Source organism: Pleurodeles waltl, chromosome 10, assembly GCF_031143425.1.
Source record: "Pleurodeles waltl isolate 20211129_DDA chromosome 10, aPleWal1.hap1.20221129, whole genome shotgun sequence".
In the NCBI taxonomy this organism is placed as follows: domain Eukaryota; kingdom Metazoa; phylum Chordata; class Amphibia; order Caudata; family Salamandridae; genus Pleurodeles; species Pleurodeles waltl.
In genome coordinates, this window is record NC_090449.1 from 296,488,964 (window position 1) to 296,561,052 (window position 72,089).

The window sequence follows — 72,089 nt, forward strand, 5'->3', positions numbered from 1 at the left end:
ATGAATTTTGTAAGATTTATCTTACGAATACAGTTCCTTCAAGTCGATAGCTCCACCTGGGGCTATACCGTCGCCGTGATCAACAAAACCAACAGCTCAGGCCGGCCATGGCGTCATGGGCCAGCTATGGTGTCGGGACGGCCTGCAAACAGTACCTTGGATTTGCAGGGCATCGTGATCCTCGCGGTGAGCTCCGGAGAGCGGCGTCGCTGGTGTCGCAGTGTCGGTTCAGGAGTTGGTGCGGGAGTCGTCGGGCCCTTGAAGTCACACGCGTTGCAGATCGAACTCCGCGCTAATGAAGTCAGGAGCACTGGTCTGGATGGCATCGGGGCTGCGGTGCAAAGCGGGACGGTGTGATGTGCGGTGCCCACAGGTCACGGTGCAGTCAGCGGCTCAGTGACGGTCATCCAGCGGGTCGGTGGGACCAGGGCTGCGGTGTGAAGCGGGGTGGTGCAACATGTGATGAACACAGGTCACGTGCAGGCTGCGTCATCATCGTTGCTGAAGTGCTGTCATCAGTAGGCCTAAGCCAGTGGTGAGGGATAGGACGGTGCTTCGTGACCATCTCAAGCGGTGTCCACAGTCCACGGTGCAGGCAGGAATGCCTGGTGACGACAATGGAGTCTGGTGCTGGTATCGGTGGACCACGGCTGCGGTGCGGGATGGTGCTTCCTGCTCCTCACAAGCAGTGTCTACAGGCCACTGTGAAGGCAGCGGCGCCAGTGTCAGCAGGAGCATCGTCGTCAGGAATGCCCAGGCTGCGGTGTGAGCAGGCGATGCCAGGGTGCGGGGCCCACAGGTCGTGGTGCGAGCAGCAGCTTGGTGAAGTCATCCGATGACAGCATAGGTGAGACTAGGGTCGCAGTGCGAAGTGGGGCAATGTGACTCCATGCGGCGTTGGCAGGTCACTGTGCAGGCCAGTGGCATTGCAGTGGTTTCTCCTCTTGAACAGCACAAAACACACAATTCCCAGTGCTGCAGGTCGAGGAAACGGAAGTCTCAGGGACAACAAAGATTTCAAACAGGAGGCAAGCTCTACTCCAAGCCATTGGAGAACTTTCTCAAGCAGTCCACACAGCAAAGTTCACCTGTTGCTCTCTTTTCAGACAGAAGCAGCAACTGCAGGCCAGTCCAGCAAAGCAACACAGCAAAGGGACAGTACTCCTCCTCCAGCTCTTCAGCTCTTCGCCTTGGCAGAGGTTCCTCTTGATTCCAGAAAGATTCTAAAAGTCTGGGGTTTTGGGTCTTCTTCTTATACCCCGTTCTGCCTTTTGAGTTGGAAAAATTCAAAGCAAAGTCTCAAGTGTTTGCAAGATCTTTCCTTGTCCAGGCCAGTCCCCAGACACACACCAGGGGGTTGGAGACTGCATTGTGTGAGGGCAGGCACAGCCCTTTCAGGTGTAAGTGACCACTCCTCCCTCCACTCTAGCTCATATGGCTCATCAATATATGCAGGCTACACCCCTGCTCCATTTGTGTCACTGTGTTGAGGAGAGGTGTGAGCGACCTAATTGTCAAACTGACCCAAACGGGGAATCCACAAACAAGCAGAGTAAATGAATGGTTTAAGCAAGAAAATGCCTACTTTCTAAAAGTGGCATTTTCAAACTCTCAATGTAAAAACCAAATTCACTAAAAGATGTATTTTTAAATTGTGAGTTCAGAGACCCCAAATGTAAGGAAATGCCTCCTTGGCATGGTTACCCCCTGACTTTTTGCCTTTGCTGATGCCAAGTTATGATTTGAAAGTGTGCTGAGGTCTGCTAACCAGGCCCCAGCACCAGTGTTCTTTCCCTAACCTGTACCTTTGTTTCCACAATTGGCACACCCTGGCATCCAGGTAAGTCCCTTGTAACTGGTACCTCTGGTACCAAGGGCCGTGATGCCAGGGAAGGTCTCTAAGGGATGCAGCATGTCTTATGCCACCCTGGGGACCCCTCACTCAGCACAGACACACTGCTTGCCAGCTTGTGTGTGCTAGTGGGGATAAAACGACTAAGTCAACATGGCACTCCCCTCAGGATGCCATGCCAACCTCACACTGCCTACAGGTATAGGTAAGTCACCCCTCTAGTAGGCCTTACAGCCCTAAGGCAGGGTGCACTATACCATAGGTGAGGGCATAAGTGCATGAGCACTATGCCCCTACAGTGTCTAAGCAAAACCTTAGACATTGTAAGTGCAGGGTAGCCATAAGAGTATATGGTCTGAGAGTCTGTCATGCACGAACTCCACAGCACCATAATGGCTACACTGAAAACTGTGAAGTTTGGTATCAAACTTCTCAGCACAATAAATGCACACTGATGCCAGTGTACATTTTATTGTAACATACACCGCAGAGGGCACCTTAGAGGTGCCCCCTGAAACCTTAACCGACTATCCGTGTAGGCTGACTGGTTTTAGCAGCCTGCCACACACCAGACATGTTGCTGGCCACATGGGGAGAGTGCCTTTGTCACTCTCTGGCTAATAACAAAGCCTGTACTGGGTGGTGGTGCTTCTCACCTCCCCCTGCAGGAACTGTAACACCTGGCGGTGAGCCTCAAAGGCTCACCCCCTTTGTTACAGCACCCCAGGGCACTTCAGCTAGTGGAGTTGCCTGCCCCCTCCGGCCACAGCCCCACTTTTGGCAGCAAGGCCGGAGGAGATAATGAAAAAAACAAGGAGGAGTCACTGGCCAGTCAGGACAGCCCCTAAGGTGTCCTGAGCTGAGGTGACTCTAACTTTTAGAAATCCTCCATCTTGCAGATGGAGGATTCCCCCAATAGGATTAGGGATGTGCCCCCCTCCCCTCAGAGAGGAGGCACAAAGAGGGTGTAGCCACCCTCAGGGCTAGTAGCCATTGGCTACTAACCCCCCAGACCTAAACACACCCCTAAATTCAGTATTTAGGGGCTCCCCAGAACCAAGGAACTCAGATTCCTGCAACCTAAGAAACCTGCAGAGGAGACGGAGACACCAACTGCTTTGGCCCCAGCTCTACCGGCCTGTCTCCCCACTTCTAAAAACACTGCTCCAGCGACGCGTTCCCAGGGTCCAGCAACCTCTGAAGCTTCAGAGGACTACCCCGCATCTAGAAGGACCAAGAACTCCTGAGGACAGCGGCTCTGTTCCCCAAAGACTGCAACTTTGCAACAAAGAAGCAACTTTGAAACAACACACGTTTCCCGGCGGAAGCGTGAGACTTTACACTCTGCACCCAACGCCCCCGGCTCGACTTGTGGAGAACAAACACCACAGGGAGGACTCCCCGGCAACTACGAGACCGTGAGTAGCCAGAGTTGACCCCCCTGATCCCCTACAGGGACGCCTGCAAAGGGAATCCTGAGGCTCCCCCTGACCGCGACTACCTGCTTCAAAGACCCGATGCCTGGTAAAGACACTGCACCCGCAGCCCCCAGGACCTGAACGATCCGACCTCCAGTATAGGAGCGACCCCCAGGTGGCCCTCTCCCTTGCCCAGGTGGTGGCTACCCCGAGGAGCCCCCCCCTTGCCTGCCTGCATCGCTAAGGAGACCCCTTGGTCTCCCATTGATTTCTATTGCGAACCCGACGCCTGTTTGCACACTGCTCCCGGCCGCCCCGTGCTGCTGAGGGTGTACTTTTTGTGTGGACTTGTGTCCCCCCAGTGCCCTACAAAACCCCCCTGGTCTACCCTCCGAAGACGCGGGTACTTACCTTCAGGCAGACTGGAACCGGGGCACCCCCTTCTCCATTGAAGCCTATGCGTTTTGGGCACCACTTTGACCTCTGCACCTGACCGGCCCTGAGCTGCTGGTGTGGTAACTTTGGTTGTTCTGAACCCCCAACGGTGGGCTACCTTGGACCCAAACTTGAACCCCGTAGGTGGTTTACTTACCTACAAAAACTAACAAACACTTACCTCCCCCAGGAACTGTTGACAATTGCAGTGTCTAGTTTTAAAATAGCTATATGTCATTTGTGTGAAAACCGTATATGCTATTTTGCTAATTCAAAGTTCCTAAAGTTCCTACATGAAATACCTTTCATTTGAAGTATTACTTGTAAATCTTGAACCTGTGGTTCTTAAAATAAACTAAGAAAAGATATGTTTCTATACAAAAACCTATTGGCCTGGAATTGTCTCTGAGTGTGTGTTCCTCATTTATTGCCTGTGTATGTACAACAAATGCTTAACAATACCCTCTGATAAGCCTACTGCTCGGCCACACTACCACAAAATAGAGCATTAGAATTATCTCTTTTTGCCACTATCTTACCTCTAAGGGGAACTCTTGGACTCTGTGCATGCTATTTCTTACTTTGAAATAGTACATACATAGCCAACTTCCTACACCAAACTTCATATTTCTATCTGCCCTCAGAGGGAATCTGCACTTTAAAGTTATTTAAAGGTAGCCCCCATGTTAACCTACGAGGGAGATAGGCCTTGCAACAGTGAAACCCAAATTTGTCAGAATTTCACTGTTAGGACATGTAAAACACACCAGTACGTGACCTACCTTTTAAATACACTGCACCCTGCCTGTGGGGCTCGAAGGCCTATCTTAGGGGTGCCTTATATGTAGTAAAAGGGAAAGTTTAGGCCTGGCAAGTGGGTACACTTTCCAAGTCGAATTGGCAGTTTAAAACTGTACACACAGACACTGCTGTGGCAGGTCTGAGCCATGTTTACAGGGCTACTAATGTGGGTGGTAAAATCTGTGCTGCAGGCCCACTAGTAGCATTTGATTTACAGGCCCTGGACACCTCTAGTGCACATTACTAGGGACTTACCAGTAAATCAAATATGCCAAACGTGGATAAACCAATCAACAGTACAATTTGCAGAGAGCATATGCACATTAGCACTGTTTAGCAGTGGTAAAGTGCCCAGAGTCCTAAAGCCAACAAAAAATGGTCAGAAAAATTAGGAGGAAGGAGACAAAAAGATTGGGGATGACCTTGCAAACAGGGCTGGGTGCAAAAGCAACTATGAGGGCTGAAGTCAGGCCAGCCACCAGTAAAATTTGGACACATTCACGAAGCTAGTGGGGGATCTTGAGCACCCGGCCTCCCCTAAAAACACCATAAACGCATAGACAAACGAAGTGCGAGAACCACTGAACCATCACTGACAGAGATAATGACTGTCATCAGAGACATAAAAGGCATGCTAAAGCCCAAAATATACTTCGCAGCAATAGAAATGTAACTCTTAAGGACTGAACATGGGAGCCAAAATAGAGGATTACAATGGGCGATGGCACTCCAGGCGCAACAACAGCCAAGTTGTTAGGGTCCTGGAAAGAGCGGAGGGCCCAAGTGTGAAACTATTTATTGAACACCTAATGATGAACATGAAACTACCTAAAGGACTATCAAAAGTTTTCTCAGTGGAAAAGGCTCAGTGTGGAAGCTCCAACCTCGTGTTCCACTGGGAACCATAAACACAAGTCTTCAATCACTGGGATCGGGATGCCATCCTCAAAGCAGTACGGCAACAGGGAGATGTAAAATATGAAAATGCAGCCATCCACCTATCCCTGGATTTCATATACAAAGTACAACAACAACATAGAAGCTTTGAAGGGGGTAAAGAAGGAACTGAGGGCCTAATGCATGCATTGCGCCACTTTCTAAACCCTTGCACAAAATTATGCCTGCTCCAGACATGATGTATGCAAGGGGAGGCGTTCCCCCGTAAGGGGGAGCTGAAAAAATGGCGCAAGGAAATCTAAGAGATTTCACTGTGCCATTATTTTCGGCACTTTTATTGCCTGCTCAGAGCAGGCTTTAATAGGGGGCATGTCATGGAATAGGATGGGCCCCTATGTACTCTGCAGAAGTAGCGCCATGGTGCACCGTATTTTTAATACGGCACACACATGGTGGTAGAAGGGGGATCTAAGGGGCGCAAGGAAAGTTGCACTGCACTGAGTGCAGCACCACTTTTCTTAAATCAGCCCCTAAATGACAATTTTGCCAGATGGCATCCACTTTTTCTCTCTTAGTGGGGTAGGCTTGATTCTAATAAAAGGATGCTCTCTCCTGTGATGATATATGTCATTGCTATGATTACCGTTCACATCCCTTATTACTATTTTAGAAAATAGAGTCCCTTCTATCAAAAGTTCTGTGGAAAGGCAAATCTCCACGTACGGCTTTATCTTCTTTAAAAAAAAACTGAAATCTAAGGGAGGCCTTAAATTCCCAGATTGAAAAAAATATCATGATGCTTTCTCTTTAAAACAAGCTGCCCGATAAGGAGATTCTAGGGGGGACTCAGCATAGGTACTGATAACTACTTCACCAACAATGAGGGAACAGTAGCCTCCCCCACTATGCTATGGGAAGCGTGCAAAACAGTAATAAGGGGGCAGGCTTTGTCCCTGGTAACTGGAGGAAAAAAGAGAAAAATAGGGCACTTAAATGTGGTAGAAAAAAAAAGTAGAATTAGAAGGGGACACCACCTCCTGAATGGACTCACAACTTACACTTAGGCTACCACTGAAGCTACAAGACTATAGAGACATTGCAGAGGAGGGAGCCAAGACCTCACAACATAGTGACACCTTTACAGGGTAGGCAGTAAAGTAGGCAAACTATTGTCCTGGTCAGATCAAAGTAAAAAATTGGCCAACTGGGTCCTCGAGATCGAGGGACCAAAAGGAGGAACCACTTGTGTAATTCACAAATAGCAAAGGTGTTCACGGGATACTATGCCAATCTGTACATACCTGCACCCACTAGATTCTCATTGGAGGCATCTGCCCTCCTACTGGACCTGAAACTACCCAAGTTAGCCACAGACAACAGAAAAGATTTAGAGACAGATATAACCCTATATGACATAACTGTGGCAATCAGAGAGCTGCAAACAGGGAAAGCGATGGGACCAAACTGGTCCACACACAATCATACAAGAGACTAGCAACTAAACTCTTGCCACACTTATTGACCATGTGTGAGTAGGCAAGGAAGGTGGGATATCTCCCGGCTGGAAAGCAACATGCAACAATAGTAAACATACTGAAAGAGGTAAATCCACTGAAGAATGCATCTCCTATACTATGATCTCCCTGCTAATCAAAATACGAGTCAAGATATTGGCTACCAGGCTGAAAAAATGGTCATCACCTTAGTGAACCCTGATCAAGCAGGCTTCAAGCCCATCAGACTAGATAAAAGAGACATAGCACTAGAAGGCACAATGGGTTGATAGGCTAGAGTGTCAGTACTGGACAGAATAGGTTCCAGACCCAACTTTATAAGCTGAATCAAGCACTTATATGGCCACCCCTGGCTAGGGTATGGGTTAATTTGACATTTTCATATTGAGGAGGGGGACCAAGCAGGACTGCCCACTATCACCCATGATATCTGCATTGGCATCGAAACCCGCTCGAGGCCAAAACTTGCAGGTAAAGGGAATGCACTGGGAGGGAGGATGGGAAGACCATGTCTCAATACGTAGATGACACTACTCTAAGTGACAGTTGGAACTCATCATTGACAGAATCATCCAAATCATACACAACTTTGGCAACTATTCTGGTTACCTGAACCATTGGGTACAGTGTAGCACTATATGGGAGGAGACTCTTTAGGAGCATCCCCCCACATCCCAGATCATTGGTCTCTATATGGCAAGAAGCTGCATCATATTTTAGCTGAAAGGGTAAACTTACACCAGAAACACCTCTGTGGGACAGTACAGAGTTGGGAGCTCTAAAGGGACTGGAAATGTGAGACATAATAGACATCTCAAGGTAGGGTGACCTCTGGGCGGGAGGCAGGGTGATCCCCCTAGAACACCTCCAGGGCATTTACCACCCATCCAAATCAGAGAAGTACCATTACCTTCAGGTCATACATGCACTACAAAGTCATATTGCCATGGGGCTGAGATCCCAGATGCCACAATGTTGGATGAGGGAGTGCTGGTGAAACCCCTCCTCACCGGAGCTATCTCCTTCCTGTACTGGAAAATTGCAAATAATTCCCCTAGGAATGCCTCCATAGGCAGACAAATCTGGGCTCATTTGAAAAAATGGAGTGGAAGGAGGCACTACAAGCCTCAGAGAGCTAACAATATGAGCATAGTTCCTGCAGCTTTAGGTGTTGCAAAGGATGTACTATGGTAGAACTACTCTAAGGCCGAAATACCAGCTGCAACCTGCCCAAGTGGGTGTGGAATTGTAGTGTCCTTCTACCACATAATAGGGGGATGTCCAGCAATACAAACATATTGGCAATCCATCCTGGGTAGTATCTCTTACTCCACATAGGCGAGGAGTTCACTACGTCCCACCAAACAACGTGGATAGCACTTGGCCCAGTGGTGGCCAAAAGAGGCTTAGCTAGCTCATGAATAGGGGATTAGGTGCCAAGGCTGGAGGACGGGAGCAGAGACATGAACTGGTGTATGCTGGCCAAGGAAGCAATATAAAAAAGCAGGGCCTGCCCCACAAAATGGTGCAAAATATTGGGGGCATGGGTGGTAGCCATTGAGAACTAAGGGCTGTTAACATGCTGCACTTCATTCAACCATGGATTGTTGCCAAATGTGTAATGCTGTGCTATTTTTTATTCTTTTATGTCTCTTGAGTTTCTGAAAATGCAATAGTAAATTGGACTCCTCCCAAAATATTAACACTGTCTCCAGTGTGGTAATGTTTGGAGCTGTAATAGAAAATCCGAGCCCCACAAAATCCAATACTTTCCCCAATATGGTTATGTTTGGTGTGGTAATGGTACGTCTGACCACCTCCTCCTTAAGTCAAACATTCTCTCCAATATGGTTAAGATTTTAGTTCAAATAGTAAATCTGAACTCTTCACAGTCCACACAGTCCAATACTTTCCCAACATGGTTACATCTGTAGTTGAAATAGTAATTATGACCCCTCCAAAATCTTACACTTTCCCTAACGTGTTTAAGTTTGGAGTGGGAATAGTCCACTTGAACCCCGTCAAAGTCCTACACTCGCTGCAATGTAGCTAAATTTTGCAATGGAATAGTAAATGACTCACCACTTACAGAGTCTAATACTTTTCCCAAAGTGGTGAAGGTTGGAGATGGAATTGTAAATCTTAACCTCTCGAAGTCCAACAATTTCTCTAGCATGGTTAAGTTCGGAGAGGAAACAATGAATCTGAACTCCCCCTAAGTCCAAACTTTCCGCAATGTGGTTACGTTTGGAGTGGGAGTAGTAAATTAGACTTTCTCCAAATTATAACACTTTCTCCAATGTGGTCAAGTTTTTATTGAGACTAGTAAATGTGGTATTAAAATATTGTTAGCATTTATTTTTATTTTTTATTTTGTACATCAAAAGTTATACTCATTTATGATATATAATAATATATACTATGATTTGCATTTTCATGTGGTTTTTATATAGTATTATTTTTACATTTCATTTTTATACATTTTGGAAGTATCTTTTCTAACATATATTATGTTACTGTGTACAATGTTTCAATATTTACACCATGAGTATTCAAAACATTTTCCCAAGGGCCAAAACATTTAGTCAATGGTGTGACCGAGGGCCATGTTGATGTTAGAAGGGTGTTGGTGAGAGTGGAGGAGGAAGTTGTAAAGGAGCCAAATCATGTATATATTATGGCTGAATTGGCCAATCAAAACAGAAAGCCTAGAATCAATCCTGGCTTCTCCACTTGACCAAACTGTGCGATCCTAGTCAACTGTTTTATTTCACTTTCCTTTCTTTTTCATCATTTTCACATAGGAGGACCTTGAAATACATGACTTCAGGATGAGTACTGTACGAAACCCTTTCCTGTGTCTGATTTAATAAACTATTATATTGTTTGTATGTAATAGCAATCCAGGCCACCCAGAGAGTGCACATGCCAACTGACTTGCCTCTTAGTTCCCTATTGGCATTGTTGTCAAGATGTTTGGAAACAATATGTAATAACAACCCAGGCCACCCAGAGAGTGCACATGACAACTGACTAGCCTCTTAGTTCCCTATTGGCATTGTTGTCAAGATGTTTGGAAACATTATGTAATAACTACCCTGGCCACCCAGAGAGTGCACATGACAACTGACTTGCCTCTTAGTTCACTATTGGCATTGTTGTCAAGATGTTTGGAAGCATGAATGTTTCTAAATTCATGTTTGGAAAAAAAACACTTCAGTGCATTGATATAATCTAATGGACTAAGGTGAAACAGTTCTACATATTAATGAAATACAATTTTCGAATTTTGAAGCAACTTTATCATATTTTTACACGTTTGTGGCAAGATGTCTATGGGAATGAAGGTGTACCTAAAGTTAAGCGGTGCAGGGCCCATAGACTGTAAACAAATGATTGCCTTTAGTACTGTGTTGACGGGCAGGGGGCCGCATGTAAATGTCAGGAGGGCCATAATTTGAGTATCACTGAATTACACCATGTTTCTTGGGTTTTTTTATTTCCAAAAAGTAATTTTTTTAACTTCAGAACAATTGTAATTATATATATCACAGAACTAGATCACCCAATCCTCTGATACATCCCACTGCACTCCATCCCTAAGTCCTTGGCACAGGACCTTGACGAACATTCCACACTTGAGGAAAATTGGGGGCGCACTGTCTGAGCTGTCCTCCAGGAAGACACCAGGTCCAGATGGCTTCCCGATCGAATAGTTTAAACTCTTTTGATCCCTTGTGCTTTCCCACCTCTAGGCTTTGTACACAGAGGCAGCAGACCAGTGGTCTTTCCCCCCAGAGTTGGACACAGCCATGATAGTCCTGATCCCTAAAGCAGGGCAAACTCCAGACAAGTGTTTGTTGTATAGGCCCATATCACTTATTAATGCGGATGTCGATATCTTTGTGAAACTCTTGGCTGTTTAGCTTACTCAGGGGCTGCAGTATCTTGTCCACCCAGATCCATATGGGTTAATTACCAATAGAAGCACCCATCACTGTATCTGTAGAGTCATGTTGCCCTCCCTTAGGTACACCGCACCCCCCCACACTACAGTTCAGCTACACATAGGCTTTGAAAAGGCCTTTGATACCATAGATTGGCCCTTTTTGGATGCCACGCTGTGGAGGACAGGCCTAGGGCCTTACTTTGGAAAACGTGTGGGGCTTCTCTATGCTAATCCTACCATCCAGGTTCAGGTCAATGGGACCCTTTCACTGCCCTTCCTCCTCTGCTGGGGCCCCCTTCAGGGTCGCTTCCTCTCCCCTCTTCCGTTTGCTCTGGTGATTGAGCCATTGACACATCTAATCCGCTATGATGCTGGTGCGGGTTTGGTCAGTGGGAGGAGGATTGGAGAAACAGGTAGCACTGTACGCTGATGATTTACTGTTATTCCTAACAGATCTGCAGTCCTCAGGCTCCTGATGTCTTGAGATCCTCTGCTTATACGGTGACACCTCTGGCCTTCAGATCATCACCTGTAAGTCCTTACTGGTACCAATTGAGAATGACTCAGGTTCCCAGTCCGGGTGTGCCACAATCCCACAGCACTGCCTATCCTTCAAATACCTGGCCATTTACATCTCCCGTCCTCCAGCCTTGTCGTGGAACCTTAACCTGAACCCCCTCACAACTAGAATGAATAAGGACATCCAATGCTGGGGCCCCCTCCGCCTGAATCCTCTGGGGCACATAGCCTGGTTTAAGATGATGGTGCTTCCTTGCTTCTTGTATCTTATTTGAAACTACCCCCATCTGCTCACTCCGAAATGGTTTTGGACCTGACGTCGAAGGTCACCACATTTATCTCAGCTGGGAGGCGCCACTTGGTTCCCATTGTCAATGGGTGGCTGTTGGAAATGGCCCTATCTGCAGGGTTAACACAACATGTTTGCCTTTCTCCTATTTTTCTGTCCTTCTTTTTGTTGGCCTTGGGACTCTGAGCACTTTACCACTGCTAACCAGTGCTAAAGTGCACATGCTTCTGCCCTAAACATAGTAACATTGGTATATTCACAATTTACTTTACATGTAGGTCCTTTGTAAAGTGGTATACCATATACCCAGGGCCTGTAAATTAAATGCTACTAGTGGGTCTGCATCACTGATTATGCTACCCACTTACGTAGCTCTGTAAACATGTCTCAGGCCTGGCTCTGCACAGCCTGAGTGTGCAGTCTCATGCCACCCCAATTTGGCACTTAAACCCTGCAGCCAAGCCCAAAACTCCCCTTTCCTCACATATAAGTCACCCCCAAGATAGACCCAGGCAGCCCATGGGGCAAGGTGCCCTGTAAGCAAATGACAGGACATTACGGGAATAATAACCATACAATGGTACAGAACTCACTGTACCCGTACATTTTGCAAAGAGAGGTAAAATAAGCATTGGTAAAAGAAATTATCTTTAGGAATCCGGAATATGGAAAATTGAGAAAATAAAGAACAGAAGAGAGGGTGAGAGGAGTAGTAAGAAAGAGTACTTCAATAGTGAGGGTCAGGGAGTCGGAAAGTAACCTTGACATATGATGGGTAGATTATCCTGGCTCATGGAATATACCCCTGGATATTTACAGATTTGTGCTGGTCTCTGAGGTAATAGTCCCATTGCCAATGACTGGAGGGCTGGTGGTGGTGAGGTAGGTGCATATTTGCCTCCCATTTTGCCAGACCAGCCGGTGGTCTCTGAGGGCATAGGCTGGAAGAGGATATGAGAAGAGAATGAGAGGTAGTAGGTAAGCAGATTGGGTAGAGTAGTTTCTGTGACACCAGAGTAGTACAGCATAGTGTAGAGACAGATATACAGAATCAATGTGAGAGATAGATAGGATGATGGAGGGTAATTGGGGGGAAGAGAGGAGGGGAGGCAATGTGGTGCTGCATCCAGCGCCATATGGTGTTTGGGGGGCGGGGGGGAGAAAAGGGAAGAGAGAGAGGGGTTGGGGGAGGACAAGTACTTTTAAGTTTTTCATGCCCTGATAATGTAAAACTCCCAAAGTCTCTTCTCATTGCTGTGAGGCATGCCCCTCTCATAGGCCAGCGTTGGAAATTCCTTAAAATACTTTTAGGCTGTGATTCCTGATCTGAGAGGAGTAGCTACATCATGTTTGGTACCATTGGAACGGGAATAATAAATATGCTTTACTGGTAAAGTCGGATTTATTACTGTTTTAGAAATGTCACTTTTAGAAAGTGGTAATTTCTCTGCACTCACTGCACTGTGTGCACACAGCCTATCTCCAATACCCGTCTGACCTGGGCTAGGTGACAGCTATACTTGTGCATTCTCTCCAGACATCCACAACACAAGATATTCAACAGTATCTGTATTCATCTGCATATTGATGGGTCTTCCTGGGGAGTAGGGTGGGAAAGGCTCACTCTTACACTTCAATGGGTAGAGACCAGAGTGCACACAAAGGGGCTGATTACCTCCCACTGATAGTTTGGAGCCGGGACTGACCTGAAAGGGAGACCTGTTCACTTCACAGAAATTCTTTGTAGTCATTCCCCACATCAAAGGAACTTTCTAGTATAAGTACTGGGCCCCTGACCCACTCAAGTCAGTAAACTTCTGGACTCAAGGAAATGCTGCTGGAGTAAAGACTACTGTGTGCCGGGCTGGCCACGCTCCTAGGATTGACTGTTTCCAGAAACTGCTGCTCTGCTCTGCCCTACTATGCCCTGCCCTGCTGCGCCAACCCGCTGCCTGGTAGCAAAGGACTCTTTCACCAACCCCACAGTGACTCCGAGTGGCTTTTGCTTTACTTGACCGTTCATTTCCTTCGAGCAGCTTTGCTGGACTTCGCTGTCCACTTTCTTCAATCGCCCTGAGCAGCTCAGCTAAACTTCGCTGCCCACTTTCTTCAATTTTCCTTAGAAGCTTTGCTAAACTTCACCGCCCCCTTTCTTCAATCACCCTGAGCGGCCTTACTGAACTTCACCACCCACTTTCTTCAACTACCTCAATGGGATTTTCTGGATTTTGCCATCAGCTTGCATCAGCAATCCACGCGGCTTTGCTAAACTTGCTGCCCACTTTGATCAACAACCTCGATTGACTTTGCAGAACTTGGCTGCCCGATTTCATCAAAGGTCTAAGTGGCTTCATACGCTTTGCTGTTCACTCATTCCCTAAGGCCTGTGGCCATAGCAGTGACTTTGACTTCTTCCCTGGTGCCCCTGGCATCTGCCTCACAGTTTCCTCAGGGTCCCCACTGGCTTTCCTTGTGACCACGCCCAGGCACCTCACACTCAGCCACTCTCCAAGAAGAGCGCACCCCGGACATTACCGTAATCTGTGGAAACAACGCACATTCATGCCAAGGAGTCCCCGGCACCAACTCGTCTAGTCCATAATCATTTATCAACGTTGCTTTACTTAATCCTACAAAATGAATAATTCATTATTAACTCATTGGATCTCTGTCATTCTGTTCTTGATTTATGCAGATAAACAAGCTTAATTGTTCTACATTTGTGTGGAGTCTTTTGTGGTGTACATCCTGTGAATATTCTGTGTGTGTTGCACAAATACTTTAGACATTGCCTTCTTGTAGGAGGCTGACCTGGCTTATAGTGGGGACCTTGTAGGACTTACGCCTTGTGCCAGGTCCAGTTATCCCTTATTAGTAGAAAAAAGGTGTTTCTAGCAGCTTAGGCTGTTAGAGGTAGCTATGGCAATGCAGCTTAGGCTGAACTAGGAGACATGCATATGTATCATATAGCACAATATCATAAGAAAACACAATACTCAGAGTAACTAAAAATAAAGGTACTTTATTTTAGTGACAATATGCCAAAAGAATCTCAGAAGATACCCTCACTTAGGAGGTAAGTAATATATACAAATTATATGTACACAAACCCAAAACAGGTAAGTAACAGTAAGAAAAGTAGTGCAAACAATGTAGAATCACAATAGGATGCAATAGGTAGACATAGGCCTAGGGGCAACACAAACCATATACTCCAAAAGTGAAATGCAAATCACGAATGGACCCGAGGCCTATGGGAGGTTGTAGAGGGTCACTGAGACTGTGGTAAAACAGTAAGGGTGTCCAAAATACCCCACCCCAAGACCCTGAAAAGTAGCAGTAAAGTTACCCTACTACTCCAGAAAGACACAATAGTTGCGATAGGGGATTCTGCAAGAACCACAATCACCAGCAAAACACTGAAGACGGATTCCTGGACCTGAGGACCTGTAAAGGAAGGGGACCAAGTCCAAGAGTCACGAAAGTGTCCAGGGGGGCAGGAGCCCACAAAACCCCGGATGAAGGTGCAAAAGGGCTGCCTCTGGGTGGAAGAAGCAGAAGATTCTGCAACAACAAAAAGGGCTAGGAACTTCTCCTTTGGATGGAAGATGTTCCATGGTGTGCTGGAGGTTGCAGAAGTGTTTCCAGGCAGAAATACCACAAACAAGCCTTGCTAGCTGCAATAGTCGCGGTTGAGGATTGTGGGTGCTGCTGGGGACCAGGAAAGACTAGGATGTCGTCCCTTGAAGGAGGAGACAGAGGAGGTGCTCAGCAACTCAGACAGCCCCCACAGAAGCAGGCAGCACCCTCAGAAGTACCGGAGCAGGCACTTAGAAGATCTGAGGACAGCGGTCAACTCAGAGTCACAAAGGAGGGTCCTACGACGTCGGAGTCCAACTCAGCGAGTTGGGCACTGCAGAAAGGAGTTCTCGGGACCCAGGCTAGGCTGTGCACAAAGGAATCCTTGGAGAAGTGCACAGAAGCCGGAGCAGCTGCAAATCATGCAGTACGCAGGTTTGCTGTCTGGCGTGGGGAGGCAAGGACTTACCTCCACCAACTTTGGACAGAAGGGCCACTGGACTGTGGGAGACACTTGGACCCAGCTCCTGTGTTCCAGGGACCACGCTCGTCAGGATGAGGGGGACCCAGAGGACTGGTGATGCAGAAGTTTTGTGCCTGCGTTAGCAGGGGGAAGATTCCGTCGACCCACAGGAGATTTCTTCTTGGCTTCCAGTGCAGGGTGGAGGCAGACAGCCGTCAGAGCATGCACCACCAGGAAACAGTTGAGAAAGCCGGCAGGATGAGGCGCTACAATGTTGCTCAGAATAGTATTGGGGTGACAACTCCATGATCTTAGACATGTTACATGTCCATGTTCAGAGTTACCATTGTGACGCTACATGTAGGTAGTGACCTATGTGTAGTGCACATGTGTAATGGTGTCCCCGCACTCACAAAGTTCGGGGAATTTGCCCTGAACAATGTTGGGGCACCTTGGCTAGTGCCAGGGTGCCCACACACTAAGCAACTTGGCACCTAACCTTCACCAAGTGAGGGTTAGACATATAGGTGACTTATAAGTTACTTATGTGCAGTGAAAAATGGCTGTGAAATAACGTGGACGTTATTTCAGTCAGGCTGCAGGGGCAGTCCTGTGTAAGAATTGTCTGAGATCCCTATGGGTGGCAAAAGAAATGCTGCAGCCCATAGGGATCTCCTGAAACCCCAATATCCTGGGTACATAGGTACCATATACAAAGGAATTATATGGGTGTTCCAGTGTGCCAATGAGAATTGGTAAAATTAGTCACTAGCCTGAGGTGACAATTTTAGAAAACAGAGAGAGCATAACCACTGAGGTTCTGGTTAGCAGAGCCTCAGTGATACAGTTAGGCACCACACAGGGAACACATACAGGGCATACATTATGAGCACTGGGGTCCTGCCTAGCAGGATCCCAGTGACACATGGGCAAAAACCAACATACTTACAGTGAAAATAGGGGTAACATGCCAGGCAAGATGGTACTTTCCTACACTTCTAAGTTAAGCCTGCCTGCTCTGCACCAGCAACCAGAGGGTGAGCACAGGCTAATTTAGTTTGTGTATTTTGACTTACCCTGACTAAGATTGTGGTCCCTGCTTGGACAGGGTGCATACCGCTCCCAACTAGAGGCCCGATATCAAACAGAGGCATTCTCCTTATGATGGAGGAATGGGAATATCCTGGCAGCGCAACTTAAAACAATTAATGAGTTGTTTAAGGGCAGATGTGCTGACCCAGCCTCCTGAGAAGAACTGAAGTGGTTGGGGCTTTACTGGCTCTTGGGACTGCTCTATGGTTCCTCCATTCCCCGGACACTCCCAGAATGCATGCAGGTGATCTTGTTGTGCTGGAGCAGGAACTCCAACTTGTTGGTTGGGCTCATAAACTCACTAGGATGACCCAGCAGTGGCAAGGTAGATGTCTCCTCCATGTGGCTGGTTTACAGAGGTTTGGGAAGTGGGACAGTTTTGGCATCCCTCACCTAGGGGACAACTGGTAGGGCAAGGCCCTAATATCCTTCAATGACATGCAGGAACACTTCTAGCTTTCTCACACACATTTCCACCAATACCTGCAGATGTGCCACCTCCTCTTGGCCAACATCCTACTGGGTACGCAAATCCCTGAGTTCAGCCCCCTGGAGGTCAGACTCTTAACGGGGAAGCAGTGCATCCTTAAAGCCCCAGATCGCTTCGCTGGGTTACAGACGTGATGAGATACATGGGTGGGAGACCTCAACAGGGACGACTGGCACATAGCCAGAATAGCTCAGAGGGAAATGGTTATCTCCTCAAGCCTCCTCATGATCAAACTTAATTATCTTCATATTGCTTACTTTATTCCCCAGTGATTGCACCAAGCAGGCAGAATCACTCGAGGCCAATGTGCAGGCTGCTCAGTGGTGGAAACTGACTTCTCTCATATGACCTGGGCTTGCCTTGGACTGACAGCCTTCTGAGAGTGAGGAGCTTTCCAGGGTTTTGGGGTGCTGATTTGAACTTACCCGCCTGGTGGCCTTGCTGGGCTTGTTGGAGGAGGTGGGTGGATTGAGGATGGAGCGGGTTTGGAAAAAAATGTATTATATATTTTTTATCAGTATTTTTAATATAGATTTATAAATACTTTTTTTTTTACTGTTTTTAACATAGACGTTTTGACACTTTTAACATGTTTATATCTTTATAAACTGTAATAAATAAAAAACATTTCTAACATTGATTTCTATGTGATGGAAGAATAATTATTTTATGTTTCTCCTAATTCTTTTCCAGTTTTCTTGATTTTGCAGTATTTCTTTGTTACTTTGCGCTGTTTGTTTAGCACTCAGTAGCAGTTTCCCATTGCTTGCCTCCCATTCAGGTGAGACTTTTTCAAATAATTTTCTAAGGCAGTAGTGGTGGGATGGTTTTACACTTATTTAGGCTATGTTTTGAAATTATTAGTTGTTTTATTGTGTTTTTTTGTGTAGTGTGTATTTACAATATTGCAATAGGTTTTATTGTGAAATGTAATGATGTTTATTTATATTTTATATGTGTGTTCTATCTGTTCAACATTACTTTTGATGTGTTTTTACTTTGCTTTGGTTTGTACAAATGTTATAAGTGGTTTTGGGTGGCTTTATGTTTCTTGGGTTTTGTTTTTATACGTGGGACTTTATTTTTAACATGCGTGGATTCTATTTGTTTCTAAAAGGAAAACAATTTGGTCATTTTTTAAGCACAATAGGGCCATATTTATACTTTTTGACGCAAAACTGCACCAATGCAGTTTTGTGTCCAAAAAAATTAAGGCCGGCAAATGCCATTTCTTTGCATCGCTTGGGCGTCAAAATTATTCTTTGACGCACGGCGGCGCAAACCACTGGTGTGAGTCATTTTTTTTCTCAAACCAATGCGTCACATTGTAAAGAGAAACAACGTTAATGCGGCGAAAATGACTTTGAGCCGGTTTACGACGTCGCAAACTGGATACACACCTTTTTTTAACGTAATTGCGTCAAAAAGCTGCGTAAACACTGCAAAATGTGCAAAGGAGAGCCTAAATGGATCCCAGAAGCTTTGAGAGACCCCAGGAAGGTGACAACAGACTAGGAACCAGTCAGGATGACCCACTCAAGACCCAGGAGAGGGAAAAGAAGAAAAGGAAGTGTCAGTTCAGTGCAGAGGAGCAGGAAATGCTGGTCAGAGAGGTGACGGAACACCAGCACCAACTTTTTGTCACCTCTAAATTGCCAATTGGTAGGAGAGAGGCAATTTGGCAACAAACTGTGGACAAGATAAACAGTGTGGCTGAAGTAGGGAGAACAGTCATCGAGTGCAAGAAACGCTGGCATGACTACAAGCGCAAGACCAAGGAAGAGATGGCCAGGAACAGGAAGGCAGCACTGCAGACTGGAAGTGGGAGTCCAGCATCGCAGGAGGCCCTGGACCACATGGAGGAGATGGTGGCAGCCGTCATCCCTGAGGAGATCGACACAGGGATTCAAGGACAGGGCAGCGCAGACTACCGGGAGACAATACAGATGCGCATGGTAAATCGCATGGGGAACAAAAATGGTTATTTGTAAACTGTAAGCAGGGGGGGGGACCTACCTACTACACAATGCATGGAAATCATGATATTCTGGGAGTGTAATGGGCAAAGGGGCACGACACGGGGGCATGGGCTGTCCAGAGGAAACCTGGGGCACAGTACTACACTACACCAACAATGCCAAGGATGATGGAAAGGTAAAGCCAGTCCAGGAGGGTAGGGTACAACGTAAAACTAGCCTGCTGCCACATGACAGCTGGTATTGTCGCTACATGAAATAGGGCTCAATTAACAGTCTCAGGCCATATCCACAAGTGGAATTTAACATTGACAACAGTTGCCACTACCACCTCTACTGTGTGCGCAGGTCAAGTAGCTAATGGCAGTTACGTGCCCATGGATCAAACACACCCAAATTAGAGGGTTCAGGATGATAACGTTATCAATCCCCTGAAATCAATCAAAATGTGCCAAACCAGACAAATGTGACTGTCCATAATCGCTACAAACATCAGCCATTGTCATAAACATTATGAGGTACACAGCAGTCATGTCATACCCATGCTGCATGTGTCAGGGTCCACCCTGTGCCGCCCTGTGCCCCCCTGTGCCTGGGTCACAATAGCTGCAATTACACCATGCAACATCCCAGCAGTTCTACCGCTCAGACAACAGCATTAGGGGGGGGACATATGTAACTGGCTAGTGAAATACACCCGCACAGTCAGAAGAGGAACTGGAACACTGCTAGGACCATCAGTGCAATCCAATGTAGCACACATTCCCCAACATCAACATTACACTCTACCAATGCTGACATCTGTAGTGTGCCATGCCAATGCTATACATAGTATATGCTAGGTCTCAGAAACATATAGCTGGATGTGAAATATCTGAGACTGGTGCAGTTCCACATTGTTAAGTGTGGTGCAAGTGCCATCAGAACACCCACAGCCAGTGCAAGGCCACAACATGAGAATGGAAGTAGACGGAGGGTTGAGTAGGGCAAGAAGGTGGCAACATACAATTTGGGCAGAACCTACACCTACAGGATATGACGCTGACATTGCCCCAAACTGCCCACACTACATGTGACATGCAGGTGGGGCATAGACCTGGGAGAATGCTAATATTAATGACAGGAACAATGAACAGGAACCAATATCACAATGTGCAACTATTAGGAAGTCAGGCATGTCGCATTACAAATGCCACAACAAAGACACACTAATTGTACCACATCTCATTGCAGAGGACGATGGCTCTCCTGGGGATATGCCTGTCCTGGACTTCCCTGATGACATGGATGACGAGCTGACAAACATCAGCCAGCAGACCCTCCAAGAGGTATCGGAACCCTCCAAACCCCACCTTAATTCGCAAGGAGGAGCACAGATACAGCAGCCATCACAGAGAACCCACCTACCACCCCAATAGTACGACCTGCCAGCTCCAACCCAGCTGAGGACTCTGACAACACTGGCACCAGCTTTGAGAGAACTGTAGTTGGAGTACAGTGGGAGCTGGCCAAGGAGGTGCGGGTGGGGATGCAAAATATGGCAGCCAGCCTAGAGGGGGTGCGTTCATGCATAATGACAACTGCAGAACAGGCAACAGCCATGCAAGCGCGAACATCTATCTGGAAAGAACTGCAACAAAGTGTGAAGGAAATCAGCACAGCAGTAAGGGAGCTGACACAACACCTCCAACAACAAACCTTTCAACATGTGCACGAATGCAATATTGACCCCCTCAGGGCCGACCTGGCTGCCTACCACAGTGATGTAGCTGCTATCCTTAAGAACCAGCAGCTCCTCCTTGCTGCAGTACTGCCTTTAATAGCCCCACAGTTCGCAGCTTCCCGGATTTCTGACTCCATGTCTTCAAACACTGAAGTGTGTGTTGCCCCTTCAAACCCACCACCACCAGGGGCAGAGGAGACGACACACACATCAGAAGATGAAGACGAGGAACAGATCACCTTCACCCGTAAGAGTACCTGGTAGCACAAGTCCATGCCACATGGTCACTTATAACCAAGGTCCTGTGCTTTGTAACATGCCAGTCTTGCAACAGCTGCTCGCAAGCACTGTTCTCCAGCCCACTGTTTATCTTGTCACTCTGCCCTGTGATTGTCTCTCACTACCTCATTGGCAATTCATGTCCCTCTGCACTGTATGACACTTCACCCCTGCATGTCCAATGACATGTCCATTTGCACTTGTGTAGGATCACAATGGAAGGTGTCACACTAATGGACTCACAATCCTGGACTATGTAAAATAGCACAACAGCACTTTAAAATAAATAGTACTTACACAACCACGTTGTCTCTGTGTAATGTGACACATTACATGTAGGGGAGATTAGTGATGTTTGCCTCATGTCAATGCCCATAGAATGTCAATACAACTGGCCTGAAAGAAGGCGGGCTGATAACTATGCACTGTGGTCTGGATTGTACCATCATCTACCCTTCCTGAGGGTTTATTCAGAGGTAACTAGAAACTATACAGTATAATGCTGTGTTGGACAGAATAAGTCTTCTTCAAGGAATGTCTAAGCAGAAACATATTGTCTTCTAATTTTTCTTCCAGACAATCTTAACGTATGTGACATTTGACACAAAGTTTTCCTTACACACACACCATACAGCAGGAATGGATGTGTGTGAGTGTATGTACAAATAAGTAACCAGGCTGTGCAGTGTAACAAATGAAAGGTGTGAGTTATGTATACTATACTGCATGAGAATATACCACCACTCACCTTATCAGGGTTCACATGAACATCAGGCTGCAGACAGACGTAACACAGTGTCCTCAATACCAAATCTGGTCCAAAGTATGTCAGATTGAAAACATACATCCAAACTTAACAACACATTGGGAGCCATAGTAACCTTGAGCGGTGGGTGCAATGGATGGCAGATGCATAGAGAAGTAGCTTTGGTGTAGCTGCCAATGTGACAGCTCAATTGGGATTTGGATGCAGGATGGAACACAAATGCAAATACTAAATTGACACTGTTCACCCATGCCAAGGCCCTGATCCCCAAGCATATGACACATACTGTAAAGGAGTACCTAAATATTTGTTTAACCGTAAAAAACGGATACTAAAACTAGGGGAAACACCTTAACTAACCTGACCTATCCTAACTACACATTACCCAAACTGGCCCTAACTAACCTAAGCTAAACTTACTTATTACATTTAACTAAACACTCTAAACATCAACCCCTCTCTCCCTTATATGACGGGATACATGGAGGACAACATATAGGCCCTCATTCTGACCTTGGCGGGCGGCGGAGGCCGCCCGCCAAAGTCCCGCCGTCAGGTTACCGTTCCGCGGTCGAAAGACCGCGGCGGTAATTCTGACTTTCCCGCTGGGCTGGCGGGCGGTCGCCTTCAGGCCGCCCGCCAGCCCAGCGGGAAAGAGGCTTCCACGATGAAGCCGGCTCGGAATCGAGCCGGCGGAGTGGAAGCTGTGCGACGGGTGCAGTTGCACCCGTCGCGTATTTCACTGTCTGCGCAGCAGACAGTGAAATACATTTAGGGGCCCTCTTACGGGGGCCCCTGCAATGCCCATGCCAGTGGCATGGGCACTGCAGGGGCCCCCAGGGGCCCCGCGACCCCCCCTACCGCCATCCGGATCCCGGCGGTCGGACCGCCGGGATCTGGATGGCGGTAGGGGGGGTCAGAATCCCCTCGGCGGCGCAGCAAGCTGCGCCGCCTTGGAGGATTCAATGGGGCGGCGGTACACTGGCGGGAGCCCGCCAGTGTTGCCGGTCCGACCGCGGCTTTACCGCCGCGGTCGGAATCCCCATTGGAGCACCGCCGGCCTGTCGGCGGTGCTCCCGCGGTCCTCCGCCCTGGCGGTCTTTGACCGCCAGGGTCAGAATGACCGCCATAGTAACCTGAACACGTACTATCTTATACTAAACAAATATATTTTTTTTTGGATTTTTCTTTACATTTATTTTTTTTTAAACACAAAAACCCCAACATCATCCAGACACACTCATAAAAAAAACATGTAAAAATATCATACCCCTACCCCCAACCCACTACTACTAACTAAACTAACAGCCTATTCTAACCTAACACTAAGCCCCCTAAACCCACTAATTAAAAGAACCAGGAAAGAGGAGGGAGGGGAGGGAATCATGGGTGAGTGTATCAGATTTACAAGTTCACCCTCCACAGGGTCTTCTTAATGGCACGCACCCTTATTTATTTGTGATACCTCCTGCTGCAGCCTGTACCAGTCTGCGCAACATCCGTTGCTTGTCACATTGCATAGCTTGAAAATCACCAGGGTCAATGACTGCAGCAGGGGTGGTCTGAGTGCCAGTTGTTGAGGGTTGTCCGGTTTGTGGTGCCATGCTTGAAGGGGGAGGTGCAGGTGCTGCTGTCAGTGGTCCTGGAGCTGATAAAGTTGATGGTCCTGCAGTGGTGGCTGTCATCCTTGGTGCCACCTGGGTCGTAGTGGTGGTGCTGGTGGTGGCGGCTGTTGTGGACACCGAAGGGCCCCCTTGGGCAAATGCCCTCCACACCCCTGAGGCTCTTTCATGGCGATAAAACCGTGCCATGTGGCGGAACATAGACTCCACATCTAGAATGTGGCGGTAACGCATCGCCCGCCGCTGAAATTCACGGATCTGGCTGGCATCCATATTGGCTGCTTTTAAAAAAGATAAAGCCAAACATTAGGTACTTCATTGTGTGATATTGCTACTGATGAGAATCAGACAATACATCTAATGTAGCTGAAACAGGCCATATCACCATACAGATCACAGATTCTCCCTGAGGAAGTACATGCCAACGCAGCCTACAAATGTCCTATCTAACAGCACAGCAATGCTCTAAAAGGTGTGTACCAACTTAAATGACCTATGCATCATTGTTCAGCCATTAGTCACGTAACAAATGCTGCAAGCCCTCCACATGTGACAAGCCAACTAATGACTATCTTCTGGATGACAATCAAGGGCCACAAGATCTGTGATTTGTAAATGGAATTGCCAGGATGGTATGCGGTTCCTAATCAAGAGTGGGTATCCTAGGTTTGGACAAGTGATTTACAGATTTACATGTCTGTGTACTAAACTTGGATCATCACACGTAGGTACACATTTCATAACCCTAAGCCTGTGCCTCGGGAGGGATTGACAAGCAACACATACTTTCAAACATCAAGGACACCCAGGAAGCTTTGGACAGCTGTACACAGCTAAGGAGGTACACAGGTAAGGAGGGTGCCCAACCAGGTTAGACACAAACCTTGGACAATCCCATCCACATTTACATTTGTAATTGCAGACAATTGTCAACATCATTTGATACCACTAATACCTGTCCTACAACAAGCAGATAGATGCAAGCACACATCTGGGCATGAGCTGCATGCACACCTATGACATTGTACTCAAGTGCAACATACACGTAGCAGAACATGTGGAGCTACATGCTGCTAGGAAGTCAAACATACAGTCGAACATGTTCATTAGTGAACAGGGAGGCTCAAGTCTGTGGGTAAGACTTTGGCATCCCTATTCTGTGAGATTCAGGGTCTGACTTGCTGACTAAATCATGAATATGACTAAATTTTCTTTATAAACATTTTAACAACAAATGTCACCCTATTCACATGGCCATGCCTACAGGGCTGCACTACAATCCCAAAATATGACTATACGCTACTGATTGTCCAACTCAAATATGGAAAAAAAAGTGAAACTCCAGTCATGTTACATATCAGATCATGTGCCAGCACATCATACCTTGCTATGTGTCCAACACACAGGAGTCAATCACACAACAGCTGCAAACATGACACAGAACAGAAATATCAACACTTACTGGATATGTCTGGGTCCGCAAATCGAGCCACTTCGCCATTTGTGCAAGGGGCAGGTCCACCTATAAAGCATGGAAGGGTGAAATGTGCTCAATGTCTGTGCACTGTACAACACTTTCAAATAAAATTACTGTGTGTAACATTATATCTGAAAGTCCAGCCTTGCAGGCATGATGATACTCCAACATACATTCCACTGCAAACATGTATAGACCCTTTCACTCCAGTGAGTGATACACACACATCTGCACACATGCAGTGGCCCTAGCTATCATGTGGTGACAAACATGCTCCATCAATTGGTTGCAAACTCATTTATGGAGTGTACTCCTCTCATCATTTGTAGTAATGAGAGACATGCAAAGCCACATTCCTGGAGCACTGCAATACCAGTCACTCAGGTATTGTGGCTTGTGCATCAAGGGACAATCAGTTACTGTGTGATGCTCATGTGGGTTGATTGAAGGTCATGATTTATTATGCTTTCTATGGTCCCTTACATGTAGGGCCTGTGTTGTGTGTAGGTTGCATATGCTACATTAACAGTGTACCCTGTGCCACATATGCCCCCTATGACACCATAATGGCAGGGATATTGCACGTTACTTGGTGACAATTTGAGGCAAGACATGGATTGGCCATTTTTTATATTTTAATACAACAATGAAATATATGCTGACAGTGTATATTGTGGTCATCCATAACAGAATGCGTGGGCACAGGTGTAGTCATTGCACCTAAAATGTGTCACTCATTGCCCTGTGTACCCATAAAGGGTTTTGGAAATCACAGTTCGCCACATTCATCATCTTACATTTGCCAAGTTAGGAGGTCAGCGGGTATACAGCAAACTGACACTGTCACATTATTAAAACATGTGATAGAAGTTAGTATATTGGTGGTTGATGCTTATAATTCGCACATCTGAAACAAAAGAACAATGTCCAATAATGGATGCAGCGAGTCCTTGGAAGGGTGCCAACCTGGTAGAAATACCCAACCACCAAAGGTATTCAATTGCATAGATCAAAAAAAGAAGGAAAACTTCCTTTGAGCCGTGCTGGAAAGTCAATTTCAAAAAGGAAACACCAGGGCAGATACTAGTCCACAGTGAACAGAAATCCCAAATCTTTAATTCCTTATGTTGAAAACATAGAAAACATATGTGTGCAGAAACAGCCAACACGTGTTTCGTCCAACAGGACTTTTTCAAGGCTGAAACAATGGAAAATAGTATTTCTTTAAATACATCAATACATCACAAGGGTAGTGAATAGCACACAGAACACCAAACGAGTAGAAGCATTACAAGAAAGACTTCAAGAAAAACTTTTCAAGAAAAAATTCAAGAAAACTTAGAGTTGAGATAGTCTCATGCAGAGTAGGAGACCAAATTCTTCTAAGAAATGCCAAACAGAGAGTGCACGTACGGAGTCATAAATAGCGAAATTTTAATAAGAAGCTAGACTAGAAACCAAATATAATTACTTGGAGACACAAAAACTAGTTTTTGAAAAGGAAAATAGAGTAGGAACTCTATGTTCAGAGCCGAAAAAAGAAAAATAGATGCCCAAAAGAACTGGTGTGATGTGCGTAAAAACATGCGGAGACCCAACCGTAGTAGCAGAGAAACACCTCACCCATATGTATGAGCACGTGAACGATATACGTGTAGAAGGCCAGAAAACAGCCCTATATATGGTAGAGGGTATTACCTGTGATAAAGATTGATTTATTTGAAATAATAAGTGAAAATGATTAGCCCTAGAGAGTGAAATAAATATAGTTTTTTTTATATAAGAGGGGACGTAAGTGGACTACATCTCTGAACTGGATCGCCAACTCTCAGATAGTATTGCGTTCCAGAAACTTAACCATAACCCCATGATGGGGGTTAACAGTTGCATACAACAAAAACTACAGACATGGCTGAACCTTGATCTTATTTCAGATATGGAGTTTAAGTATCTTTACAACACCACACCTACATCGCCTTGCATCTACATCTTGCCCAAGATACACAAACCAGGCACCTTCCCCCCGGGCAGACCCATCATTTCTGGCATAGGTTCCCTTCCATACTGGGAAGTTAGTTATTGTACATATGCTGCACTAGATCAGCAGGGGTGTACCAAACGAAACTAGCAAAGTATTAGGGGACTTTATATGTATGATGGAATTGGTCAGGGGTCCCTTGCACGACATCATGCACGTAATACATTGTGACCATGCATTCCCCAACATCAGGTATCCCATGATGACCCCATAACTTATGAGAAGTGCATGGCTATAGAGTAACACAGATGAGAAATGCTTTAGCTCTGTTCCAGCTATTATGCCCAAGACCAATTTAAAACATACAGATACAATGAACAGAGGGCCAGGGATAGTTGTTATCCCTCAATTTGTATCGTTTGCTTCATGTTATATGCTACATCTATGGAAAGTAGCACCAAACATTTGGAAATTAACCTGTGTGCATTACTTTGGCATCCATTCCTAATTTAATTGCGGCACAACCAAGTCAAACTATCAGCCTAAGATATTACCTGAGGTTAGAAAGAAATTGGTACGTATGAGCCGGAATACAGTTCAGACATGTATTCAAAATAATTGGGGAACACATTAATTCTTTGAATTAGGTGGTGAAAAACATCTCTTTCCTGGTACACTCACAGACCATGGATAAAACATATGTTAGAGCCACATTGGCATCATCTATTGACCTGAAGACAGCAATAATTTACAAGCTCCAGTTGTGTTTTGTAACTTACTGCAGCTGTTGCGTCAACAAATGACAGTAATGTGTAGCAATTATTGTATAACTCAGTGCCACTGTATGTTTAACTTGCATTCCACATGTCCAAAAACATTGCCTGCAGCATATCAACAAATCTGAAACTGTCACTACAGAGCAATTAAATGTGCACATTACTCTGAATTGTACCCACCAACAGGGCCACCAATCACAATACCCAGGTGGTCCAGCAGGTCTTGCTGTCTGGCAACAAGGTCAGCCCAGCGGTGCTTTAGTTGGTGGTTGTTGCGTGGTGTGTTGTAGATGCGACGCAGATGGTACAACACTTTTGACCACCGGTGACTCCTCACCTCTGTGTGATACCCTTTATCACCCTGCTTCGATCATCAAGGGGAGGAAGTGGCACACCAGCCAAATGAATCCCCCCAGCTCCTCCTCACCCATTCTCCCCAGACGTGGCATACCCAACATGACAGAAATAATATGAAAATTAAAGGGTACAGAGGATAATAAAGGGAAAGAAGGGAGGAAAATGAAATAAAAGTAACCCAAAACAGCCCAGCTATACCCAAACTAACAGTACCCACAACAGACTCCCAACAGTACAGACAAAATTAGACACCAAAAATGACAAATAAACACTTACAATGAACAACTGAGACAATTACAAATAACATGGATGGCACATAGGAGACAAAATCACAATTGGGACAGACAAAACTCTAAGCACAGCCACACAGTCTAGAAAAATCACAGACTGCAAACTGAAAGTGAAAGTACACCCACTGTACCAATTCTGTAAACAGGATATCCTATTAAATCACTTCCTGCCTCAAATGTGGTGCGTTTTTATTATGATGCATCAAAATATTATGACGCTTACAGTCTGTGCGTCAATTTTGTTTGACGCACATGCTTAAAAATTACCCCGCATCCATAGTTCTAAATATTTTGCATTGGTAACCAATTTCATGGGGTACAGTGTAGGAATTACCGCTCGGGCCAATGGATGTATCATGGCTGTGAGCGTCATTTTTCTACGCATATGCTGCGATTTTTTGATGCATATGTGTCTTTTTGACGCGTATGTGTCAAAATGTATGTCTTTTACTGGGTTTGGGTCATTTCTCACATTTGTATAGTACATGACAGCTGTAACTATACAGAGATAGGCTGTTTGTACAGACATTGTGCATTTGAGTGTTTGGGTACATGTGGCAGATCACACTACTGCGGACAATGATCCTCTAGTTGTTGCACCGGGTTCGCACTCTTCACTGACGCAATAGATACCCAAACTTTTGGAATACAAATTGGTATTACCCAGTTTGAGCAGGTTGTGCGTCAATAGAGGATAGCAAGGCTGCGCAACTTAATACATTAACTCATTGCCTGTGTGTCAATCTCTATGAATTGGCTATTTCAATTTTAGTTGGCTCTCTGTGTGAACATCACAAGAAGTGTTTTCATAAATGTGCTTGGATGCATGTGTTGTAAATGTGGATAACCATCAGATGCTATTCAGTGTGGAAATGAGTCAGGAAATGTGTTTGTCATACACGTAGCAACAAATGCTGTGTGAACTTCCCTGACTTTTGGGACAAAAGCATCTCCCTTGACAAACTATGCACAGGATAGATAGAGGACGGGTGATAATGGCAATGTTACAAGACTAAGCCATCACATGTACTGGAAGGTTGGATACCACTTCCTGGTCACTGGTTTGTATACTACCCATGAGTCAGGCATTTGAAAATGCTATGTATGTAAAGTGTTCGTGACACAGAGTCCCAAAACCAATCCAGAAATGTAATGTCACTCCACAGTTTGAGTCATATAAATGACCTATGTTTCTCTTGTGGCAGTGGAGGACCAGCAGACCAAGCAGCATGTGTTCACATATTCCCAGTGGTTAATTGCACAAAGGTGTCCAGTTCAAGTGTGTGGCCATGTGTACCCTGTGTCATTATTGGGGTCCGTGTTGTCACAGTTACGTGCATGTGTAGTCATGAGTCTGTGGAGCCATTCCCTGCATTAACAGAGTATCCTTCAAAGCAGAATTGAACGAAAGCCAAAGAGGAATTGAAAACACACATGGGGATAGTCCAGCTATGGCACTGCAGAAGTTTTATGAGGCTGACAACAGGGCAACCTTGGTGTGCTCACAAAGTTAATGAATCAGTAATTTTAAACCGGCAGGTTTCATCACAACATTTGAACACAGGGTGGCCTCTAAAATTCCCACTGCAACTGGGAACATTAGTGGCTCTGTGCTGATTAATCTCACAGCTATTCACCACGCAAGCCCCATCAATAGGTTGGGGTCGATGTGAATCTGTGTGTGGACTGTCAGGGCACAAACATGTTTTGTCCTTTCATGCACATTAGCAAACGTTGTTTGTTGTGCTGGAGGCACCATACCCAATCCACGCATACAGCCATGGTACACTGTCACTGTTTGTCACTCATGCATGCATGAAACCCAGACAAGGGATGGGCCCTGATTAGGCTATTTGAAGACATGTCCCACACCATGATAAGATAAGTAAACTGATTACGCTATACAATCTTTTTGAGGATTCATCGTAGACCTACCAGACACAATACCCCAGGAGGAAAGCGAGGGCATGGAAAGCAACTATGAGACAAATGTAGCCACAGGGAACCTTTATGGTGACAGAAAGATGGGAACCAATCAGGCTAAGAGGATGGAGGCTCTGTCAGGAACTAACATGAACAAGGCAAATACACAGTGAGCAGACTGAGACTGGGAAAAGCTGCAACAACTCTGTGGAAAATGAAAACTGTATTTCTCCTGTGGGCTGCAACGTTACACAATCACCCAAAGCCTGTGTTACACAAGTGATTTCAGGCAGCAGCAAGGGCAGTGCAGGTTCAAATGGCTGGTCTGCATGGAAGTGCTCACAGGTGTGTGCAGCTTCAGTCTCTCACAAGTCCTGTAGGTGAGAATCAAGTTCAAAGGGCCAACAGTACCTTTCACATGGGAAGCAATGGATAGGTGATTACAGGTTCTCAGACTAGCAGGCAGTGCATTATCTGACCTGAAGTCCATGCAGACAGATGCACTATGACTATGGCATGCCATACTAAAGAGGGAAGCACAATGGAGTCAGAATGTGAGTCTGGGTGTGTGTAGATGAAGGATTATCTGGATACAAATAGTCAATTTCCAGGGCCCCCAAAAGAAGGGTGGGGAGAGACTGAAAACATGGCAGTGGCAGGACTTATGACCTGGAATGGACTGCGCAGGGCATGTCTTGTAAGCAATCCTTGTCATACCTGGGGCACTTGTGCTAACCATTTGCAGCTTACATGGACTTCTCGTCACACATACTCCTTGCAGAGATAGCTGATGTCACAATTACTGCTGTCAAGGGTCTGGTCATACATTCCTGTTACCAATGCAATAGCACATCCACTGCCTCATGTATGAAGCAGTTTTTTACCTTATGAATGATGGTGTCTTAGTTGTGTGCCATATGCTGCAATGAACCATGTTTCCAACATGTATGTGTGCTATAGCTGTGGACCTCTGATATTCACCTTCAAATGTGAAATGGACAGGATATATGTCATTTATACTGTGTGTGAAGTTGGGTGTACATTCATACCCATCAAATGTGATGTGGATTTTTCAGTATCCTTATCTGTATATCTGCAATGCTCCATGAGGCTAAACTCTGATTTTTAATCCTAGGGATAATGTGATGCATAAATAATTACCCAGACCATGATTTAGTGATTAGAATATGTGTTTAATGACATATGGTAAGACAGTTGTGATGGTGAGTAGAGTTAAAAGAAGTTTTGTACAATGTGTTGTCTCCGGCGCAATCCTGCCGCAGTGTTTGGATGGTCGCCCTCATGTTGATAGACAACATCCTTCTCTTCCTCCTCTTCAGGCATTTGTGGGTCTGGTTCATAGAGGGGAATGTTCCTCCTTACACAAATGTTGTTCAGGATGGCACAGGTCAAAATGATCTTGCAGACCATTTCAGATGAGTATAGGAGGCTGCCTCCGGTGATATCTAGGCACCTGAATCTTGACTTCAGGATGCCAAAGGTCCTCTCTACTATGGTGTGGGTCCTCCGATGTGCATCATTATAGGCACGCTCTGATGCTGTGCTTGGGTTTGCAAATGGGGTCATGATCCATGGCTGGATCCCATATGCCTGATCAGCTGAAAGAGAAAATGAGTGAAAACTTTTGATGGAGCTTGCACCATGATTATCACTTTGCATGGCAGTTGTTCTCTTGTGTTGTCTGTGACTCATCTGTGTTTGTGTTATTGTGTGGAATCCTAGGCTTCTAGGATGTACTATCGGCATTGGGATGTTTCATTATCTGAACTGGTGTTTGGCTGATTGACCGGATGTCAGCGGTATTTTTGTAGACTTGCAGTACATTGTGTACTCCCATGCATTATGTCATGTGAAAGAGGTGTCCATGCGTCTTAACTGGGGGTGACATGATACTTCCATACACAGAGTCAGTTCCACAGTGGTGGTAACATGGCTGCATCTATATGGCCTGGACATCCCATCCAATTTAACATATGCAATAGAATTTGTTAAACATACGTGAGGCCAGTTGATTCGGCTAGGTGACAATGTACAACACATCTCCATAAGTTGGCAACACAGACGTGTTGACAATTGACAATGCACAAATATCCCATGTGTGACAAGTTCTCTGCAGACCTATTTATCTGCCCTTACAGAGTTGACTCATGTTCAAACGTGTACCTACACTACTGAACCTGGTCCAGTTCAGCTGGCTAACTTGGTTGTGGGGTGGACGGTTTAAGTGTCAGAAGGTCCATATGCCTGTACATCTGTTGTGTATATGTGTAATTGTCTCAAATTGTATGTGTAGGAATGTGCACTTTGTAATATTGTCACATCAATATGTGTTCTTAGCACAGTCCACTTGCTTATTGGTAGTGGGCAATGTCAGACCAGGAGTGATGTGAGATTTTGATACAGCCTCAATGATTCCATGTCCCATTCATCAGAGGTATCATCATCATTATGCTATGTGTGTCATGGTGTTATACCTGCAGCGAAACACATTGTATACCCCTTACACTGTACATATTGTTTGTAAGGGTGTGTGATTGAGTGTTATTGATGTGATATTGTAAGATTAATCTGCCAAGTTGTACTGGCAGTTAAGGCCATGTCATTGTCACAGTGTGGTTTTAAATTGTTCCCTTGTGTCTGGGGACTGGCATCTGTTGTTATTTGCATCTGTCATTTGTCCAAAGGTGTGTATCCTATTGGGTCAGGATATCAAACATGACTAGCAGTGTCACAACCTCAGTGTCTTTCTGGCCATGTGTCAATGTAGTGGTGTATGTGTTGTGTGGGGTTGCTGTGCTGTATGTATATAAGTAGGTTTCTGTACTTACCAAGAAGTAGGCCATTGCCATATCGTCCATCCTGGAAGTGTTGATTGATGGTGCAGTGGTGGAAGATGAATGAATCATGTACATTCCCAGGATACTTTGCCACGATGTTGGTGATCAAACCCCGGTGATCGACAATGGCCTGCACATTTATGGGGTGTGTGTACTTCCTGTTGCGGTATAGATGCTCGGTTGCAGCAGGTGGCACAATCCGTACATGTGTGCAGTCAATGGCACCAAGCACGTGTGGGAAACCGTTGATTTGGTAGAAGCCCTGTTTGGTCTCCTGATGCTTCTGCTGTGTGTTGGGGAAGCTGATGTGGCGGGGTGTGAGGGAGATGATGGCATCTAATACCTTGGGTAGGAAGGCAGAGAATGAGGGCTGTGAGATCCCGGCAAACCAGTGGTTTGAAACTTGCCAACATGTGGAGGACAGCTAGCAGCTTGGTCTCTGGTGGAATGATGTGGGGTGTCTGCAAGCTGGGTGCCAACTGTGGCTCAATGTGGCGCAGCAGCTGCTGAAAGGCTTGCCAGTTGAGTCTGTACCTCTGGATGATGTCTTGTTGCCTGAGTCCCAAAAGGGTTGTCCTGGTCCTGAATATCCTCTCCTGCCTTCTGCGTTGCCTTTGCGGTCCCTGCTGGTGTGGTGGAAGCTGCTGCTGTTGGTCCTGTACTCTGCGTCTTTGTGCATTCTGGATGAATAGCACCTCCATGTCTTCCTTTTGGAACCCTGCTGTTGCTTCTCTGTGTTTTCCGTAAGTACTGGTGTGTTTGCCCCATTTTAATGGCTGCCCTGACCCAGGCATTAGTTTTTGACGCAAATCGGGCTGTGCGTCATTTTCCGACTCCGCCTCCCAGCCGTGCAGGATTTTTGCGCGGTGGGATAAATATGGTGCACTGGTGTTTAAGTCATTTTGTGGACGGGAACGCCTACCTTGCATGTCATTGACGCAAGGCGGTTTCACGCATCCAGAAAATGACGCACAGGGCGGAATTTTGGCTTTCGCAGGGTCGTCAAAGTATAAATATGGCGTAGGGTTTGCGCCAAATTTGCGGCAAAATTATTGACGCAAATTCGGCGCAGGCAGAGTATAAATATGCCCCATCGTTTTTTACTTTTTCATGGTTTTCCTTGGGCCTTTATTAATTTTGTTCTGATGTTTTGGGTTATTATGGATTAGTTGAGTTATTGGATGTGCAGCAGATGTTCTATTTTTCTCTGGCTTATTTTTGCATGCTTATTGGCTCTTTTTTATCAATAGGTTTTTAAGATTAAATTTTTTAGATTTCATTCCGCTACCAAATCTTGTTTTCTTAGTTAACTATGTTATTTGGGGCAATGTTCATTTTTTCAATCTTATGTTTGTTTATTTATTGCGTATACATATGACTTTTATGCCGTTAGCAAATTTTATAGGTGGTAAAAAAATGATTTTTGAATGAAAATAATGTTTGTTATTTTGAATTGTGTATTTATATATTTTTAAATACTTATGATAGCACATTTTAATTAGCAACCTGAATTTTTGTCTTTCGAATTATTTGTGTATTTAGATTGCTATTTTAAATTTGCTTTATTAATATTTAGAAATTGATATCATTAAAGTTTGAGTGTTCGTGTTTTATGGACCTTAAATGATGTTGTTTAGAGTTTTTTTTAAAGTTGGGTTCTTGCTATTGGGTCAAAATATGGTAGACCTGAGTTGTTAGTAAAGTGTCCTACTTTGAATGCCAGCTTATTTAGATAGTTTTGGCTTGAGTCAAGTTATGGATTGTTCCATTTTTAGCTCCTCATAGCTATGTTCTTTCTTCAGCATTTCTAGGAATTTAAAGAGTTTAGGATGGTATCTTCCAAGTGTTCCGTGGAAGGAATTGTGCCACCCTTCCGCTGTGAGTTTTTGCTTCTTGGGGCACAGAGCTGTCATAGACATTACACATTGAAATGTGAATCTTTAATTGGGGTCAGCGGCCGGATCGGTGCAGGTGACCAACCCAGGTATCCTCATATTAATCCATTAGTGGAGCTAGTTTTATTTTATGTTGTTGGTTCCAGGGCGATTAAATTAGCATGTCATAATATTGAGTGAATTCGGTTATAGGGACGTCTGCTAAAGCTATTCGCTTTTTTATTCTGTTGGAAAATGCTAGGTTAATTTCATATTGTGTGTCAAGGGTGGATTTTTGTACGTGCCTCCATATACCCTGTTAAGGTGATAGTAGCACCCCTGATTCACAGAGTGAAGGTTGCTTTTCTAAATCATTACCTGTTCAAAATCTATAATTCTACTGTGTGGGTTATTGTTCTTCATTTGTTGTTGTACATGTGTTAATTCTAATTTGTGCTTTGTTATGTAAACATGCATACACTAATGGGTGGGATGTTTGTATTTTGATATTGACAATGTATATTTGATTGAATGGTGAAGGGCATGAATAAAAAGTGCCATCCATTATCCATGTGTTAGATTGAGTTAAGGTTAGTACATTTTTATTGGTACCATAATTATTATTATTTTTTTACTGTTATTGTGTTCGTCATATTGCAATACAGATTATTTTTATAATATGTGACTAGTAAGTGTTAGGGTATGTCTATACCTACATGTTGAAGGTGCAACTGATCTTTTTCTGGCTGTTCTATGTGTTCTAGCAAATATTGATTTATGGTTGATATGCCTGTAAGTTGGCCTGTTGCTTGTTCAGAAAGTTAGGTGTAAGATTTTTAAGTGTATTTCCTATTGAGTTCATATGAGCCTCTTTTAGGTCTTGTAAAATATTCCTGACTTACATTTCAGCAATCTTAGAGGCATGGTTATGTTTTGTAACGCTTTCAACTATTTCATTTTAGTATTAGTCCTGCTAAGGTATGCATCTGAACAATATTTGATGCATCTCCAATGTGTTTTGACACTGGTTGTGCTTTCCTTGTTATAAGTATATCCTCTATAATTATTAACATCTTCCCTTTTTGGGATTTGATGTATTTTGCTGTTTCACACATTTTTGTCTATGGGTTTTAGAGTGTAGAAAATATACATTTCATAACAAAATATATTAATTATATTAATTTTAACATTTTTACATTGAAAGTGCAGATTTTAACTTACATTCTAGATATTGCCATCACTTCATTTTAGTTGTGGAATTTTGCTTTGCACGTCTGTTTGATGTTACTTTTGACATAGTTTTCTTTGCTGCAGTCTGTTGAGTTTAAATATTTGTTTGTTGTGTCAGTTTATTTTTTAATCTAACATTTTGTAAGGGGTCTGTTTGTTTTAGACATGTTAAAATGCCATTTTTAGTTTAATTTTAGTTAGTGCTTTTGTTACCATACTTACTTTCAAAGTGGTCTTTTTTTATTTTCAAGTTATTTAAAGTATGTGTTTTAATTATTTTCTTTTTAGTGTTTTTTTTTTGCTTCTGATGTGTCTTACACTTGTAATTTGGAAAATTAACGTTTGGTATAGTTTACATTTTCTGTTATTTTAACACACTTTTAGTTATTTATTAATTTTGTTAGCTTTCATTGATTGTCAAACTTACTTTGTTTGTAGTATTTAGTTGTTTTTGTTGTTGTGTTGCAGTCTTCTTTTGTAGGTTGGTAATCCAACAGAGTGAATCTCTCCTGCTCTGATTCTTTTTTAGGAAGCATTTGCATTTTCTCGTGGCCTTCTCATACTGTATGTTAATTGGAAAAGTCTTTATAATTGTTAACTGTTTTTGCATATAATTTGATTAGTTGGTTGGAGACTAGTTAGAATTTTGTTTTGCTCCATTTATGGTAAACGCTATTTAATGTACAGAGGTAATCGTTTGTAATTATTATGTTACCATAGGTCATGCTTGAGAATAATGTATTCTTTTAAAATTAGGCCCAAAAGCATTCCTTTTAATGAACAAGAAATTCTGGCTTCATTTATGTAAAGCAAGCAGAATCATTTTTATTTTGTGTGATCAAAGTTGTGCAAAGCTTGTGTTCTTCTGTACTGCTCAAGATGAACTGGCAATTTTCAATTTTTTATTGCTCTATATTGTTGTAAATATGATGTAGATCTTTTTCTACTTTCTGCAATGTGACTTTCCTGAGACACTGTTTTCCTTACTAACCAAGTTTCTAGATGCATCAATTTCTAAAACTTCTAAATGCTTCAGATGAGAGAATTGTGCCCGGCTGTTTGTTGCAACATGGGGATTCCAAGAGAGAACGCTTCCAACAGCTCCCTAGAAAACCTTTAAGGAGAAGGATTCATAAATCCTTAACAAGAAGGGAGGAGTGAGGAGAACCCAGAAGCGGGACATTTAACTGAGAACCTTCAGTTCACAGCAGGTATGTGGGGACATTACATGACTCAGTAATAAATAACATAATAATTTTGTACAAGTAGAAAGTTTTAAACTAATAGATTAGGAATATTTTCTTGAATAGCCAACATTCATAATCAATGATTTACCTATCATTATGGTGATAATTCTATCCCTGAAATTTATATTTGGCTAGCACATAATAGTCATTAATTTAAAAAAATACCAAGGTCCAGTTTCACTAAGCCCTCACAACACAAGGGCATAAGTCAGATTTACCAAGCCATGCAAAGCCACCTTGCATTGAGAAGACGTTCCCTTGGTAGATTGTGGGCATTTCCATGCATCAGCCTATTGAGTTTGGTGCATTCCCAGATTTACTAAAGGTAGTAAACCTGAGAATGCATCAAAATGCTACACCATCCAAACAGAGGTGTAACAAGGAGAAGAATGTTTATTTCTCCTTGTTATTTCCTTTTTCCACTTATACTGCATTCTTCAGCACACACAGAAAGAGGAAAATTCCTCTGAGGATGTTTTTTGGGCAGGAAGGTGCCCCTCTATGTACAAAAACAATCCTTTTTGCAACACAGACATCCTTACACCATAGTGCAAGTGTGTCTGCATTGGCGCTAGGCAGCACACAGTGTATTAGCGCAGAGAGAGAGCAGACGTTTGTTATATTAGAAGGTATAGTGCATTTCCGCTCTCTCCATTTGACGTAGCGCAGCAAGGTCGCCCGCTGCTTTGCATTGCATCAAATCTTTGTAAATCTGGCCCCAACTTTGTGATTCTAGGCTTCAGGCGGGGTCCATTATCAAAGACCTGCAAAGAGTGAAAGCTTCTCTAGTGGGTTTGTCGAATTCCAGATAACTCCACACTTCTGTTTACATAACTAACAGGAGGTGTGGAAAATACTCATCTCATTCCCTTTTTTCTGCAGAGGCAAGTCCCATATTTGGGGCTAAGGAATTCTACCTGGGAGTGGCCGACCAAAAGGAAGGGGCAGTTCTCATTAGATGGTCAATTTCTCTGATCAAACTCATAATGTTCTTCAGAGACAGAGGGGAGGAAAGACGTCATTGATGAGGATACTAGGTAGCTGAGAAGCAGCCAAGGGAAACATAGGGAAAAGGAAACAAACAAAGAAAAAAGAAAGCAAGGAAGAATGAAAGAAAGAAAGAAAGAAAGAAAGAAAGAAAGAAAGAAAGAAAGAAAGAAAGAAAGAAAGAAAGAAAGCATGTTCTACAATGGTTCATCATCAGCAAAGTCATACAAGCAGATCTCTCTCAGATAGCCTCCCCTGATATGCCTAGTTCGATCTTCCAACAACAGCAACCCAGCTCTAGCTCAAGTTAGAAACAAATATCCAAGTCAATAATAGAACACAAGGCATGAATATCAAAAATAAACATTTATTTACACAGAGCAAGAATTAGAAATGTTGCAGTGATGGTCTTGGTGCATTGAATAGTCAGAGCAGAATATAAACAATGAAAGAAGCTATAATGAACAAAATGCACCTTAGCAGTGTGCAACGTTCTGGAATCCCATTTTCCTCTCTTACTTCATGTGATCGTGGAGTCAAAATTAAGGTGAAAGTGCAGTTTTTCTGTCTCCGGGCACTTAATCCTAAACGTCTTGTTTCTTTTGTCACACTAAACTGAACTCTTACCTTTTTACCCCCCTTTATACTGAGCCGTGGTAGTCCATCCTGCCATCATTCTTGCAGGGGATTTGTCAGAGTTTGCCCTGTGAAAGCAATTTCTTCTTTGAGCTCCTTGTTCTGAGCATTTTTTCATGGATTGCCTTGACCCTCCGTTCCGAGTGACTGTGACATTGATTGGGCGAACCCTCTGTTCTGAGTGACTATGGTGTGGATTCTCTGGTTTCCCTGTTCTGCGGAACAATGGAATAAATTCTATGGTCCCCTTTTATGAGTGACTGTGACATTAACTGCCTTGTTCTCATCTTCATGGTGAATATGACATAGATTGTCAGTTCTCTCGGTTGTGCCTGACTCGAATAGCGTCTCTGATCCCCCTGTTCCAGGTGACTATGGCATGAATCCCACTGTTCTGAGTGACTTTATTCTTAACCTGTAGACTCCCTGGGGGTCACCTGTTCTCAGTGACTAATACATGGAAAGACAGTGGCCTGAGGGACAGCTCTGCGTGACTTTGCAATGGATCTTCTGTCCCTCTTTGTTACGCAAGATTGTACTGAGTTACTAAGATATGAATCTTCTACCTCTGTTTCTGAGAGACTTTGATGTGGATCATCTGGTTCCTTAATTCTGAGTGACGATGATTTGAATTCTCAGAACTCCCATTTCCCTGCGACTTGCGGTTAGTGTACCTGGTGGTAATGATATTACAAGATATGGGAGCATGGGATCTAAGATTATCAGGGCCAACATCTTCCAGGCATGGGCTTCTTCAGCAAACGAATGCATTCTGTAAGAAGTGGTTCACATCAACCAAACTATTTAGTAGAGATCTCAATTACAATGGAATGTAAAAGAAAGGCTGGAGGGGAATACGGTGGCTCAGTAGTAAGTAATAAGCGGATCACCTTGGGTAAGGGGTGTGGCCTCTAAGAGAGGACAATATTAAGTACAGATTACAAAAACATCTCCCATTTAAGATGTGTTTATTACAACATAGGGAGTATATTATTTTGTTCTCCTTCTTGAGGGAGCAACCTACGAGTCACATATGCAAACACAATAGGTATGACTCACAAACTTCACTTTATAATACGTTTTGTACTACTGCAGTAGTACTGCAAAACCTACTACAAAGTGCCAATCACAAACTGCACTTCTTATAGTAACTTACACTTTTGAGTAATTTTACAACTTTTTGGTATTCACATACTGCACTTTGGTAGTAACATATACTTTGCAGTAACTTACATTTTCTTAGTAAGTACCTAATGCAATTATTTTCTATGGTATCATGTTGCAGTATCAGTGGTTAGCCATGTGTAGTATGGGACTTAGTATATAAGTGCAAGTTACTACAAAAGCGCATTTTATGAATTCCAAAAAGTAGTAGTCAAAGGTGTAAACTTACTCAAAAGTGTATTTTTGTGAACCAGGCCCAGTGTATTCAGTCATAATTGGACAACGGTTTTTGGTAAAATCTGGAGTCTACACAGCTCCAGCTAGTGATAGGTGCACTGTTGAAATCCAGCAGCACAAGCAGGCGTGGAGCAGTCAGGAATACAGAACCACAGAGGAACCACACGAGACTGAGTAACCTCACAGAGCAGTCTATAGAGACACATGGGTACCATAGAGGGGTTCAGCATAGCCAGTGACTCACAGGCGTGACTGCTCCATTAGTGTTACTTGACCAGCCTTCGGCCCCTGCTCCCACGCTGTCACTCTCCTGCATCCAGGTTTTCCACTGTTCCATAGTCAGTCACCCCTATTCCTTTACTGCCTTTTATCTGGCTGTCCCTGGTTCTTCACCATCAATCAACCCACTATCCCCTCTCCCTTCCTCACTGTCACTCTCCTTCATCTCCTGCTCCTTCACCATCCCAAGGGCCTCCCTGCTCGCTCATTGTCGTGCTGCCGGTGCTCCTTCAGATAGCCACTGGCTGTGCTTTGTCACAATACTGGCTTGTTGCCCCTACTTGCTCGCTGTTTGCCATTTCATCTGCTTTCCTCTGCCCCTTCATGTCACTCTCACACAGTCCCACACCCCGATCTCTTGACCCGCAGTGCCTGTTCCTTCATTGTCACTTAGCTGAGGTCTCTATTCCCTCCCCGTCAGCCGGCTCACTGCCTACTCCCACCAAGCTGTCTCTTCAGTCCCTGCTCACTTGCTATTGATCAGCTGACTGGCTACATTTGAGTGCCTATAATCATTGTGGAGTGCAGGCCATTACTCTGACTTCCCTACATGTTTGTGTTATGACTCTTGCAGGCCCGATTTCTCTGTAATTCTCTACCACTTTCATGAGCCAATCGCTCACATGAGACAACTCACATGTACAGGTTGCATGAGCTGAACAATGCGGTTGGCTGGCAGGACTTACTATGGCTCATTAGTACTGCCCAAAAGCAGATACCGTTTAGCCAGTACCAGTCAACATTGAGAGTTAGTTAGCGCTCTTGTCCTCGGCTGGGGGTGATTCCTTCCTTTGACCTTCTGGCTTTCACTATTCAATGGGACAGTCAACCATGACACAATCAGACACAAGTTGAGCTGGGTTCAAGTAAGTCTTAGCTGAACTGGTCCTCCTCTAGTGCCTGTCGGCTGAGCTCATTGGCCAGGTCCCGGCTGGCCTGCTGCATCTCCTGTCCACTTTCTGATGTCCAGTTAGCCAGCAGGTCACTGAAGTCTGGTGCACTGGTGTTCAGGAGGCAGGGTGGGGCTGGGGTCGGCTCCTTCCAAAATGAGAGTGGCAACTGCCGCTTGTGCATGGGGATGAGGTGCTCGTATTTCCTGGCCACCCTTGGCCTTTTGTTGTCCTGTCCTTGTGCGACCCTCTGCCTGGTGTACCGCCTGAGGCCGACCTCAAAGAGCTCTGCCAGAGGCCCAAGTGTCCTCGGCCCATCCTGGGAGCAGATGGACTTCAGGATCTGGTGGTTGATCTCCACCGGTGGCGAGAGGGGGCTGTAGGGACCGTCATCGCAGCCACCATTTTGTGCGATCCTCACCAGGTCAGCGTAGTACATCTCCCGCCCAGACTTTGCAGGGGACAAGTAATCCTCATAGATATTGCAGGAGTCTGGATCATCCTCTTTAGACTTCCTCCCAAAGTACCTCTGGATGTCTCGACTGATGAGATCAGAGAAATGAAGGAGCTGACTGGTCATGTCTGCGTCACTGAGCTCAGGGCTAGCTTTGCCAATCGCCATCTCAAGGCTGACAGAGCTGTCATCTGATACCTCATCTTCCATCTCCTCTTCCTCCTCCTCGTCCTCCTCATCCTGCTCCTCTTCGTCAGAGGTCTCCTGGAAGTCCAGTTTCATGGCTTCGATGCTGGTGGGGAGGTAAGGGCGCTGGAAGGCGGCAGGTAGGAGGAGGAACTCAGACATGGTTTGTATCACCCCTGCAGCCATCTTTAGTCACTGATAGTTATGGATGTCACAGTCTGAGGGGACGAAAGTAACAAGGTGATCAGCAGGCAGTTAGGATTCATGATGGTCACATACACACAACACAAATCCAATGTAATTTTTACCTACTGTAAATCACATTAATCTCATTTAAAAGAATAAGGGGCATATTTAAGATCCCCTAGTGCCACCGGAGCATCACTTTTAGTGATGCTCCAGTGGCGCTATGCACAGAACCGTATTTACAAGGTGGCGTTAAGCCACTTTTTGTGGTTGAACGCCACCTTGTAAGTACGGCCCCTTCACACGCAGCACTTTGCATGGAAGGGGGTGCAATGGGTGTTGCTGTGGGCATGCTACAGCAACACCCATTGCATTTTGACGCTGCCCCAGATTTACCAGTTTTCGTAAACCTGAGGCAGCGCCAAAATCTAACGCGACGCCAGGGATGGTGTTCAAGTGGCGCAAACTGGAGAAATGCTTTTGTTTCTCCTTGTTTTTTGCTCTTTCTATGAACAAAATGCCATTTAAGATTATATTTGTGCAGGAAGGTGTTCCTTCCTGCACAAAAACAATCTCCCCCTCACAGCAGCAAATTCAGCGCCGGCACAGGAGGCAACACAGGGGTGCGCCATATTCTATTAAATACGGCGCATCTCTGTGTTATGAAAATGATGGTGCGCAACGGTGCCAAACTTGGGCCCGTATTTATACTTTTTTTAGCGCCGCATTTGCGCCGCTTTTTGGCGCAAAACGGCGCAAACCTACACAATACAATGGCATTTTGCAAGTTTGCGCCGTTTTTGCATCAAAAAACGACGCAAATGCGGCGCAAAAAAAGTATAAATACGGGCCTTGGGATTTTCATTCTCTTAAATCAGGCCCTAAGTGGCTTAGAGCTCACGCTAAGTAAAGACCCTTTTAAACAAACTACAATATGCCTTGGTTAGCACATCAAAATATTCTCTTCTGATTGTCATCGCATAAATAAAATGCACTGCTTGTATTTTTTTAAAGGTAATTGTTTTTGTGTGCTAACACTGATGGATGACAAGCAAACCATTACTTTTTTAAATAAAAGGCAAGCATCACATTGTATTTACTCAGCAGAAAACTTTGGCTGCAGAAAGGAGTCACAATGTCAGGGTAAAACTCCCTGGAAACTGAGGAATTCCCAGGGGAATTAAGGACGATATTTTCGATTCTTCCACTAAACGCTCATTTTTTAAGGGATCTTCAGAGTACACCTCGTAACCCTTGGCAACTACATCTACCTACGATTACCGATGCCCCTGTACTGGTAATTCTAATATCTTCCGTGCAGACAGCAGGCTAATAGCACGCGAAGACACATAGCAGTGCTTAATTCGTGCTTGTTGTTTGAGGGGGTGAAGGAAGATTTCCTCTAGACTGTTAAAAGGGGTGAAATATTTATGAAAAGTTTACAGACTTCATCTAGGAAGGGTGGTTCTGGATAGTTTAATACTTGAATGCAAAAATTAGCAAGTGAAACTGAACTCTTAGCATTTTTCAAAGGGTTTGCAAAATGTGTGGTATGATATTTTTAGTACCATTTGAACTGTTTGGCTGAAATTTATAAATTATGAAGCAGATGGTGGATATGTGGCAAGTGCAGTAATCCATAATATTGTAGGAAATGTTGCTGTTTCAGGATTTTTTAATTGAAGTGGGCCTGCCTATATGCAAGCTTGCTTACTCCACCATATTTTGCTCGAATTCAAATTCTCTGAGGAACTACAAACCTATATCAAAATGCACACTCAAATGGAAGAATCATAAGAGGCCGCTGGACACACAAATGTGCAGAGAAAATACCCGTGTGAGTCTGGGGTGGCCTAAAGGATGATCTGGGGCCTTGATCCTGCTCTAGGCAGCCTGCAATGTAGTCAGCCACAGAATATCCACGGGCGAAGTCCACACCATGAGTGTGTGGGCATCACTCAGTCCAGGATAACTTCTACCTTATGAAATGATCATAATAGTCTCTCTTCCCCCTCTGTACTCCCAAGCCCATCTCTGGCCCTGTCATCGGCCACAAGAATATATTCCTTTCACCAGCGTGACCCTCTCCAGCCTACCCCATGTCCCCTTCCAGTCTCACCTTTCTCAAATGCATAGATATCACATTTGTCAGTTTCAAAACACAGACTGATCAAACCACCAACCTGAGTGACATCCTCCTGGCAGTCAGTGTCTAGATATCCTGCAACCAAATGTCACAGAACAAACTCTCCACTAATCTGCAGCCCTCCCACTGGACCCACTCATGAACCAACAGCACCCTCCATCAGAGACAGCAGAACGCCCAGGGCACGACGGGCAAACTCTGCACTTGTACCAGCAGCCCATTAGTATTGGTATTATTAGCTTTGTTATTGTTGTTATTATCATTATTATTGTTGTTGTCATTATTATTACCCTTGATTGTATAGCAAACTCCACTATCTGTCAGGAATCTATTCGATTAACTGAAGTTAATTATTATCAGGGACACTGGAATTATGCAGCAGGAGAGGGCCAAATTATGCAGCAGAGTTAAGTAAATTATGTGGCAAGAAAAGGCAAATAATGAGACATAATCATTTCGGCGTTTTTAATCTTGGTAACACTGCCTGGGCATTGGTTAAATCGTATTAGTGTCGTTTTAATACCCAAATATAGCAAAAAGCAACAAAAAAGGACCAGTTCAGCTTTGCAAAGGGCTTTTTCATGCACGGCAACACTTCCCTGCATTTTCAGTAACTTTTGGTCCGTTTGAGCTAGAAACAATTGTTTTTGTTAAAATCTGCAGATTATGAAGCAGATAGTGGATTGTGTGGAAAAGGCGGCAAATCTATAATTATGTGACAATCACCATCTCAATGGTGCAAACTTTAACGACCTCAGAAGGAGGAAAGGCTGAGTGGACCCTGCCAAGATTTATACCTGTGACCTCCACCGTACCCAGATATATCTACAATGCATGCAATAATCCACTGTCCTTTCTTAACGACTTGGTCGGGGGAGGGAGGTGGAGTAATTTTCCTTATACCTCTGGACCCAGATAAACCGCTTTCTTTGCTTAACATTACCTAAAATTCCTTGTGATCGCCACCTTTCCCTATTTCTCGTAGACTACTCAAACTCCTCTACTAAGACCTATCATTTACCTCCTTCCCAGGCCCCAGCATGAGTAAAATGCCGCTGGCAGCCCACTCATTCATACACCACTTAAGGAAAACATCTTCGCTGTGCCGAAATCAGCCATCTAGCTGCCCATCACCATATTCACATTTCAGGCCCTGGGCATTCCACATATGGCAGGGCAGGGGAACATAACAGGTTTTCTTTCTAGTTGTATTTTTTATGTACAGCTTAACAAAGCAAGGTACATTTTTGTGTAAGCATAGAAATATAATAAAAATAAAGCTGGTAAAATTAAAATCAAGTTAAGTTTATGACTTGCACACATAAATATAATTTAAACAAAAAACTGATCACGAGAATTGGACAGAATAATTTAACAAATAATCAATCGATTCTAAACAGATACATTTGTATAGTTATGACAAAGCAGTTGGGATAATGCATATGTGCATGCCTGTGTTTACAGGGCCAGATTTACAAAACCTTTGAAATTCCCTTGCGTCACGCAAGGGTTAAGTGAAATTTACTAAGCAATGCAAAGCCACCTGGTGTGGCTATGCATAGCTTAGTAAATGCAGGAAAATGCAAGGTGGCGCAAATCGCTGCTTGCAGTACTCTGCAAGGGAAGGGTGTGTGCATGGCTCCTAGGCAGCAGTCGCGCTCCACTGCAGGGAGAGACCATGAATGCGTCATATCTTAGTAGCTATGGTGCATTCTTGCTCTCTTGCGTCAGTCAGCGAAGCACAGCAAGTTGTCTTGATTTGTGTTGTGTCACATGTGTTGAGTTGTGTTTGCATGCATGGATAGATGTGTGCAAGTGGACAAAATAAGGCACGTTTACACCACATTGAATTGTGCTACATAGACAATGCCCCTTTCCAGCATCATTGCACCTGCATTGCATCCACTCCCAAGATGCTGCTCATGCCAGGTTACACTGGTACCACACAGGCTCTATGACACTGTCGTGGTGCACTGGCACCCCTCATCACCCAGCCCGGCTATGTTTTCAAGGTTCATGCATGATGTGCGGCTCCTGTCCAAATCTGTTTTTAATTCTGGGATTTGTGGTCTTGTTTATACCCTTATAAAACAGGACTACCTGTCCCAGAATTCAAAAACACAACATATGCCTGAGAAGCACATCATAGATGGACCTGAGAAACTTGGCAGCTATGACTTACCTCGGTACTGGTAGACACTTCCCCTGCTGCACCACCTCTGGGTGCATCCCCACAATCCTACTCTGAGTGCACTGTCACTGTGCTATTATTCCAGTGCCACCACTCGCACTGCCTTCCACGCTGCCAAAATGGCCTGCAGTTATCATCTCCAGTGCTGGTTCACAGACAGGCTACCTAGCACCAAACAAGGCCTCTGCGCCATGGTGTGTGATGTCTGTCATAGAATTTATGCTGAAAGAATACCCATCCAGTACAACATCCTATGCCTAGAGAAATTCCAATGCGTTGCACACACTGGAAATGGCTTGTTCGGTCCAGCGCACATGCAAAGTTTGAAAGGTTTGGAGAAATAAAACCATTCCTCCTCCTTAACCTCTGCTGCAAGGATGCGTAGATTTTTTACACTAAAGCTTGTCAAGCTGTCATAATAGATCCAGCTTTGAGTCAAAAACTAGGGAGTTCGTGCTGATCCGCATATTTAAACCCAAGCAATGCCCTCTGCGAGCGCGGTGGTGCAATGCATGGCACTGTGTGCACAGATGAAAGGGCACCTTTACAGCACTAAACCCCGTATGCACTGCAAAGTAAAGGCACTTCCGAGACCTAGCGCCGCTTTGCTTGACTCTGGGCCAGCATAAAGTCTTAGTAACCCCCCCCCCCAACACTTCTTCCCATGCACACACTTTTGACGTTCTTCCACCTGTTGAGCCATACTCAGTCAAATGCTGGTACTCCCGCTCAAACTGCAACCCCAGCGCTTAATTTGTGCTTGTTGTTTCCGGTGCTGAGCACCGGCGCTTATTTTTGAGGGCCGGCACTTATTTTTTTCTGCCTCAAGCATTTGCTGCGAGCAAAAGACACTTATGGGAAAGACGGAGGAAGAGGGAAACGTAAAAGCGTCGTAAAGAGAGAAAGGAGAAAGGAGAAGGGAGAAAGCAGAAAGCTGCAAGCGTGAGCTGAAGGGACAGCGAGGGGTTTTAAATGGATTGAAAAGGCCCGAGATGGCTTCAGGAGTACCTGCCTCAGTACTCCCTGTTCGCACATTTTAATTGCAGCAGCCGCGTGTTTAAAAGGAGGGCTTTGGGCACCGGCACCTTTTTATTTACAAATTAAGCACTGCTGCACCCACTTGCATCGGACGTTATTCACAGGAGTTCCCATACAACATTGTATTAAACTTCTATGCATCTCAGCAGGCACTGCATTCACTCTCCTGGCACTGGACGCATTCTCCTAAAACTGGGCTGACTCTCCATGCACTGCTGTTATTCTTGTGGCCAAGCAATTATACTTTACTCACTCTCCTTGGACTTACTCTTACTCTACTGGTGCTGCGCATACTCTCCTCACGCTATACTTATTCTCCCTGCCCTATATTCACTCCCCTCGCCTTGCATTGTATTGTATTCTTTTGAGAACTGCACTCATTCCCCCTGTACTGTATAACTCTCCCTGCACTGCACTCACTCTTAGCATTGGGCGCCATCTGCTAAATTATACTCGGGCGCATATTTACTCTTGGCTAGCACAGGTCCTGGTGATATGCTGAGTGGAGTTTGTGACACAAATGTCAGGTTCAATTAACGTGCAAAAGGATTTTTTTATAGAAAGTTTTAGTGAGTGCAGGACCAAGTGCATTTGCGTCATATAGCACCACACTCCTGCTAGCCTCTGGAAAGGGGTACAACGGGGCAGAAGCACTGCAAACACCCATAGGATTTTACACCAAGAGGCATCTACTGAAGTTGCAGAGCACGGATTTGCTTAGGTTCCTGGTGCCAAATGAATCCAGGTGCAAACAATGTGCAAGCACAATATCAAGTGGTGGTTCGAAGTGTTACGTGTAATTTCTGGCTGTTGGTGCATAAAGATTTCTATTCATCTGTGCATACAAATTTGATACAGGACGCCCCTCACTTCGGTTTGCTGCCTGTGATTTTTTGCGCACCTCATTGTAAATGTGTCACTGCACAAACTTTTCATTTTGTGTAAAGCAGTGCTGTAGAATTCCACTTAATTTTTTAATACACCTGGACCCTCCGTTCCTTTGACTGCACTCAATTCCTGGCATTGTAAATCCTCCTCTAGCTCGCCCATACTCCTTGTCATTAACCTGTATTTTCTTTCTTGAGATTTCACGTGCACCCTCAGAGTACCTGTTTAGTCCTGAGAAGTGTCAGAACGCTCTTGCAGACCGCTTGGTATCTGATAGTGCCTGCCAGTGCTTAATTTGTAAAGAAAAACGTGCCGGTGCTCAAAGCCCTCCTCTTAAACATTCGGCTGCTGCATTTAAATGTGCGAGTAAGGAATACTGAGGGAGCGTAATCCTGAAGCCACCTCGGGCCCCTTTAGTTTTAAAGCCACTCGCTGCCCCTTCAGCTCACTCTTGTAGTTTTTTGCTTTCTCCCATTGTGACGCTTTTCCGTTTTTCTCTTCCTCCGTCTTTCCCATTTGTCTTTTGCTCACAGTAAATGCTTGGGGCAGAACAATAAGCCCCGGCCCTGAAAAATAAGTGCTGGTGCTCAGCACCGGAAACAACAAGCACAAATTAAGCACTGGTGCCTGCCTATTTAAAGTTTTGCCCTGAATGATACCAGCCTACGTTAACAGCCTTGCCAGGCCAATGTCTGAAAACTTTCACACTTGGGGAAACAATAGGGGCCAAATTAGGGCCTGAATTATGAAAAGTTAGCACCGCATTTGCGTCATTTTTTGACGCAAAAGTGACACAAAGTAACAAAATATAATTACATTTTATGTGTACGCCTCTTTTGTGTCAAAAAACGACGCAAAGGTGGCGGTAACTTATCATAAATCAGGCCCTTAGTGAGAAGTCATGCAACGCAGTGCAGCAACTAAAGTAGCTGTGCTGGGTTGTGTGAAAGGGAGAGAGCGGAAAAGAATCATGTCTACTAAGAAGTGGCAGTGTTATCCCTTCTCGCTGTGCTGGTACACTTTTGGCAGCCATGCGCCAATACAGCCAGGTTTCTTTAAGAAAAACTGCATCAGGTTTATAGTCTATTAAAAAATTAACAACTTCTTGGTGATGAGCCCCCAGGGTCCAACAGTTAAACTAAAAAAGTGGTAATTTACTTGCCTGAGATTCTCAGGGCAAGCAACAACGGAAGTACCATTTGCTGCATTCTGATAGCCATAATTTTACCCGCAGGGAAGGCAGTCCTGTAAGTTGTGATGCAGATCCAGGCTAAACATACAGGGGCATATTTATGGGCCGCTTGCATCTCCGTTGAATCACTTTTTGTAATGCAACAGCATCCCAAACCTTGCACTCATATCTATGAGGCCACGCAAAGCCACTTTGCGTGGCTTTAAATAGCCTCATAGATATGGATTATTTTTGTCCAGGAAGGTGCCGCTTCCTCCACAAAAACGATCCTGGCACCCTTACACCACGGTGCCAGTGTAGTGAGAAAGGACAGGAATGCACAGTATGCCCTCCATATGGCAGTGACTTGCTACCCGGCCCTTCTCCAAAAGCCCATAAATCTGGGCCACAGTCTGGTGGTATTACCAGGCAGAGAGAGCAAAGCTGATCACTCAAGTAATTCTCTATGGCAGGTCAGTGCCAGAGTTATTGGCCCCACATGGACTCATTTAGGGGTCACCAGGGGTCGCAGCTGCGAACGACCCCCTAGCTTGCCTCGTGGGCACCCAACCCCGCCTTTGCGACCTCCAGCCTCAGAAGTGGCGAAGTCAGTTCCTGGATTAAAGTGGCGGCTCATATTTTTTTTTAAAAAGTCTTTAAATGTATGTTGTGGGCGTGGTTGCAGATGGCCGTGTGTTTACGCGAGAGAGTGTGTGTAGGTGTGTGCATGTATGTAAGCACATGTGAGAGTGAAATTTAAGGACTAAAGGCTCGTCATGGGCGTGCGATGCCGCTCCAGCTACCCCTGGCATTTTGGTGAATTGGCGTTAATACCCTGAGCCCGCTCGGGTGCTGAGGGGAGGAGAGGAAGGCGCACGGGCCTGGCATTGCAAAACAGGGGGCAAGGTAGTTCAAGTCATTTTCTCAAACACGTTTGTCGTAGTAGTGGAGGGACGCGTGGAGGACGAAATTGACAATTAATTATGACTCGAGTCAAGCCAATGGGCCTGCAGTTTACGAAACTTGTTTTCTTTCTTTGTCGCTTTCAAAGGAGTGTTTATGTCCTAGACCTATGTGCAATAGGAAACCACCCTACTGAATACCGATGGTGTCGGCTCAGACCTTCATCCTTTCAAGGCGATAAAGTGAACAAGGGGCGCACTAGCATGTCTTCCGTTTGGATGGTACATCCTCTGTCTTGGGGATCTTAATGCTTTTATCATCTTTTTTTTTGGCGGTTTTACATAGTGCGAACTCGACCCGAAGGTATTGGCGCGCTTTACATTAGCACCACACAAGGACACATTCATGTTTTTGGAGACACGGGAGATGAAGTGATTTGCCCAGAATCACGGGATGATGAGCAGACACAGAGTCTCGAACCTGGTTCCACAGCTCCAAAGTCAGCCCTTAGCCACACCCTCCCATTTAGCTGAATGACCCTAAAGCCCCTTTGTTTCAGGCTGGTGCCTTTGGGGGCGTTAGGCCAATAAAGTCGAATTCTCTGTAGGCTGCTAGCACGCTTTAAACCTGCTTCTTAGGGCACAGACTTGATCAGAGCTTGAAAAGGAAAAATAGAAGTTCAGGTACTCTGCCCCCGAGTACCTGCTTGTTTCTGAGAAGTGCCGGTACTCTCCAATTAAAGGTATAACGTTTTCCTTGGGAAGTGCAGGTACTCTCAAACAAAAAAGTACAGGTAATCAGTACTGGACAGTACCGGCCCATTTAAAGCACTGGGAAGGATAAAGACTCCGGCTCAAGGAGATATTCATTGATTGTATAGCGCTTTTCCTCAAAGCGCGTAGTGTAGCGCTGAGCCTTTAGCATAACAATAATTATGATATTACTATCATTATTAATAAACAACACTGAAATGGGAAGAGGAAAGGATGCGAAGAGCATGCCGGGATTTGCACCTGAGACTTGTCACTTCTTACTCTCTGTATGGCACAGCGCTTGGACGTAACTCCTCCATGTATCTGATTTGAGACTCAGAGATTTTGGCCAGGATCACACAATTTGGTCAAGTATGGAGCCGGGATTAGGGGCCAAGACGTGTCTACATTCAATCATTTAAAAACATATGTCCTCGAATTAAATATTTCCTTTGAGGAAACGTAGCCCAACTTGTCCCAACCCTTTACCAGGACTTTGACTTTGGGTGACACAACGCATGCTCTCCCCTGAGGGGACCCCACACTAACACCCCCTTACCTGTGGCTGATCAAGTCAGGGCCCTCTGGGAAAGACTGCGGTACCTCTCCCCGTGCCCCAGAGAAACGCGTATTTATACAAGACCTCTGAGCCGGCGGCTGACAAATATTTGAGGGCCATATTGTCACAGCCAGCTTGGCAAACAGAGCCGGGCTCACTGTTTGCACCCAGCAACGGGGGAAGATGGGACAAGGCAGCGGCTGGGGCGGGCTGCTGGCCTCGCCTTAATGGCCCCTCTCCGGGAGACACTCGAGTGCTGTTCCCAAACATTCAGCTGTTAGACCGGGAGCCCCAGATGCCACCCGGCCCCGGCCCTTGTGGCGAGCACGCTTATCGCCACCGTGGACTTCAGGCCCTATCGCCCTTGCTCAAATAGGCGTAAAATTAAATTTCATGCTATTTTGACTACTGGAGTAGGCATCTTGAAAAGGAACATACAGTAATGCTTATCAAACAGAGCTTGTGTAAACAGGACACCTGATCGTAATGGGCAAAGATGTCCACCGGGGAATTGGGCCTTTCCTGATAAAATAACAGTGTGCGGCTAAATACACAGAGCAATTACTGCCAGCACCCAGAAGGGGCTCCAGTAACTACTACATAGGCAAAAATTCACCCATCTGTATATACCACCTACAAACCAACCACCCACTAACCACGGGTTCACAAACACTCTGGGCCTCATTTACGATGCACCAGCAGCACACTGCGCCACTGTAGTGTCATTTTTTTGGACGCTCCGGTGGCACAGCGTGGCAGCACATATTTATAAGACCACGCAAAGCCACCTTGCTTGGCTATTCACGGCCCTGTAAATATGGCCCCCTTTCACGCATAACTCTGCAGGAAAGGGGCGTTCCGTGGGTGTTGCTGTGGGTGTTCCCACGCGACACCCACGAAACCTAACAGAATCTGACGCATTCACAGATTTACAAGGCTGGGAATGCGTCAGATTTTAACGCCAACTTAGCGGTGGCATTAACGTTGCACAATGGAGAGAAATAATATTATTTCTCCCCGGTTTTTCCTCAGCGGAAAACGCCGTTAATGATTGTTTATGTGCAGGAAGGTGTCCCTTCCTACACATAAACAGTCATCCCTGCAACGCAGGCATCCTTACACAAAGGCGCAAGGTTGCCTGCATTGGGGCAAGGGTGCCTGTGTTGCCGCTAGGCAGCAGTTTGTGCACCAGCGCAGAGGAAAGTAAAGAAACGTGTTGTATTTCTGTAAATATGATGCATCACGCACTTTAAAAATGATGTAGCGCAGTGCAGCAAGCTGGCTTGCAGCGCCACGCTGCGTTATTTCCTTGTAAATGAGGCCCTCTGTGCGCAAACTGTCCATCCAAAAACCTTTCATTTACACTCTGTCCACAAACCATCCCTCTACAATCTGCCTACAATCTAACCCCAACAATCCATCCTTTAACTACTCATCTACAAATTATATACAAGACTACAAAACAATCCATACAAAAATATCAATTGACAACTATTCACCGACTAACAATCTAGTCACAAATTCTCAATCCACAAACTATTCGTCTACAAACCGTTCATTTACAAAATATCGGAAAACCATCCATCAACAAACAATCCATCAACAGGGGCCAACTATTCAACTATTCATCTATATTTAATCCATCTCAACACTTTACATCTACAAACTATTCATCTTCAAATATATATCTGTCTATAAAGTAGTGATCTATGCACCAGCCAACTACAAACTATTACTCAAACTACTCATCTACAAATTATCCACAACAAATCATTCAGAAATATCTACACAAACTATCCACCAACTAAAAGTCTATTAATACATTTCACATACACAAACTTTCCATCAGCAAAATACCCAGAAACCATTGTCAAAAAACACACTTCTCAGGGACCAACTGTTTATCCATAATCAATCCATCTACACACTTTCCTCCAACAAACTATTCACCTTCAAATATTAATATATTTATAAACTAGTCACCTACGTATCATCAATCTGCAAGGTATCAATCAGTCCATCACAAACTGTCCATCTACAAATAACCTATCTACTCACACTATTAAATAAACTGTCAACAACCTATCCAACTATAAACAATCCATCCTCAAACTATTCATCTACAAATTACCTACAGCAAACTAACAATCAATTCACAAATGTTTATCTTCAGATTAGCCATCAGCTAACAGTTTATCCATAAATTATGCATCAGCAAGCTATCCATCTATAAACAGTTCACCTACAAAATATTGATAAATCATCTATCAACAACCAGTTCATCTACTCATGATTCACAGACAAACTATCCATGATTAATCAATCTGCTTTCATCTACCTGCTATCCATCTACAAACTAGACACATTTGAATATTTATAAACTAGCCATCCATGCACTATTCATCACCAACCTATTGATCGGTCAATTGGCAAACTGGTCCTCCCTACACACACTATGAACTATGAACCTCCCAACCACAAACAGTCCATCACTACTCATCCTCAAGTTATCCACAACAAATTACCAACCAATCCAATTGCAATTATCTATGCAGAAACGGTCCACCCGCTACCATCTATCCACAAAAATCTATACATCTACAAACCAACCACCAACAACCATTCATCTATGCACCATCAATGGACAACTATCCATCGTTAGTCAATCCATTTACACCATAACCATCTGTAAACTCTCCATCTTCAAAGTATATATACCTACAAGGTACTTATCTACCAACCACCCATCTACAAACTATCAATCAGTCAATTTACAAATTGTTCTGCTGCAAATACCCAACTTACATACACTATTCATCCACAAACTATCTACAAATTATCCATCCCCATAGTATACTATCAAACAATCTCTTTACACATGATTCATTAACTATTAACCCATCCTCAAATTTCTCATCTACCAACTGTTAGTTTACAAACTATTAATAAGTCCATCTCCAAACAATAGCTGTGAACAAATCCAGTCTACACACTAAGCATCCACATGCAATGCATCTGGAAAATCCAGCCACAAGCTGTCCATTTTAAACTATAGCCACTTGCAAACAGCTAATATATAAACTATCTCTGTACAAACTGTCATTCAATCCATAGGCACACGATTACCCATTAACAATTGATCTACAAATTAGATTTCTAAGAACTATCCTAGATACAAACAACCCACCTGCAATAGATGTACTAACTGTGCATATACAAATGTAGTGCCAAAAGTTCACAACTGTTTGTCACACCTGTCCCAGTAAGCATCTATTCAATACTCTCTTCAGAGTAGCCTCCTCACTATTGAACGTATTCTGTAGCCCCTAGTCCAGGAGACCACTCAGATGCTAGTGTCAGTGTTTCTTCAGCAGTATGCTAGGCTGCTGCTAGGTGTCCTTTTTGTTGCACAGCAGGTGGTACGTCCTGTTAAAATACCCGCAGCTTCCCATAAAGTGGACCCCTTTCCTCTAACCTCAAGTGTGTAGTACAAAACATATGTTGAATGAATCTGTCCTTTTGAAAGGGATGAGTGCCTGCAAAGGTAGGAGATGAGGCCATCCCCTTCGGCTTATCCCCGCCTTGGTTCTCCCAGTCTGACTTGGCTGGGTTGAATACACAAAACATTTGCCCAGCCAGCACTCTCTAAAAAGTATGAGAAGAAGCCTGCAGCGTTTTCCTTCTATAGAAAGGAAGGAACTCATATTAGGAGTTATTTTTCTCTCGTGTAATCTGGGAGTTGGAATATACAAAAAACTGTTTCCAAGGCTCAGCCACTGAGAAAAGCCTGCACATTGGTTCTCTCCCAAATAACTGGAACCCTAAACTTTTAAATTTGATACATTGCTTTTTGGAGCTGAATTCCTGTAAAGCTCTTCCAAGAATCTAATAAATAACATCAACCTGACCTTCAGGGTCCTGCAGCACACTCCGTATTCTGTAAATTGCCTGTTTCCTGTAGGCTAGGAAAAAATACTAAAAGCTCCACCGGATGCCCCTCTGTAGTGCCTCCCTGTCTCTGGAAGCGAATAGCCTTGTCATCTAAGTGAGACCGCTAGAAGTCCCTCTCAAGATCACTTTGCTGCACAATGAAAGTTTTTCAACTGCACTGCTATTTGTAGATCATGAGGTATCAGTTTGGTAGTCTGTTTTTGAACATGACTATTAGGAACTGGGACAAACAGACTTTTCTTCAATTCTAATATAAACACTTGGAGTCTGGACCGGTTTATGAAAGACTGAAAAAACCTAAAACCTTGGAGTGGGAGAGGTAATAACCCAGAGCCTGGCTGTTATATTAGACTCAAAGTCCCCATCATTATTGCAGTGCATCATACTCCAAGACACCTCTAGGCTCACATGTTCAAAGCTTGCAGCACCAACGACAGCTTGGGAGATATACACGGTGCTGATCTCTCATAGAATATCATTGCCCCATTACAGCCTTTCAGAGCTCTTAGGTCGAAAGGAACAGTGTAACACCGCACTAACAAGAAAACTATTTTCAACAATATTAGTTCAACAGAGGGAGTCAGAGGCTTCAAGTCTTCAGAATTCTTCATTTTTACTGGATTCTTACTCTATGGTGCCTAGTGAGTGCGGTGTCTGGGTAAAGTAATAACTCTAGTTTACTTGAAGTTGGTGTGTATTGTGTGTGTGTTAAGGTCATGGCGTTTCATACTATCTGTAACTAATCCTTTGTACCAACTCCTATGAGCTAGGCCTCGATCCATTGAGTCAAGTGGGGTTTGATGACCTAACAACCGATACTTAACCATGTACCCAGCATCCTGTCCTGGTCAGGATGGAACATGAAATTTCACATTCAATACAAGTAGGTAATCCCTACAACTTCAGATCCTGTAAAAAGGAAGTCACTGTGTGAAGGGTTAAAAGTTCCTTGGCACAGTGTCCACTTGAGACTCTGCTCCTCATTTTGATATTCTGACAGCCCCACTACGTTTTCTGCTGCAAGAGAACAATGTCAAAAGGCTTTTAACATTCTATATTATTATAGCATGTTGCACTCCAATGGAATGCTACACTCTGGTGGGTTTTCGGGACCACCCAAAGTGGTACGCCTTTTAAGATAGATGGATACTGCCCCAATGACCAGTCTATGACATTACCATTGGTTGGTGGCAGCTGGTAATGGCGGTGTAGGAACAGACCATTTTACCTGCAGCTAGTGGGAAGGCTGTCTACTGGCTCTCAACGATAGATCTATGTTGTATGCTATGGCTAGTTACCATTCGAGTGGTTGTCAGCGGCACGTGCTTGCACTTGCTTGAATAACATGTGCAGTGGTATACCTATGCTCCGGTCTGGCCAGCTCTTCCGTAGCGCATATAGTTGTCTAATGTTGTAAGGGGTTAGTGGTAGCCAGAGCTGGCTACCTTTCCTCTCCCTGCATGATCTCTTGTGCTCCAACTTGAGTTCTTTGTGAACCCGAGTTGGGTGTCTAGCTTTGGCGGACCTTTTGTCGCAGCATTGTCACTGCCTATCTTTTCACTCAAAGCACTTGGCACACCTTTGCAGGGATAGGTGAAGACCAGAGACACCCAGCTGTCTGTCTGCTCAGTTGACCTCTGGGGTCCTGTGCATGCAACACCCATGGTCTGTTTGCTTTGTCCTGTGTTTGCCAGATGACCACCAGAGGCCCGTGTCTTTGAATCTCGCGTCACAGCATCATGTTTAATGCCTGATGATAATGAGGGACTCAAGTGTCTGAACCCTGAAATGCCGCATCTTATTCTGCAACCGCTGATCGTGAGAGGCCCGTGTGCCTGAACCATGCATGTTGCCTGCTCCTATACTCGACAATCATGTACCTACATAATGGAACATTGCATGCTTCTGTGCTCGATGTGAGAGGCCTGTGCTCCTGAAACCATGCATTGTTGTACCACTTCTTCAAATGAATTTCAACCATGTATGCCCTTTGTGCTTTAACCATCTTGCACAAGCCACATTTCTTCTAGGAATCTGACGGTTACGCGTGCCCCATGCAGCCCATCCTTTTGTGCACCATAACATGTCTTCATGCAATCAATGAGCATGTATGGCAAGTGTGCTTGACGTTGGTGCACTGCATCATTTATTCAAGCGAATGGTGCCCATGCAAGGACTTTGTGCCTGGGCATTTATACTTTTTCTCATTTCTTTGTGCAGTGGTTGAGATGTTCGGTACAAGCACCACCTTGGCCTCCAGTCACTCATCATCTCTTCCCCATTTACAGATAGCCGGCTCCATCGGTGGACTTGTCTACCCATCCCTGCTGCTGCCGGTACCATCATGAGGCCCGGAATGTGGCTCTTGCTGTCCTCAGCCTCAAGAATTGTATCACTACCACTCCGCTGCAATAGGAGTACAGGGACTTTGAGGTACCAAACTGGGATGACTTAAAGACTTGGAAGCCAGCGATGAACTAATCTATACATTGATGATGATCCCACTAAAACTGAACCTTATTTTGTTCATTATTCCAGAGCTTTATCACTTACAAAGCCGCCAGGACACACAATCAAGTATACTGTTGATCCCATAGAACATACTAAAAATAATAAGCATATTCCCTTAATAAATATACCCTATATATCTTTTCTAAATATAATACTTCTGAGAAAATGTGTTTATTGTCTGTGAGACATGTAGAGCCTGAACTTGATGTTCTTCCCCACACCAGCCTCCAAGAGTTCGACCTCAGTAGCCCCCGAAATTCAAAGCCTGAAAGGGAGACTCTAATCATTTCAGTGAGCTTATTTCAGATTCTAATTTCCACATTTCTAGAGGCTGCAGCTATATTCATGGCCACTGCAATTATGCGGCAGGACAGCACAAAAGTATGCGACAGGGCTGATGAAATTATGCAACAAGGAAAGCCAAATTATGTGGCATAATGTGTCACACTTTGTCATAGCATTACTTCATTATTTTGTCATTTTTACCCATGGTAACACTTTCTAGGCAAATAGTTCACCTTGCTGCTACCAACTTAACACTGAAATACAGCAATAAGCAATTGAAAGATGACCAGTCAATTTTTGCAAATGGCTTTCCACTATGCAGGGACACGTGTTGCCAAACATTTGGGGACAGATTTAAGAGCCCCTTGAGCCACTTCAGCACCGCATTAGCATCATTTTATTTACGCTAAGGCGGAGCTAAGGTGGTGCGATCCATGCATTGCGCCACTCTGTATCCCTTTGCACCACATTATGCCTGCACCAGGCATAATGTATACAAGGGGGCGTTTCCCCATTAGGAGGCCCGAAAAATTGGCGCAGTGAAATTTAAAAGATTTCACTGCGCCATTTTTCTGTTATTTTTAATGCCTGCTTTGAGCAGGCATTAAAATGAAGCACCCATTTAAATCAATGGGCCTCCTTGCACTTTGCTACACTAGCGTCAACATTTGTGACGCTAGTGTAGCAAAGCGCCACAATAGCATCACAATTTTTGACACTATTGTTCTAACTACCGCCATGGTGCTCCATATCTTAAATACGGAGCATACATAATGGTGTTAGGGGGTTTAGGGGGGCACAAGAAAAATGGCACTGTATTGGGTGCAGTACCACTTTTCTTAAATTCGGCCCTTAGTATCTTTGATCTGTTAGAGCTAGAAATACATTTTTTTGTTAAAATCTGCAGATTATGCAGCAGGTGATAGATTATGTGGTAAATGTGGCAAATCTATAATTATACGAAAAATGCTGGGCCACATAATCGCATATTAGCAGTGACCCTGTGTATAGTTGTTGGCCTCAAGTTGTGCGGTCCTTGGAGATCCTGTTTGATTCTTTCCACAAACTCTGCATGTGAAATACCCACCTTCAACAAATGACCGACCTACCCTCTGCCATATTTACAAATAATGTATCTACAATCTGCCCACCAACTAGTCTATCTACCAATATTCCATCTACAATCTAACTACAAATCTGTGAGAATTTTTGCGGGCGGAGACTGCATTCCCCCAAGATGTCCGCCTTTCTTGGAAGTTCCCACTTAGTTTCTTTCACTTGTCGAGCAGTGATGAGCCAAAGAGAAGGAAAGGGGAATCGCCTGTGGCCTACTCTGTGCATGGAGCTCGTGCCCACACTGTGGATACAAAGGCAGTGCCCTTCCCCTTGTCAGCCGTGAGTGGAAAGATGGTGGCATCCCTACACTGACAAGCAGGGCCAAGGGGATACCAGAGGAGGGTGAGAGTGAAATGGAGCGCTCGGGTGATCTGACATCCTGTGAGAGCCCTGTTTAATGCTGCTGTGGCAGGCTGGAGACTGGGGGAGGACGTTCCTATGCTAAAACGGAGAGAACTTTCCTTGTTCTGGGTTAATTGTGGAGTCGACCCTGAAAACTCAGGGGAGGCGTGGAGCACACTAAAATGGAGCATACACATTGAACATTTCCCCCTTTTTATTGGACGAAGTGTAGTGTGCATAAATGCCAATTCTGAGGATGGGAACAAAGGGGATACCACTCACTCTGATCTGGTGAGGTCCACCACTTCCACCATCTGATTAATACCTTCCTCGCCTATAAATCGGGCAGATATGAGATGGGTGGCAAGAGCCTGGCCCTTTGCTACTGGGTAGATTCTGCTTTTATCTCTCCTTCTGGTGCACCCACGCGTTCGATCCACTACCTCATGGGTAACATAATCAGAGGTACATAAGATAAGGTAAGGGTTACATACATTAAAGGTGAGGCCTGTTACAGGCACGGGTGAGCTAAGCACCTGCTGTGGGCACCAGGCACAGCAGGAGCATCTCCTAGAGGTGCAAACAATGCGCTCCTTTCAGCAAGCCGCCCTGGAGAATTGCAATTGTGTCCCCTTAGCCTCTCCCCAAGACAATCACATCCGTCTTGCATCTTATTTCAGGGCTATCACAGGGTAGGAGTAGGTGGGACAACTTGTTATGTGTATTTGTATAGCGCACAATTCTTCTGAGATGTTCTTCTAGTGAGCAGGCGATGGAGAATGCATTTATTTAGCCAGTCTTCATCTCACCATGGATGGCATCCGCAGATGATTACATTCTTTGCTCTGTCCATTTATTTTTAGAGCAAGTGTGAGCTGTGCTTAGTAATGGAGGACTGGGCAACAGCAGTTAAGTAATTTGAGTCAATGAGCTTGTCATTAACGAGGTGCAAGACATATGCATAGGAAAGCTGAGACCTATTCAGTTGGTCAACTAGTGCCTGCCGTAGAGAAACAAAAAAGTAAAACCCCCAAATAATACTGCTGTTTTTCCTTTTAGGTGTGGGTTTTGACCGTGCAGATATAAATTAAATATATTGCTAATAATTTACATAGAGTAGACTTTGGTGTTGCCCCTTTTAACCAATGACTTTCTTTGATCAGCCTCTTTCTCAACGACATTGCAAACCTTTACTAGGACAGTTCCAGCTCAATCTTTAAGGAATCTCATATTTTAATGTGATCAATTTGGAAGTTCAATTTGGCCTAAAGATTGTGGGTAAACAAATCATAGGAGTACAACAATTTCCTGGGGAGGCCCGCTCTCCCTGTGAAATGTTTTCTAAACCAAATTAGGCAAATTGCGATTTATACAACACAATTTCCACTACATCTAGCTAAAGGACATTGATTTTATAGGCAGATATGAAAAGATGCTCTTATGATATTACAATGTTCAGTGCGAGTCAGACCACCTTAGGTGTATTGAGGTATCTCTCACAAGAAGGCAGAAAAGGGGCCTTAAAAAATGTACTTTAGAGTACAAACACATTTTTCCAGATGAAAATGTCTAAATGTATATTTCTCTAGCTGAAGTAGGGTATTCAACTTTGATGCTGTTTTGCATAATTTTCTAAAAAGTATTGTCATACACACATCAACTTCGTCCAGTTCATTTTCTTATCCTGCATCTTTCAAGCAGGTTCCCAGGCCTGAGAACTTTCTTGGAAAGATAAGAATGGAAAAATGAAGAGGACCACAGATCTCACAATACGTTGGGTTACAGGGCAGATGTACCCCTCATTGACCCAATCTTAGAGGCTAAGGCAGTAGGGCTGTTACACTGATCTTACAGGCTCTAATTTTAGACAGATGTCATACATACAACAATTACACAGAAGCCAAAGACTTCCAGTTGCAGATACCATACAACATGATGAATGACAGGACATTCAAAGACCCAGTCCCAACTGTGATGATTTTGATAGGTGCTTCATACACACGATGGGTGAACACATGAGGATTGTACATGAATAAGGTCACACGTCTTGAGAAAAAGTAATGAAACTTGTCAATTGACTAGAACTAAAGAGCATGTTCTGGTCTCAAAGAGACTAGCTGGTTTGCAGACTCGACAACCCATCCTTCCCAATGGTGGGGGAGGTGGAGATGGAAAAAGATGGATTTGCCCTGGGTGAGGTGCACTTTTGATGGAAGATATTTATCTTATTAGCCCTTCAACCATCAGTCTTCATTGATGCTCACCAATATAAGGGCAAAGATGGAGAAGTGATAAAGACAAATGGAACAGTGATATTTCTAGAGGATGGCGTTCTAGCACATCCCTACTCGGTATGATGGTCCCACATGTTGACTGTGGCCTCTTTGCGGTAAACATCCAGAACCACGACAACGTTGTTAACGCAAGCGGAATCACGCTTGCGTTAACAACTCCCTTTTTCTCTGCCTTAACCACGCATGTGCTGAACAACACACACACGCGTGGTTAAGGCAGAGAAAAAGGGAGTCCGCATTGTCAGAGGACGGGGTCAGGTAAGTGGGACTGGGGTGTAGTTTTGTTTTTGGGGCAGGGATGGGGGTGAGGGTAATTTTTTTTTTTTAGGGGCAGGGTGGGGGTAATTTTGTATTTAGGGCAGATAGGGGGTGGGTTCTTAGGGGCAGGTGGGGGGTTTTTAGGGGTGGGGTTAGAGGGTCGGGGTAATTTTGTTTTTAGGGGCAGGGGCGGGGGGTCGGGGTAATTTTGTATTTAGGGTGGGTGGGGGCAGATTTTTAGGGGGTGGGGTAACTTTGTATTTAGGGCGGGTGGGTTTTAGGGGTGGGGTGGGGTGGGGTGGGGGGTCAGGGTAATTTTGTATCTAGGGCGAGTGGGGATCAGGTTTTAAGGGGCAGGGGTGGGGGATCGGGGTAATTTTGTATTTAGGACGGGGTGGGGGGGTCGGGGTAGGACGGGGTCAGGTAAGTGGGGCTGGGAGAGGGTTGGGGGTAGTTTTTGGGGGTGGGGTGGTTGTTTTTTTTTTTTTTTTTTTTTAGGGGGTGAGGGGTCGGGCGTACTATGGTTTTTAGGGTGGGGTTTGGGGTAATTTTGTTTTGTGGGGTGCGGTGGGGTGAGGGGGATTGGGATAATTTTGTATTTAGGGCAGGTTTTTACGGGTGGGTCGGGTAATTTTGTTTTTATGGGTGGGATAGTTTTATTTTTGGGGGGTGGAGTTCGGTTGTTTTTAGGGCAGGTTGGGGTGTTGGGGTGGATGGGGGTATAGGGGTAGTTTTTAAGTGCGGGTGGGGGACCGAGGTAGTTTTATTTTTGGTGCCAGTGGGAGGGGTAGTTTTATTTTGTGGGAGGAGGGTTGGGGTAGTTTTATTTTTAGGGCGGGGCGGGTTATTTTGTTTTTAGGGGTGGGGTAGTTTTATTTTTGATGTCGGAGTCAGTTGTTTTTAGGGCGGGTGGGGGGGTCGGGTAGGTTTTAGGGCTCAGGGTGGGTGGGGGGTATTTGGGTAGTTTTTAGGGGCAGGGTAGCTTTATTTTTAGGCCGGGGGGGTCGGGGAAGTTGTATGTTTAGGGCGGGTGGGGGGATGGCATTCGAAAACCTCGCATGCCATTCCGCACATGCCTTTATTAGGCATGCCTTTACAATGAAAAATCGTTGTAAAGGCATGCGTGGTAAGGGCATTCGTGGAAACAACACGGTCGTTGTTACGACTGCGTTGTTCAGGCATGCATGGCTGATGCATACGTTGTTCCATCATACATCCCTTCTTTGCATTCCCTAACAAGCTCAACTGAACCTTATTGTAATTATTGCTATTTACTCTGTTTTCATTTATTTGTGAAGGTTATCAGTATCGTTCCCTGAGATGCTCTACAAATTAGTCCAACAGCAACTTGGAGCAAAATGTTGTACATCCTTAAGTGGCTGTCGTGGGATCTCAACAGCGCGTTATCAGTAACAGAGCCTCGTGCACTGCAAGTTAGACTGAACATACCATACAGCACAAACATACCATATATCTGAACTGTACTTCATAGCAGACATACTACACAACACAATAAGACATAATTCTGAGCGTATACCCAAATCAGCTCACACGTGCAATCAGCTGCTATTTCGCATACCTTAGTACCTGCTAGTGCTAGGTACATACCATATATATATATATATATATATATATTTTTTTTTGTGTGCCAGTGATCACCCGTATCATCCGAGGAAATGGAAAAGTAATTTAGAATAACCCTAAGGTCTCACCCACCAACAAACAATTCACAACTCATTAAAAATGACATACTTACGCTATTGAACGCCCACTCCACACTACCAAATGGAATGGTTTGGAAAGTCATAATGCAGACTGGCCGATGGTGTGCTAAACAAGTGCTACTTAGCAATAACAGGTAACAACAAGGCCAAGAAGTGTTTACAATATAGGTCATATAGTACCGCTACAAGAGTCAGGGAATAATCACCGCAAGATTAAGAAAGCGCCCTCTCCGGGGAAGGAAATGGCAGTCCAACATCTGCAATAATTGTCACCAAATGAGCACGAATTATCACTCAAATAGCAGCTTGTTATGTTTTTTAAGTGCACTTATTTTGTCCCAAAATATCAAGTTGGCATGTTCTAAAAACAATCCCATGTAATCCCCTGCCCAAACATCAGATTGAATTTTCTTAAAATATACTAATTGACCCCCAAAACCACCCACTATTCATTGTTAGTATATAATCTCACCTTCTCCACAAACATCAGCTTGACATTTTCATGAAATATAGACTTGGCCTACCCAAATACCAGCTTTTAATTTTAGTACCCAAACATATTTACCACCAAATATGAGCTTGTCAGTTTCTCACAATACAATTATTTCGACCAAAGATACTGTTCTTTAATTTTTAATAAATAAATACATTGCGATTATTGGCATCATATTCCCAAGTATGCCATTCTAGGGTCTGTCATTAGCATCATATTTAAAAGAATCCCCATCATATTCCACTCAAAGCCACAAAGTCGCAAGATATTCTCATCATATTCCCCTTGACCACACTGTGGCCAGACATACCCCTTGGTGCCCCAGTGATGCCATCGTAGGCTCGGCTTCTACATCATTTGCAGCCATTGGCATTTAGGGGCAGGTTTACTAACATTTGCTGCGCTGCTTCAAATGGAAAGGGCAGGAATGTGCCTTTTCTATCAAGACACAGCGCAGTCCGGCTCTCTCTTTGCACTGTCGCACTAGTGGAAGAGCAAGGGTGCAGGGGTGCCTTTGTTGCAGGAAGGATTGTTTTGTGCAGGAAGGTGTCCGTTTGTGCACAAAAATAATCCTCTGAGGCTTTTTCCTCTTTCTGCTGCACACGTAGAGAGAAGAAAAAACTACCAGAATAAACATATTTCTCCTCGTTATGCCTCCACTGGGAAGACATAGTATTTTGATGCATTCCCAGGTTTACTATTGTTAGTAAATCTGGGAATGCGCCAAAAACCATGGGTGGGTGTGCAGGAAGACCATGCTGACCATCCTACACCCATGGAACGTATCCCAGGGCAGAGTAAAGCAAAGCAGCAACTTGCGCTACCTTGCTCCAGATTTACTACCACGCAGAGCCACAGAAGGTAGCGCTACCTGGCATGGTAAATCTCACCTAAAGGCTTGTGTTGCCCTTGCATCACTTTGATAAATCAAGGATTATATGCCCAGGTGTGCCACATCATATGTCAGTCAATGTCCCCATTTTTCCAGGTCCGCTCATTATGTGCTTGTTCACTTCTTCAGTGCAGGGGAGTCAATGCAATTTGAACATTTCTTGAACTATACATTTGTCAAAATGAGCAAATACTGGTTGATATCAAAATATGCTCAGGTATACAATATATGCCATAAGGTATCACAAATGTATCCATTTAGTTCTCAAATATTACCTTGTAACTTTCTTACAAAGCACATACTGTGGACACAAATATCTGACAAAACTAAATTTACACATGAGAAGATTCACCACGCATGAACATCCTGCTTCATTGTAGATAATCCTGAATCATAACTCAGGGCTCAAGCACTGTTCTATACTTATTTTGCTCTCTAGTTAGGCTTGCACTCTACAAATACCTATTCAAACATACATCTACACACATAAGGACATAGGTGCATAGCTACTATTGGTGCAGCAGGTACAGTGACACCAGGGCCCGGAGCCCTGAGGGGCCCATTGAACCCTGACTATTGCTGTATTGTACTACCTCAACTGCAGTCACAGGAGCCTTCTTCCTTGCTGCACCAAAGGCCCATAGCATTCCTGCTATGCTACTGTAAGGATACGGGCAACTGCCTATACTCAGGCATGCACATGGACATACATAGCACGCTTCATCCTCCCTGCCCATCAAAATATATTTTGCCATCTCCTGGAAGCAATCACTTTTCCTTATTGACTCTGTTTGTTTGACTGCTTTGGTTTGGGATCAGGCTCCGTGCTTGCATGCCCCGGTGCTGAAAAGACAGCTGGCCCTCATGTGGGGACATCTACATGAAGAAATCTCCTCACATGATGATTACTGCCTACACCTGTGCAGAAATCACCTCCCTGATGTTTTTCACAGTTTCTGGGTGGAAATATCCACAATATAAGAAGGTTCACAAGTCTCTGCATACAGAGAATCTTAACACTAAAATTAGATCTGCAAAGTTACTACTTCCTACAGGAATATAGATGTTTGGCTGTATGTAGAGATCGCTGCAGAAAAATCAGAATGGTCAAGTATAGTGAAAGAGCATGACCCTGAACTTATAACACATTAGCTATGGAAGCACATACATACAGCCCACACTCTAAGTTCTTCCCTCTTCTTCTGGGACTTAGTTACTTTGCCAGATTCCAGAGACCCATAGACCTGCTACAGCCTCCATGACGCTGCCGACCCTGCTTACGAGGAAGAGGTGCTTCACTGAGGAGGAGACAGACATTGTAGTTACCTTTATTTCTGATTACTACCGGGCTACATAGTCTGCCTCCAGACCCCTTCAGTGGAGTGGAGAACGTGGTCATGTGGGAGGAGCAAATAGATTCTGTTGATGCAATGATGGTGGCGGTACACTTCCATGCTGTACAAAGAAGTGCTAAGATGACAGGAGGCAAGTGACACAGAATATTTCCAAGATCCAGGCGGAAAAGGCTCCTCCTGGATGTCAGCCGAGGATCTTGCCTCTGTCTCAACCCACTCCCCTTCAATGAACATACCCACTTCATCATGCACCCAAAACTGCTCTCTGGCCTTCCGGTTTCTGGAAAAACGAATTTCAGAACAGGAAAGAACTTAAAGCTCTGTCTTTCCATCACATTACCACTCTCCAGTCATGTCTCACTATCCTCATCCCTCATAGATGGGCACATATCTCAAACATGTCATTCACACCCAGATGAATCCTCCCACCTTTAGGTGGTAAATTTATAACACTACCCTTCATGTACTCTATCTTTTTTATACATATTTTGTGCAGTGGTAGCAATAGCAGGGGAAGGATTAGCCTCTACTCTAGAAGAGTGACAACAAGGCCCCACGTCTAAAGAATCCTTACCACCCACACACGAATCCCTCACTGAAATCAATGTCACTACGACAGTCTACAGAATTGTATGGCTCTGTTTGTCATACCACAACTCCGACCTTAATGTATCTTTGTTAAATATGTTGAAACAAAATGTACTCAGCACATAACAACTTTTACTTTGAAAGACTGTGTGGTTTGCCTATCCAACAACTGCCACAATCTCCTCTTTTTTCCAACCAGATAACAACTTCCAACACCTCTTCTTTTGCTCCAACACGTGCGCCACAATGTGCACTGACCACAAATACCAGGCGGATGGTATAGCCTAGTGAGCATCAGGCAAGATCAAATGAAATTTGTATAAGCATATCTATCTCCATAAGAGTCTGAATAATTAACCCCTTAGCTGCTGGCCCTTTTCCCCACCAGTGCTGAGTCCTTTTTTGGCTAGTTCGCGCTTAAGCCCCCATAACGTTTTGTGCACATAAGCTATCCACGCCACATTTACATCCTTTTTTCCAACATTCTCTGGATTGTAAAGGTACCCAGAGTTTGTGGGCTCCCCTGAAGGAGACCAAGAAATTAGCCAAAATACAGCTAAAATGTGTGTTTTTGCTAAAAAATGGGGGGTAAAAGTGCTGCAGAATTAAGAATCTGTTTTTTCCCTGCAAATAGCATTAACAAAGGGTTTGCGGTGCTAAAATCACCATCTTCTCCGCTTTTAGGAACAGGCAGACATGAATCACCAAATCAAAATTTTCAACACAGTTTTTGGCATTTTACTAGGACATACCACATTTGTACTATTTTTTGTGCTTTCAGCCTCCTTCCAGTTAGTGAGAGAAATGGGTGTGAACTGGATCACGGACTGCTAAACATTTCTGAAAAGTGGACAAAATTCTGAATTCAGCAAGGGATCATTTGTGTAGATCCCTCAAGGTTGTCTTACAGAAAATAACAACTGAAAAAAAAATATTGAAATTGAGTTGAAAAAAAACAGCCATTTCTGTCCACATTTTCTTCTGTACCTTTTTCCAGCTATGGCAGATTTTTTTAAAGCAATATACCATTACATCTTCTGGACTCGTCTGGTTGCGGGATATACAGGGCTTGTAGGTTCATCAAAAACAGAGCCCATAAATGAGCTGCAGCTTGCAGTGGGTTTTCAGTGTATGCCAGGTATACAGCAATTCATTTGGTGAAATATAAAAAGCGAAAAATAGGTATCAAGGAAACCTTTGTATTTCCAAAATGGGCACAAGATAAGGAGTTTAGAAACAACGGTTACTTGCGCATTTCTGAATTTGGGAATCCTCATACTAGCATGTGAATGACAGGGCATTTCCCAAAATGACTTCTTTCTTACACACTGCGTTACATTTGGAAGGCAAAAATATAGAGAAAAACAATTGGCAATAACACTTGATAGGCCTAGTGCCCGTGACAGGAAACGCCCCAGAATGCAATTGCAATGCATTGAAAAATTATGGCCCTCATTACAACATTGGCGGTAAATGCTGCTTACCACCGTGCAGAAGACCGCCAACACACCGCTGTGGCCACGGAAATCCGCTACAGCTATTACGACCCACAGGCCGGAATCCGCCAAAATCTAGACACCCACACAAGTCCGCCACACCAAAGGGCAGTGATAAACTGGCAATAACAAAACCTCCACCGTCACACCAACAGGAATACACCCACACTATCACGACCCACGAATCCATGTGGCGGTCTTTCAACCGCGGTATTCCATTGGCGGTACACACCGCCGCGCTCAAAATACACACACATTTACAAAACACAACCAGATTGGACAAATCGAAATACACACACCTGATACACACACCACACCCACACACTCAATACAATATAAAACACACACCCACAAACCCCTACGACAAAAAGTGAGAACGAAGCACAGAGAGAGACACCACCATAAACAAACTAGCATCCACAGGCACACAACACCATCACTCACACAACATCCACGCACCTCACACAACACACACAAACACATCCCCTCACACATCACAACACACACCACCTCACACATCACCCACACCACACCATGGCACCGCAAAGACACCCCCGGTTCTCTGAGGAGGAGCTCAGGGTCATGGTGGAGAAAATCGTCCGGGTAGAGCCACAGCTATTACGATCACAGGTGCAGGACACCTCCATAGCTAGGAAGATGGAGCTATGGCGCAGAATCTTAGACAGGGTCAACGCAGTGGGACAGCACCCAAGAACACGGGATGACATCAAGAAGAGGTGGAACGACCTACAGGGCAAGGTGCGTTCCATGGTCTCAAGACACCAGATTGCAGTTCAGAGGACTGGCGGCGGACCCCCACCTCCTCCCCCACAACTAACAACATGGGAGGAGCAGGTCTTGGGTTTACTGCATCCTGAGGGCCTTGCAGGAGTAGCAGGAGGAATGGACTCTGGTAAGTCAAATCTTAACTATAACATCCCCCACCCTACCTGCATGCTATCACATACCCCCACCCTCACCCTCACCCCATCACTCCAACACCTCACATATGTCCCACTATCACAAACCACCGATCCCAACACCAAGCCCTGCATGCAACACCAAAGCATGGACACCCATCACCAAAGCATGTTCACTACAGATACCCACACAGATCCCCAAACCAAATATCACACAAGGTCCTAGACAAGAATGTAAGCACTGGGGTACAGGGTCACCCACCCATTGCACACGATGGCACACACAGATGCAATAATTATGCCTTTACACCCCTGTAGGACCCCTACCCAACGTCACCGGACAGGAGGTTCCAGACATGTCCACCCCCCCCCCCACAGAAGAGGCCCACAGTGATGACAGCAGCTCAGTCCAACTGGATCTAGATGACCAGCCCGGCCCATCTGGGACCCCAGGACCCACACACTGGCACATGCCACCACAGAGCCTCCTCCCTCAGGAAACACCAGCACAGCACCCACCCAGCTGGCCCATCCCTCTGTCCCCAGGACACGTCAAGCAGCAGTGTGTCCACTACTACAGGGAACCCAGGCAAACCCACAAACCCAAGAACATCAGGGACCTGGAGCAGTGGCAGTGGGCACACGGTTCAGGGGACAGAGGAACAGGAAAACAGGGGAACTGGGAGGACTGCTGTGCAACAGGGGGAGGACAGGCCCAGAGAACCCACTCTCCACGAGACCCTCTCCAACATCTTGGGAGCGTACCATCATTCCCAGGAGACGATGGCAACAGTACTGGCCAAGTTTTAGGAGACCCAGCGGCTGCAGGAGGAACAGTATTTGGGGATCAGGGAGGAACTTAAGTCCATCAACACCACCCTGGTCACCATTGAAGGGGTGCTGAAGGACCTTGTGAACACCAGGAGGGACACTGTGGCACAACAACGGGCCCCTGACACGAGCCTCAATGATGAACTGCCCACCACCTCCGCCGGCGCTAGTGGACAGGAGGCACTGCCACAGGACCACGACACCAACACCCCACCCCCTGCAGATGGAGAACCACCCTGCAAACGGTCCTTGAGATCCAGGACAAAGACAGAGAACAATGCCAAGACCCTGCGAAGAAATGAGACCACCCTGAATGTCATCCTTCTGTCCCACTTCGTCACCCTGTTCATCCTTAAACTGCCCTAGCTCCACTTCCAATGCCCCTTTGGACAATGCACCTGTGAGACAAATAACTAGACTCTGCCATGGACATTCCTCCACCATCACCCCTGACCATTTTCCAACCCCCTCCACTAATTTGCACTTAAATAAACACCCTTGAATCACAAAACAATCTGGAGTCAGTCTGTGCTTTCACAAGTGCGTATTTGCTATAACTAACGAAAATAGCAATGTCCATTGTATTGTCAATATACCTATGTCACACAGCTCTAGTCCATGAGGTAACATAGCAGAGGTCACACAGTGGGACCCACATCTGTGAAATGGAAAGGCAAAGTGACAGGTCAGGG

General features: G+C 44.8%; 1 protein-coding gene across 1 annotated transcript; it reads right to left on the reverse strand.

The window, feature by feature from the left end:
• Nucleotides 1–39,012: 39,012 nt before the first annotated feature.
• Nucleotides 39,013–52,397, reverse strand: PERCC1 (proline and glutamate rich with coiled coil 1). Its single transcript, XM_069210447.1, has 2 exons — nt 52,342–52,397; nt 39,013–42,725 (listed from the first exon to the last, which is right to left on the reverse strand). The coding sequence occupies exon 2, from the start codon at nt 42,691–42,693 to the stop codon at nt 41,851–41,853; it is 843 nt and encodes a 280-aa protein (XP_069066548.1). The 5' UTR covers nt 42,694–42,725; nt 52,342–52,397; the 3' UTR covers nt 39,013–41,850.
• Nucleotides 52,398–72,089: the final 19,692 nt, after the last annotated feature.

Bases quoted from the DNA above. Each gene is read 5' to 3' on its own strand.
- PERCC1 (XM_069210447.1), bottom strand. From the start codon at position 42,693: ATGGCTGCAGGGGTGATACAAACCATGTCTGAGTTCCTCCTCCTACCT.